Source organism: Coptis chinensis, chromosome 8 (genome assembly GCF_015680905.1).
Source record: "Coptis chinensis isolate HL-2020 chromosome 8, ASM1568090v1, whole genome shotgun sequence".
Taxonomy (NCBI): Eukaryota; Viridiplantae; Streptophyta; class Magnoliopsida; order Ranunculales; family Ranunculaceae; genus Coptis; species Coptis chinensis.
The window spans coordinates 66,224,744-66,296,832 of NC_141463.1; the positions used below are offsets into that span (position 1 = coordinate 66,224,744).

The 72,089-nt window shown below is 38.0% G+C and overlaps 1 protein-coding gene and 1 long non-coding RNA gene across 2 annotated transcripts; both read left to right on the forward strand.

Annotated features, from left to right (window-relative positions):
- The first annotated feature begins 22,836 nt into the window (after positions 1 to 22,836).
- Positions 22,837 to 29,831, forward strand: LOC147482518 (uncharacterized). The gene is made up of 4 exons (XR_015206853.1): positions 22,837 to 22,874; positions 22,985 to 23,053; positions 28,778 to 28,828; positions 29,813 to 29,831. It is a non-coding gene; the product is annotated as an uncharacterized LOC147482518 (long non-coding RNA).
- A 4-nt stretch (positions 29,832 to 29,835) lies between these two features.
- LOC147482519 (serine carboxypeptidase-like 51) lies at positions 29,836 to 33,172 on the forward strand. The gene is made up of 7 exons (XM_086579333.1): positions 29,836 to 30,092; positions 31,450 to 31,530; positions 31,624 to 31,693; positions 32,131 to 32,181; positions 32,519 to 32,571; positions 32,670 to 32,805; positions 32,952 to 33,172. The coding sequence occupies exons 1-7, from the start codon at positions 29,836 to 29,838 to the stop codon at positions 33,021 to 33,023; spliced, it is 720 nt and encodes a 239-aa protein (XP_086435459.1). The 3' UTR covers positions 33,024 to 33,172.
- The last annotated feature ends 38,917 nt before the right edge of the window (positions 33,173 to 72,089 follow it).

Here is a 72,089-nt window from a genome sequence, read left to right on the forward strand (position 1 = left end):
CAATTTCCATTTTCCTTGATAACGAGTGTTTTTTATCACAAATTTGAAAAAGGGTCTAATCTTCAAAAACATCATACTTCTTGATAAAAACCCAATCGATGAAATCCGTCGAAAATCATATTCCCAAAGGCGATTTCAGCAATGAAGATAAAGAAAAAAATCTATGAATGATTGAGAAGAATTACCAACTTATACGGGTACTAGAACTATAATTTTGGTGAGTATACTTTGATAATCACCCTTTTGCACGTGTAAAAATCTATGACTCTCACACACACTCGAGTACACTTGATCAAATACCTAACTTACGTGTACGTTGTAATACACTTCAAGTAAGGGAATCGTTCCACCTAAAGTATAGAGTATTTGTTTGTAGACATTTCACTAGAATTTTTACCTAGGGAATTCATGAGAAGGATTTGCAATTGATTAATTAAACTACTCTACGGTGTTTGACATTCAAATTACTAAAACTTACGAAAGTTTTAACCAATTTTCTTATGATCCTTAGATTCTACAAATTACAACAACTTAACTTTCTTTTTTGAAAAGGGGTTAATAGGGTAAGGCGGACCCTTACCTGTATTAGAATCTTAAGTATATCATTCCTCTTACATCATTTGTTACGAGTTCTGATAATCTAGAGTCTAGAGGTAGAGCTTGGTAGATTTGCTAGGTAGTCTGTGCTCTGGTTTACTTCTCTGTACACATGAGTGAAGATAACTTCTTGCAATCGTGAAGTCTCATATTTGATGGCTGCTACAGAATTACAACAACTTAACTTGATTGTAAATAAAAGACAATAACAAAGAAAATTGATACTTATTACTTAGAAAGGATTTTAAATTAACTACATAGATTTAAAAACATTATAAGAAACTTGACTTAACAAAACCAAAAATTACAAAACATGGAAATTTTCTACTCCGGACTAAACTTAACAAATGCAGCAAAAGTTATTTCTTGCTCATGAAGACATCTTTTTATAGCAAATGAGAGTGCTCATTAATATTCTTTACATCCACGTGAAATCTAACATCCAACTACATCCATAAATGAGAAATCTTGATATTTTTCTAATCAAGACATTAAGCCACCAATCAGGACTTTTGTGCCAAAATCAAATAAATTTGTTTGCCACCTAATCATGCCACCAATTAGGACTTTTTTTCCACTTAATTAAGCCACCTAATCATGCCACCAATTAGGACTTTTAAGCCAAAGTTATACACAAAAGTCTTTCATGGTTTTATTGCAGTAGGTTGATTTGTGCGGAAGCTTGACATGTGAGCTTGTTTGTTAGATTCTATAGGTCCACACAGTGGGTCCCTCATGCCTCGACCAATGGCGGGTCTAAAAAGTTGACTTTTTACAAAGTCCTGCCTATGTGTAGAGCTCGCCGCATTGATCTTTCTAATGGTTCATTTTCCGCCTATTGGAGTCCAGGTTCAGTAAATACGGGCTTCGGAAGTTTGATATTTTTCTAGTGCTTTGATCTTGTTCTGACTTGGAATTGTCCTGTTTGATTCCCTGTGCTTTAGTCGGGCTTCATTGAGCTTCACGTGGGCTAAATCGAAATACTTCATGTAGACACACTATTCCGTGCTGAAATACTGGCTTTTATCATCATTTTCACGTTGATTGCTCAATTCTGTAAAAGCACGAAAATATCATTAATTTATTATTATTAAACACATAATTAACCAAAATGCTATGTCTCTACGAGGTTTTACATTACAGTTTTGGGTGCTTATCACACCACCCCCAAACAACACTTTACTTGTCCTCAAGCAAAGAAGAGACATTAAAACAGATAAGTGGCAAAAAATGTGTAGTCCTAACTAATTCTTATTTTGCAAAGTGCGATTGCATTGACTATATGCAACAAGGCCTTAAACCACTAGGAATTCCCTAGTGGACGAGTTATAACCTCATGAGAATTTTCCAGAGAAGATACTCACAAACTTCATTTATACTACAACGACTTAGCAACGAAGGCTTGTTTCCTTAATTAATCTCAGATATCTATACATCTCATTAGCAGGGAACGAGGATTAATTCCTTTAAAACTCAAGTTAATATGCATACAATAATTAAAACATCTACATATACACATGCATATAGTGAATTTTACATTGAAATGTATGAAGTTTGTTGTATTGTGGTGTGTAACTTCAAAAAAGTTTGTAAGAAGTGAGGTTCATCCTAAATTGTTTAGAGTTTGAGTGTGAGAGTTAAGAAGAAGAAAGGTAGACTCTTGGTATAGATTTAATTAGTTTTAAGCTAAGGAAAATATGAAAACTCAAGTTGTTTGGTATGGAAATGACATGAAAATATTGAAAGAAGTATTGATTGAAGATTGAAATAATAACAACAAGATAAGATTGATTGATTAAAACAAACAAAGCAAAATAACAAGATTTAAATAAAAGGAAATGGAGAACAATAAAGTAAGGACTTGAATTGAAAAACTAGACAAGAAAATTAAAACAAACCAAATGGTTTGGATCTTAAAGCAATAGATGCTTCCTCTCTCCCTAACTTTTAGATTATATACCGCTACTTTTACCTTTTACTGATTTGCCCTCCTCCATCACTTTTGAGACACCTCACACTTCACTTTTGCTTTTACTTTTTCTTTTGCTTTTTGATTTCTTCTTGACCAAGGTAGGTTTTGGAAAATGTCATATTTTGAGATAAGGGCCTCCATCTTTGGTCTTATGAGTTGAGGGCTTTGACCTTTGATTTTGACTTTGACTTTGACCATTGACTTTGACTTTTTTTTTTTATCACTTTTCCATAGCAGTTTTCGGTCTTCATAATAAGCGTGATTAAGGCTCCTTTTGGTGCTAAGATGCAGTTTTTCTGATAAGTGGTATGAAATTCTCCATATCTTGAAAAAAGCAATAAAAGCTATGAGTTGTATTTTCGTTAAGCGTAAGACGGGCTGTAATACAGTAATATAAGGGTAATAAAATGGACATTTGGGAGCTAATCACCACCCCCAAATAGAATGTTGCTTATCCTCAAGTAAGAAGAAGAGAAAAAACTAAGATCACAAATGAGTGATTTATTATAAGTTATACTAATCTCGTTTTGCAGAGTGTGATTGCTTTGACCATATGCAACAAGGCCTTAAAGTACTAGGAATTCCCTAGTGGATAAGCTTTAAGCCTCGTGAGAGTTTTCTAGTGAAAGTACTCACAAACTTCTTCTATTTAGTACAAAAGGTCTTGTTTCCTTATTTATTCTCAGAAGTTCATACATCTCAGTAGCGGAGAATACGGACAAGCTCCTTTGAACTTAGAATAACATATGTACAGTAATTTAACCATCTAAAGATAAATATGCAAAACATGAGCAATGAAATGCAAAAGCAGAGTTGTTCCCAAGACTTTTGCAGAGCGTCCTTAAAGTGGGTTCTCACAAGGGTGTGTTGCAATCACAACTCTTTGATAAATTCACTCAAGGTTCATTCTCTTAAGTGCAGCGGGCACTTATATTCCTCGCATACTCAAATGACGTCTAAAGAAACTGGGGTCGATTGGTCATGCTTGCCACTTACTATCACATTATCCTATTCCTAATCGAGCTAGAGGTATTTTATTAGGAGTTACGGGGTTAGGGTGATGGTTTAGAAAGAGAAAGGAAGGGAAAAACAAAATCTGATAAGTTGAAAAACTGGGTCTTCAAGATACTTGTAACCAGAGAAGAACCTCATTTTGTTCTTTTGCTTTTGAATTGTGATACATTTTTTTAGCCCTTTGGTTTTGTGACTCCATATGATTGTGAATTTTTTGGAGTTCTAACTTTGCTTTTGTTTCTTTTTGTTTTTAATATCGTCTACTTTGATTTTGAACTTTTGGGAGATTCGATTTTTTTTACTTCTTTGATTTTTTTTGGAGTTTTCGTTTTTGGATGGGTCTTTCTTTTCTTTTCATTTTGGAGCAAGTAACTGTTCTATTTTTGTACAAGGTCATTTTTTTTTCTTGATATCCATCCAGTTCTCAACTTGTCAGTTGGGTAAGCTTTTTATTGTGTGTTGTAACAGGTTAGGAATTTTTGGTGAAGAATAAAAAGGCTTTTAGAAAAAGGTGAAGGCTCAAGAGGGGTAACTAGAGGAAAACTATCTTTTTGGGTTTTTAACGTTTATTTGGCTATATCGATCCAAAAAATGCCTAAATTCTCTCTTAGGATATGACGTAGTGATCAAACAAGTGGACATGTGGTCTTTCTATCTGGACATCCTTTGTGTCATCAATCAATAATCATTCAGATGAGGCTTTTGGCTAGATTCTCATAGGATATTGAACTAAATTGTTCTAACCTTGGCTTTGGAAACTCACTGCTATATACAAACAAATATTGATGCATACCATTCATGAAAAGATACAGAAACTATTGTACGTATATTAGTCTAAGTACGAAGAACGAATCTTTACTTTATTGCTATAATGAGACTTCTAAAGTTTTTATTCATCATAGAAAAAAGAAACAAGACTTTTTAATACTAAACAGAAAAATATTTTTGGTCTTTTTAATTTTTTTAAAAAATTAAGAAATATACTATTATATCTACTATATAGAAATTGCCTAGTTTTAGCAAAATGTTACTATACCACCCCCAAATATAACTATGTTTTGTCCTAAAAGTATGAAGAGATAAGGAAAGAGATTACCATAGAAACATGAGCAAATATAGCGATGCACCTGTATTCTATTCTTCATGATGAAAATACGCCACCCCCAAATAAGTTTGGGGCGTGGGTTATATAAAATGAGAAATACATGGTTTATTATACTAGTGATAATTATTTTACTATGAAATCTTTTTGGATTTTTGTATTTTTGAAAGCATATGAAATGCAAAAAATCTAACATGCATGCAATCCATGCATACATGATTATTACACTAAAAAGTTAGAAATGTAAAGTATGTAAACAACTATCTATACAGATGATAAGAGAAGTTTAATAGATGTAAAAACAATATTTCTACAGTACTAAATCATGCTAATCAAGTTATTATAATGCTCTCTAAACATGTTGATATAGAGGAGCAATCGTGTTCTCCACTCTTGCTTGTATGTACTTAAAACGAATCTAGACTAATTAAACTAATCCATTAATGAGAGAGTAATTCTTAAGCTATGAAAACAATAAATTTAAGATGATAAAATAGAAGATTAAAGGATGAGAAAAAGATATAGAGACGGTTAATCCACCATGCAATTCGATCGACCATTAGGTTGGTTATCAAATTGCTTGTTGATCCCTAGTGAATACAAATTCATCTTTGATCATGGATTCACTAGCATGAGAGTTTAGGTCCACCACAAATCTTTTTGATGGTGGCTCTAAATTCTAGTTCAACTCTTATGGTTTTTATCTCTAAACAATCATAAGAATCAAACTTGAAACTCTATTGCAAAACAATAACTAAACTACTAATTAATCATCCTCATCTGGCTTCATTAACCCCCTCTAATGGAGATTTTAGCCTTGTGCTATTGGATTTAAACTAACTAAACAATAAACTAAAGACATATTGTAAAGAGAAAATTGAATATTAAACTAAAGCTTTTTATTGAAAGATTTAATGAAGGCTACAAACTAAACTACTTAACCTAAACTAAACTAAAGAAAAGGGGAGAGAGAGAACCCTAAATTACAACTAAAGTAATGAGGGGAGTAGCTAAGTTTTGTTTAGCCTTAACCCCTTTTATATAGGAAAGGGTTAGGGCTATAGTTTCGTGCATGGGCCTGGAGGCTAGACTTTGGGCCTCTAATGTGAGCCCAAAGTCTATTAGGTCAAGTCTAAAAAGGGCTAATTCTATTGGAAATTACTTAAGTGACTTTTTCATCTACTTCTATAGCTTTGATTGGGGTAAGGATAAGTCCGTTGGAAAGCTTAATCTGATCCAGTCGTTTAGACATAAAGTAGGCCTAATTCTGAGGCCCGAGTTCAAAGATACGTTCATTTGAAGTTCTGTTGACTTTTATATTATTTTTCTACCCGAATTGACTTTGACTTTCCAGCTTTGACTGGGCTTGAAAAAGGCTTTTCTTCATGATTCTTGGGCTTTAAATGTATAACTTCCTTAACAATCATCTTGACTCGTTTTCCATGCAAAATGACGTCTTTAAGCACATAAACAGCTTCAAGACCTGAAATACACAAAAACACGTAAACAATACTAACTCTTATTTATTATAAACATAATTGACCTAAATGTAATACTATTAAAGGGTTTAAACTACACTTTTGGGTGCTTATCACACCACCCCCAAACAACATTTTTCTTGTTCTCAAGCAAAGATGAGAAATAAAAACAGATAAGTGGCAAAAAATGTGGTCATAACTAATCTCGTTTCACGAAGTGCGATTGTATTGACCATATACAATAAGGCCTTAAACCACGAGGAATTCCTTAGTGGACGAGTTATAGCCTCGTGAAAGTTTTCCAGAGAATATACTCACAAACTTTATTTATACTAAAACGACTAAATAATAAAAGTAATTGTCCTCTAATTTTATCTCAGAATCTATATATCTCACTAGCAGTTAAACAAGGATCATCAATATAACTCCTAAATTAATACATACATAATAATCAAATCATCTTAAGATAAAGAACTATGAAGTGAACTATGCTATGAAATGCAATGGCAGGTCCATTTATGAAATTTTTGGGTAGCGTGCCTAAGTAGGTTCTCACAAAGAATGTGTCAAGACATATAACACTTTGATTTTTCCACTCAAGTTTGCTAACTCCAGTGTGCAGTGGGCACACATTTCCTCACAGCCTCAATGACAATCCAAAGAAGCCGAGGTCAATCAAACACATCTACCACTTACTATCACACTGACCTATTCCTAATTGAGCTAGATGTCTTTATTAGGTGATACGGGGTGTAGGTATTGGTTAAAGAAGGAAGGAAATGGATATTCAAAAAGACAAGTCTGAGAAAATAGGGTTTTCATATTATGTAACTAGAGAAAATCTTGTTCTTACTTTGCTTCTACACTTTGTTTCCATCCTTAACCCTTTTGTTTTGGCTTTTGAATCTTTTGATTATGTTTTTGGAGTTCTAACTTTTTATTTTATGTTTTTCTTTTCTTTCGATGAAAACTTTCTTTTCTTTTCTTTTTCTTTCAAAGCAACTAACTAATTTTTGTTTACACAGGTTTTTCTCTTCTCTTTTCTTCACTCATCTTATTTCTCAAACTTATCTAGATAGGTAGGCTGATTTTTATTTTATTTTTATTGGGTAAAGGATTTGTGGTTTGTGAAAAGGCTAATGAAAAGGCTCAGTGGGGCGAGTAGCGAAAAATATACTTAGGTTAGAATATATGGCTATATCGATCCAAAGAGGGCATAAATTATTGCTTATGATATGGTATGATGATCAAGCAAGTGGATGTGTGATTTCTCTACTCGGATTTTACTTCTTCCTTAAGTCATCACTCAGATATTTCACTCTTATGAGGCTTTTAGGCTAGATGCTCACAGGATATGTATTAAGTACTCTAACCTAGGTCTCAAAAAAATACTGCTAAGTACAATCATAGATGCTTATGCAAGATGTTCATAAAAAGATGCAATGACTATTACCTACATATTAATCTAATTTTCAAAAATTAAATCCTAATTCCAGTACTATGTGAGATTTCTAGACTAATATCATCATGGAGAAGGAACAATACCATTATCACTAAATGCATAGTATAAACTATTTTTATGATTTTAACATTTTTCTAATTTTTATACAATAATTAATAAGTAATATACAACCTAATATATATGTGCTTAAACATTTACAGCATGTGTTTATACCACCCCCAAACAGAATCATGCTTTGTTCCCATAGAAACATGCTTGTAAATGGGAGCACCTGAAAAAGAAGGTTAATCTATACTAATATAAAGATATAAAAACATACGCAACTCCTATATGAGTTCCTCCCATTATGGGGATAACATGAAATAATAAATAACGCTTGGGACATAAGCGGACTCTAACATAAATAAAATAATACCATACGTTCACAAATTAAGCATGCGCATATCGTGGCTCCTATAAGATTAGCTTTCGAAATTCTGTGAAATAGTAAAAATTTATGAAATTAAGGTACCTAATTATATTATTAAATCAACATGGCCCATGGGTTATATATTTCGATATTTATATGTGCAATTTTAATATGTGAATGTATAATGTGCTAAAATTAAATATATCACCCCCAAACAATTTGGGAGAAGAAGGTTCATGAAATAATTCAATAGCATAATTAAATTACGTAACTAACTAACCTAGACTCTATTGGAGTTAACATGACTGGCAAAATATGACAAAAAGTTTTGAAATGAAAGACCAAAATACGCCACCCCCAAACAAAATTTGAAAACTCATTTTAAGTTTGAAATTTTTTGTAGCCTATACTCCATTAAGGTGGTATTTTACAAAAAATTGAGTCTTTTAAAGTCAGATACCGTAGACTTACTAATATATATATTAATATGCAGTTTACCATATATCAACAATCTAAATAGTTATGGATCTTTCCATAAATAATTTTCATAGAGAACACCCCAAATAGAATTAAGCACCAAGATTTTCTATGATGTGGTTTAGCGGGATGAGAGTGAAGTCTAATAGACCTAGAACGTAACCTAGCATGTACTCTCTTCTTTTTCCTCTAACGAAAGGGTGTCCAAGTGAATGATCATGAGAAAATGAATGGTTGTGGAAGATACGTGGGATATAGATAAGTTTTAGAAGGAAGATATGGAAAAAATGAGAAAGTATCAGGTGGCTTGTCCTTGGGCATTACTTCTTCACCAAATGGGTTTAGAAAGTCATGAAACATAGGAGAAACAAGAAAGTTTAGTGCAAACTGAAGGTTCCTTTGAAAATGTGGAGGGCGGGGAATCAAGGTGGTGGTAAATGATTGGATTAAATGAGGGATTAGTTGAGGTGGATGATGGTCGGGTGGTGCTTTAGGTAGTTCTTGAGAGGGTGGATCATCACAGGCTCTTAGAAACTCGTTGAATACCTCATCTAGGTTGTTCACATCCACATAATTGTGATATTCATCTGCATCTTTAAGGCAATTCATCTATCTCTTCCATTGTGAGATTGACTACATCTTCTATAAGGTCGGAAGGCAAGGTGGAACATTCTTCATCTATTTCAGTTATGTTCAGGGAGTCGAAATTATGGTATTTGTTTTTTTCCTTAAGAGGGGTATCTACTAGGGTGGGGACTAAGGCGACGACCGTACTAATGTTAGATACAAAACGCTTAATAGACTTCACTTCTCCTTCTACAGGCAAACCTAGTTGTCTATGTTTGAGTCTAAACATGTTAACCTCCATAGAAAGATTTCCAAAGGAAAGAGTCATTAATCCATCATGATAATTAATTTGGGCATTGGCAGTTGCCAAGAAAGGACGTCCTAAGATGATGAGAATAGATTCATGAGCAACTTCTGTGTCAAGAATAACGAAATCAATTGGGTAGTAAAAATCCTAAACTTTAACTAGAATGTTTTCAACTACGCCTTTGGGATACTTAATAAAACGATCGGCTAACTGCAAAGTCATTTTGGTTGGTTTAAGTTGATGGAAACCTAATTGTTTATATAAATAAAAAGGGAGTAAGTTAATACTCGCCCCTAGGTCTAAGAGTGCAGTTGTTATGAAGTTATCGCCTAAGGTGTATTGTATAGTAAGACGACCAGGGTCCTTGTACTTAATAATTCTGTTATGTTCAGATAAAGAGAGATATTGTTCAGTTAAGAAGGCTTCTTTGGGTATGCTGGTTTTACTCTTTGTGGTGCACAACTCTTTTAGAAACTTAGCGTGTCCAGGCAGACTTTTTATAACATCTAGAAAATGTAAGTTTATAGTCAGATTTTTAAACACTTCCCTAATCTCATCAAAATTCTCGTCCTTTTTAAACATAACTAGTCTATGGGAAAATGGTGGTTTTTCTCTATACTTGGTGAAAAAGCAAGTGAAAAACCACGCAACACGTAATTATTTATATGTCGTTGTTTGTGTTATGTATCTTTTGCAAATCTTACTTAGCCTAATATATATTGATTAGTATAGTGGCTAGCAAGGTATCAATCCTACTCTAAATAACTAAGTGATGATAATAGAGATTCCTAATCTAAATTACTCTAATGGATGCAAGTACAAGATGTGGCTAAGTAATAATTAATATATAGTTGATTTGATTTTGCATTTAAGCTATGCATAAAATAAACTAAATTAAATATATAAATATGAATCAAGAGAGAGAATATCTTGGGAGAGATGAATCCACCAAAATCATAGAATTAGTCTAATAGATCTACCTATCATACTTAATATAAATTAATAGATCTACCTATCATAGTATAATAGATAATATGTGGCTTTCAACGTGTTTTCTATCTTTCTATCAAATACTTCTTCAATCTCCAATGATATATTCTATCTAACCAAATTGTGCTTTAAGTGGCATTCAATATACAACTCTAGGTGCCATGGAAAATCCACATGTGGCATTAACCATACAACTAATTGAGGTGCCATAAAGAATCCAATCATCACACTAGAACACTAAAAACTAGAAGAAAAGAATCTAGGGTTTGTGGTATTTGGCTCTACACAATCTTGAATTACCCTAAGACCTCCTAACCTCCACAGGAGAGTTAGATCAATGGACGAATAAGAAGAAACTCAATGAGGGATTTAAACTAAAACATGATAGAAGAAGAACTAAACTAAAACATACTTAAAAGGCTTCATCTCCCCTCCCAAGAGAAGGGAGATTAGCCTTTCATACTATGCTATGAACACAATATGAAAAGGAATAATCTTTATAGCTATTAATGGTGAAAAGGTCTGAACTTTCTTCTCTCTTAATTCTAGATCTAAGATGCAAACACTAAATTTCCTAGATGATCTAAACTGAGGTTTTTGTGCCTTATATATTGGCTTACATGCTCGTCTGGATAAAGATCCGAATCCTATGTTTATTTGGTGTCAAACTCTCTGTAATCTTTCTAGAAGCAATCCTGGAAAAGTTAAATTCGGTTAGACCAAAGTTGGACGTGGCCCACTTTGCCCTGCAGGCTATTTCCCAAGCTGTAGCTTCTGACAGCTTTCAGTTTCCTAATTCTTGTGAAACTCTGACTTCTTTTCTATGTTGATCTCATCTTCCTATGAAGTCGAAATTAAGGCTTTGAGATCAGATTGACGACTCTTCTAACTCAATTATTATCCTCTTTTAGAGTCCCATTAGGCTTGACACTTATGGAGACAAATATGACATTTTTGCCCTAGGCCTTTAGCTGTAATTCCTAGTGACTCCTTTTTGACTTGTTTGACTTCTTTTTCCTCCATATTTCATATTTAGGTTCTTTGACCTGCAAAAACTCAAATTGCATCATATTAGAATATCTAAATATAAAATGGAGACTAACATACACATAATTGGGGTTATAAATCATTACTTTTGAGCACTTATCACTTAGCATATGGGTTAACATTAGTATTAACCTTGTTTTTATCTTTTGTCGTTTTCCAACTAGGTTTACATATTGGAACCTCTACAGGTGTAGGATCATCAATTTCTATTATGGGGTCTTGTAAGGTTTTCCCTTTTAGTTGTAGTTTAACTGGTATTTCTACAGTTGTAGGGTCTTCAGTTTCTATGACAGTATTAGGTATGGTTTCATTTTTAGCTTCCGTTTGTGGGCAATCTTCATGCATAGTTATTTTTTTATCAACTACTCTCCCTGAACGAAGGGTAGTGACAGTCTGTAGTTCCCCTGGGGTTATATTACCATTACACTGAATACTGTTTACTTCAAAGGCAGTGTTTGCTGACTTAGGATTAGGCATAGTTTGACCTGGAAACATGCCTGTTTAGTTATTATTATGGTTAGCAGACATGTTAATAACCTGTTGGCACAAAGATTGCATCATTTGCATCGTTTGTTGTAGCATGTTAGTGTTTTGATCTTGCTGTTCTTTCATAAATCTGGAGTTTTGTTCATTTTATTCCTTCATCAAGTTTGAGTTTTGTTGCATGATTTGATTCTAATGTTGCAGCAAAGTTACTACTACGTCCTCTGTAGATGGTTTAACTGGTGGAGTGACTGGAACTAAGGCTTATTGTTGTGGATTATAATTAGTGTTTTGCCTCCATTGTGTGTTAGGGTTGTTATTAAAAGCACAGACATTGTCTGGCTATGGTGGTGGAATGTCATGGAAAAAAGGACAATAAAAGTTAGAATGGTCAGGATTAAAACAGAAATTACAACGAGGAGAGTTTACGTTCATGACAGGAGTGGGTTTCGCTTCTTGTTTATTGATAGAGAGGGCATCGACCTTACGAGTGAGGGATTCAATTAAAGTTCTAAGTTCAAGATCTTGTTTTACCTCAAACATACTAGTTGCCTTAACTGTTGAAAAAGACGAAGTGGAGCGGGAGTAATCATTACCTCCCCAGTTGTTACTTTTCTTGGATTGATTATCTAAGAAGTTATATGCATCTGTGGCTCCTTTACTTAAAAAAGTAAGTTCGTTCATTATATCTAAAGTCTCCTTATGGTGTTGGGATAAGCCTTTGAAGAAGGCACAAACTAGTGTGTCTTTACCAAGATTATGATGGGGACATTCTACTAGAAGATCAGTGAAACGATTCCAAGCCTTAGAGAAAGATTCTTGAGGCTTTTGGCAAAAGAAGTGTATATTTTGAAGCATTTCATCAATCTTCTGTGGTAGGTAGAATTGTTCCATAAATAATTCAACTAGTTTTTCCCATGTGTCGACATAGTTTGGCTTTTGTGCGGTTAGCCAAGCAGTCGCTTCGTCAGCTAGGGTGGAAACACCCTTAGCTTTATTTGTTCAGGTGTTACGTTAGGATGATGGAATGTAGTAATAACTTGTTGTATCATACGTAAGTGTTGATAAGGCTTCTCATGGTCTAACCCATGGAAAACAGGTAGCAGATTAAATATATTAGGGGGGATTCTAAAATCTCTCGTAGTATATGCAAGAATTATGCAAGACTCAGGTCCATCGTTTAAAGCCTTATAGAATTCAGAGAGGGGTCTCTCTGCTATTTTTTCACCCATTGCTACAAATGTAGTTAGGGTGGGTGTAGTTGGTGTGTGTGTGTGGTGATGTGTGAATTTCTAGATAGGCAATTATTTTTGCGTCGATGATAAACTAATAAGGCAGGTTTATGCGTACTAGTTTTTAATCTCATGCAAATTTTAAGTCTAATATGCAATTTCTAACAAGCATGTAAAAATAGCCTGATTATTACTAGGAATAGAATCCTCTTACAGTAGATTCGAGGACGGAAAGAGGTGTTACCTGGAGCGTCCTTGCTACGCGTATAAATAGTGCCTTCAATAGCCTTGAAGCACATCTTTTAAAAACTTTTCAAACCAATGGCCAGGCTACTTAAGAATTGAGGGAGGTTGTCTGTGCGTGTACGTCCTTTAATTAGATAACCCCAATTCTTTGAGTTTTCTAGACACCGTAAAGTATGAAAAAAAATTTATGCAATTACTGGAGCGGCTGGGCATACGAGTACTGTACTATACTCGTGAGGTAATATTGTAATTAATATAAAAATAAATAAATTTATTCTACTTAACCTAGGGCGCGCGCGCCATAAAAAATAAGTTAAATTGGGTGCAGGGTCACAATTTGGTATTTTTTTTCCATAAATTTAAAGGAGCGCGAGGCACACTTAAGAATAGGGTAAATTGGGCGCGGGTAGCGCCTAGCTCTCAAGTAAATAACTAGGGTTGAATTTTTTAGGGCCAGGTCACAGGAGTGCAAGGAGTTAGAATCACAATTCGTATGCACTCAGGCAGTAGTAGAAAATTTTCGAAAAAACATGAACAGTGAAAACAGTGTTTTGGTGTATGAATAGTGAAAATAGTTTTGCTTATTCTAAACACGCTATACATAACAGAGCAAGATGGCAAGCAGAGCCATTTGATAAGAGAAGTTTAATAGATGTAAAAACAGTGTTTCTACAGTACTAAATCATGCTAATCAAGCTATTATAATACTCTCTAAACATGTTGATATAGAGGAGCAATCGTGTTCTCCACTCTTGCTTGTACGTACTTAAAACGAATCTAAACTAATTAAACTAATCAACTAATGAGAGAGTAATTCTTAAGATATAAAAATAGTAAATTTAAGATGCTAAAACAATAGATTAAAGGATGAGAAAAAGATATAGAGATGGTTAATCCACCACGTAATTCGATCGACCATTAGGTTGGTTATCGAATTGCTGGTTGATCCTTAGTGAATACCAAGTCATCTCTGATCATGGATTCACTAGCATGAGAGTTTAGCTCTACTACAAATCTCTTTGATGGTGGCTCTAAACTCTATTTCAACTCTTATGATTTTTATCTCTAAACAAGCATAAGAATCAAACTTAAAACTATATTGCAAAAGAATAACTAAACTACTAATTAATCATCCTCACATGGCTTCATTAACCCCCTCTAATAGAGGTTTTAGCCTTGTGTTATTGGATTTAAACTAACTAAACAATAAACTAAATACATAATGTAAAGAGGGAATTGAAAATTAAACTAAAGCTTTTTATTGAAAGATTTAATAGAGGCTACAAACTAAACTACTTAACCTAAACTAAACTAAAGAAGAGGGGAGAGAGAGAACCCTAAATTACAACTAAACTAATAAGGGGAGTACCCATGTGTTGTTTAGCCTTAACCCTCTTTATATAAGAGAGGGTTAGGGTTACATTTTCATGTATGGGCATGGAGGCTAAACTTTGGGCCTCTAATGTGAGCCTAAAGTCCATTAGGTCAAGTCTAAAAGGGCTAATTATACTAGAAATTACTTCAATGATTTTCTCATCTACTTTTACAGCTCTGATTGGGGCAAAGCCAGGTTTATTGGGAAGCTTATTCTGAGCTGGTCATTTTAACATAAAGTAGGCCCAATTCCGATGCCCGAGTCTAAAGATATGCTCATTTGAAGTTCTATTAACTTTTATGTTCTTTTTCTACCAGAATTGACTATGACTTCCCAGCTTTGACTGGGCTTGAAAAAGGCTTTTCTTCATGATTCTGTAGCTTTAAACGTAGAACTTCCTCAGCAATCATCTTGACTTGTTTTCCATGCAAAATGACGTTTTTAAGCACATAAACAACTTCAAGACCTGAAATACACAAAAACACGTGAATAATACTAACTCTTATTTATTATAAACATAATTGGCATAAATGTAATACTATTAAGGGGGTTTAAACTACACTTTTGGGTGCTTATCAGCAGACACATATAAAATGTGTGTGTGTGTGTGTGTGTGTGTGTGTGTGTGTGTGTGTGTGTGTGTGTGTGTGTGTGTGTGTTTTAGTAAATGCTTTTCTCAATCAAAAGATATCTCTAACCATATAGAGGTTTTGACAAAAGGATAAAATTACATGTTGATCCGATATCATTTTGGTTACTCCGGGGAATATAATTTTCATTTTTATATCCTCTAGTTTTGAAAACTATGTAGAGATATTATAAAGATACTCGTACTCAAAAATCGTGATTCTTAATTCTACTTTTTGAAAACAAACCATAACTGGTGATCTCAGGCAACTTTCATGTCGACTCTTTATTGAACCCAATCAAGTTAGATTGTGGCTTCAGTTATGTGTTGGGGGATTTACTGCACAAGATATAATGGAATGGTTTATCTTATTGGACACTAGTGGGTGGTGGAACTAGGTCTCTTTGGTGGATCTTGGTAGTTCTGGTTAAAATGGGATGGGAACCAATGCTATATTCTAATTGTTGTAGGTAGGTTGTCCTTGTCTGAATATATTTGATGGTTAACGTGATGATATGTTGGTGAGTAAGGGACAATTGGTATCTATATGGTACGGTTTAAGTTGAGACAGAAAGTGCATGGTGATATGAGCAACCCTTAGTAACACATAACTGATCCTCAAACCACCCTTAGAAGAATGGAGATTGCGTACTTCTAAAGTTTGGTCTATGTGGAATCTATTGCCCATTTTATTTTTGGAAAAATCATTTAATTATTGATATATCGAGAATCATCTATTATAAGAACAGAGAAAAAACAACTATTTTGAAAAAGAATTGTAAAGGAAAGAAAAAGAAAATTGTATACTCGCTCTACAGGTTCACAGTTACTCAAATGATGAGTAAAAAATATTTTACAAAGAATATGCGAGATATACGTGGACTAAGGTTCCGGCACTAACAACTACACACTTCAAGTGGAGTGGTCCGGTTAGCTTAAGGATGCACTCCCATAGAATGCATCGAGAAAACATAACATGAATCTTTTATAGTAAGATATTCAAGACTATATGTGGGGTCGTTTTAAGTCAGATTCCCCAAGACTATACATATAAGATGGATGATATGCTGTTAACTATATACTAATAATCTAAATAGTTGGGGATCTTTATAGAAAAATATATGAAAGCATACACCCCCAAACAGAATGAGATGATGCATATGGAGTGTAAGATGCAGAATGATAAGAGAATGTTTGTGCAACCCATCATTGAACTTATGCAATAACCCGTCATAGTTGATGAATTGTCCAAAAGAGTGAGAGGTTGGTGGTAGATGTCCTTCATGAGGTTCAAATGATGGGGAATGGGACATACTAGGTTTCTCGACTACTGAAATGATGGACTCTTGCGATTGTATATTGGGCGAAGTCTCTTTACTGAAAAGGTTTAGAAAATTATGAATGATCTCAAAGGCAATTGGCTTATGTGCGACTTTGAGGTTTCTTTGATATGGTTTTGTGGTGCAATCCTAGAAATTGGTGGACTTTTTATGAATAAAGGTTGGATTTCAAGAGGTGTTAATTTGGGATGGTGATGGTTAGGTGGTGATTCTTCACATGATCTCGATGACTCAGAGAATTCTTCATCTAGGTTTGGCATTTCCACAAGATTGTGGTTCATATCTGCAATAGCAAGGATGTCACAAATTTTTCCATCGATAAGTCTTGAACGGTCAAACTAAATTGAAATCCACTTTCCACCATATATTTTACTCCCTCTTTTCCAAGCACTTCATTGTCTTTGTCCTCTCTACCTAGATCTTCATAAATATTTTCAATACCATTGTCTAAGTGTGTCTAGTCCAATACATGCTCTTGAGTCTCTTCTACCGGAGTTTTCTCATTTATGGGTGATGATGCATTAAGGCATGTGAGAGAAACTATGACTTTGGGCATATAGTCATCATCATGATATTTTGAATTCTCACGATAGTCAGGTGGGAGGTGATGAGGATTTGATTGGTCATGAATATCAGGAAGGGCTTTAGAAATTTGTTTTGTTATAGTAACACCTTATTTCTCTTGTTGGATGGGTTCTGGATTGGGTGGAAGAATATTACTCTCCGATGTGGCATTATTTGAATCGGATTGGAGAAAACATAAGGTAGTTGCTATTTGCTAAGTTAGTATTATTTGCTTGGCCATTTCCTGGTAGAGTTGGTATGTGAAGGATGGTGTAGTAGAATATGAATTTGATATGGATGTGAATAGTAATGGGTTTTGGGTGAAACCGTATTCTGACTGACTAGGTGGATAGATGAATGGTGGTTGACTAATTGTGATGGAACTCCATAAATTGTCAACATGATTAGAAAACTCTTGAATGTATGGGGTACTAGGGAAGTTTGAAAATTGAAGTTGGTAATTGTAAGGATTTCCTGTAGTAGACTTGAATTTGGTATATGATGGACAATGAGATAACCAGTGATAATGACTACCGCAAAAAGAAAAAGGTTCTAGGTTTGCATTGTAATTCCATGATGGTTGCGATGCATATTGATAAGACATGAATGCTCAATCAATGATGATGCACAAATAGTAGAAATTCATTTTTCTTTGAATTTTTGAAAATATTTGGTTTGGTATATATTTTACGATGCTCTGCTCAAAGGAACAATTGGGCGCGAGACTATGATGGCTCTACTACACATCTCAGAAGAGTAGGCAGTTACTTCCCCAAGTTGTGTGCTACTAAGAATCTCACTCACGATGAATCTGGGGGGAAGGGAGTGAGGAAGGTAGTTAGTCCACCGGAATCTGGTAACTGATTACTCTAAATTCTCGTGGCTATATTTTTGTCATTTTCTAGAGGAGCGTGACTACTTTGGGCTCTAGTTGATTGATTTTAATTTATTTTTTGGTATATGGTACTAGTAGAAAAAAGACTTTTTGTAACTGTTTTAAAATGCTATTTGTGACTGTTATGTTTGAAATTGTCACAAATGGCATAAAAGGGTTTTTGTGACTATTTTAAAAAGGTTTTTATCACCGCCATAAACTGAACCGTGACAAAAACCATCTTGGCTAATTAGTTAGTGTTATGTGTGACTCACCACTCCAATAGGCCAGTCATAATTGGGATATTAATTGTTACTGTTACGTGTTGAGTATGCTGACGTAAGAAATTAATTACAAACAAAGTTAAACAGCATGCCCCACGAGGTCACGACTCAAAATAAACTGTCCACCCAAATTTCCACCTCTACACGCCTGCACCTGGTCTTCTCTCTCTTATCCCTCTATAAGTTATATTTTTTTTTATTCAAATCCACCAAATCGAGACCAGGAAGAAAATGGATTACAAACGGTGTTCCGATCTCGGTTACGAAATATATTATATTTATCATCTTAGTGTTGTTGATGCATGCAAAGTCTCCTCAAAATTCCCATCCATCGCAAACTATTATTAATTTAGGATTGGAAATAATTGAGTTGTAGTTAGTGGGGAAGATGGTAGGGGCAACAGAGGAAGTGTAATTGAATAGGTTAGAAAACCAGGTGGATAATGGTGGTGGTGTTGTTTGGGAATATCTTTGTCTCGTTAGGGCATCTCCAATGGGGGGTGTAAACCGTATAGAGTGAAAATTTTACACCCCAAATATCAAAAAACTATCTCCAATGGGGATGCTATACCGTAAGTAATAGTGTATTAGCTAATAGAGAGGGTGGGGAATTCCCCCTCTCGCTATTAGTTAATAAAAAGCCCGGATGTCACTTAAAATAACGTCTGTTTAACTTAAAAACTCGGACGTCACTTCAACACACGTTTGAAGCTTTATTTTTCTGTTTGCGACGGTCTAAGTCCGTCGCTCAGTGATTTATAAATGTTAAAAACACGGACGTTGCTTTGAATGACGTTTGAAAGTGGACCACTATTTGTTTTAAGCTTTTGCGACGGACCAAATCCGTTATTTTATATTATTTTGAATGGGCTGTGACAGTTTAAGTCCGTTGCTATATATTTTTATACATTTGCCTCCACCTACCATTGGAATAGCCACAAATAGTAAATATACACTTTATGTATTTGGGATTTCTCTAGAGTGTATAATCCTAATGGCGCCTATGTGGAGCCTATGTGGAGGTGGATTTTTCCACTCTCCATTGGAGATGCCCTTAGTAAACTTAAAATTCGCCGTTCTGATAAAGTTTTGAAACATGGGCTGTCCATTTTGAATGATCCTAAAAAACGTTCCAAGTTAGGCCCCGAATGTAACGCTTCTTGTTTTTTATTATTATTATTATTTATTTATTCATGCAATTGATTATTATTAAATATTAGATATTTGTATTGCTATACTTTGCAAAATGGGTATTGTTATTGGGTTGAATTAATTCTTTCCCCTTAGAACACGTGATGCATCTAGTGGTTTGTTGTCTCAACTTGTTGACACTATAAGTAAATCAATTAGCTACGCCAAGCCCAAACTGAGGAGGAGGCAGTGAATAACATAGTTATGTGATAAGTGACTAAGTCTAAATGTGGCACTTTAAGTGCATCAATCACCTACACCTTAAAACGAGAAACTTTACAAAATACAACAACAAAATTGGAGGCGTAATCAAAAGAGGGAACCGAGCAGGAAATTAGTTATGATTTTCTTATTTGTCAGGTCTATTTAGTTGGATGTTTATTTTTCTTTGTTTTATGATAGTCGCATGGATTGTAGTGGGATGATTTCTTATTCTGTAGCTAAAATGTATTTGATAAGGGATTGTGATTCTTTGTGTAGAGTGGACTCTTTATGAGCAGGTGGCTGTTGCTGCCATAGTACAAAATATCGTGATATATCGCGATTTCAGAGATGGATATATAAATATCGCGATACTAATTTAGATAAATACCAATACATTTATCGATGATATTTGTTGATATATCGCGATATATCGACGATATGCTTTAATGCCGATATTATCGGAGATAATTGGTGCTGAAAGGAGAGAATTATTGCAAACCGACGAACAATTGCAAACAGACGAACAAAATTAATAAAGGCTACTCCTCCTCTCCCACGCGAGCTACTCTATCTCTCCCATGCGAGCTTGTGAATTTTGATGGCTAAAAAACTCCTTCTTCTCCACTCTCGCACAAGAGCTTGCGAACTTGCGAATTTTGATGGCTGCAAAGATATTCTTAGTATATTTCATCAAATAACTGGTAGGAACAAGCTGAGAGGACTACACGACCAGTTCTGGGTGATGAATATTCAATGTGTTGCCAAGGTATGGCTTAGCATCAAATAAAAGTCAGTAATTATTGATTAGAATAACTTGTTTTCAGATGAAATTGTGACCATTACTATACCGTGAAATGTGTTTTAAAGGAGGTCTATTGTATAAGCATTTCAGAGTTGAGTTAAGTTGATTGTTAAGTTGATTGACTTTAAATCACTGAAAGCTTGATCAATGTTCTCTTTTCAATCACCGATTAGCATTAGTATTATTTTTCGCTCAACGTCTTTACTTAATTTGACTCATGACCCATATTCAGTTATTTACCTAACATAATCCAGCCCCTACCAAAATGGCAACATGGTGATGGAGTGGGTCCCTAAACCGGTAATAGAGCTAGGTTCTCGCTTTCATCTTTAAGGCGGGCAACTATGATACCCCTCGAGTATGCTTGAAAGGCACCTTGACCAATATAGATAGGGTGATTTAACCGACGTTGCACTAGGAGTTTAGTTCGACAATCGTTAGGTTCCGGACGAAGACCGGAGTGTAGTCCGACATTGGTTAGGTTCCGCCCCAAGACTGAGTTTAGTCGACAGATTCAGTCCGGTGCAAGACCTGCAGTTCTCACATGACGATGAGGCTGTACTTACTACTTAGTATCATGGCCCCTTTGAGTTTGTCAATTGAATAGTTACTTAAGTTGGTATTTGCTCTTCAATGTCCGCAAAGGAATTCTTTGGTTATTTTTCTTTTGTACATAGCCATGTGGATATCGTTCCTTGCTAATTAGGGCCTGTGATACCCCAAGGATATATGCCGGATCGGCACCTCGTCCGAGACGGAGTGCCTGGTATTTAGTCCGAAATTGTCGTAGAGTTTAGTGAGTTGGCAAGGCGCACCAACATGTTCTGCGTTTTATGCCCTGTTGCATCTATGAAGCCTACAAGGTAGTCATGCTAGAGAGGGATGCAATTGGAACATAGTGTTCAGTCTGATGATGATTATTATTATTTATTATTATTTGTTTGTTTGTTTATTTATTAATATTATTTTTAGGTAGGGGTGAGGGCTTTTGAGGAAGCAATTACCTCATCAGAGCATAAGACAATTACCTCATGTCTCTATTATTGCTTGGCGTTTGCATATATATGCTCTATTTGGTGGGGTGTGGTAGGACTTTTGGTCTACTTAGTATGTGTAGGTATACTTAAACAAGAACGTTGTGTAATTACTGGACTGTAAAATAAGGGAGGGGGAACTATCCGAATGTGATCTTTTCGGCCCTGCATCGACTCATTTGTGTAGAATCCATGTACACTTTTAAATGGATTTAGCCTTTAGTGCGACAATGATACACATAGTCCTCACTTGCAGTCCCCGGCAATCCCCACTTCACTCGTCTTATGTACACTTTTGTACTTGGAAAGTTGAGGCCTATTTCTTCATGACATATATTGACTGTTATATTTTTCTTTTCGAGGGAACATATATTTTATGTATTTCCTTTTTCAGATTAGTTCCATGATTTCTAGCAAAACCCTTAATGCAGTAGGATCTTGCATCTCTTAAGGGTACTTGGTCTTCTGTGATTGATTGAGTGTGTTGGATGAATCTTGACTCTTGAGTCCAAAAGTCTTGAGTCTTAAAATTAATATCCGATTTTTCGAATACAAATGTGAATCGGAGTCGAATTTTTGGATATCCGTCTACACCCTTATGTATAACAATGATATAAGTGGAAATGATGTATATGTTGTTTTTATTTTAATTTTTATATATAATTTATAGTATTCTTTTGATTCGAGGATTGGTTACTTGACTTAACTGGCATTGGTCGAGATGGTTAAGTAGCTGGTTCTACGAATCAATATATATTTGAGTAGTTGGGTACTTGGGTTTACGAGGTATGAGGTTTTAATATATGTTATGGAAGTATATTATATGATTTTCAGGTTATGACAGGTTTTTAATTTATGAAATGTTGAAAATACAAAGGAAACTCTGCCAAATTTTTTTTAGAATGTGATGTTAAGTGGTGGTTTTATATTTGAGTTATGTATATCATAAAATATTTTGTCTTCTTGAAGTCATCTAGAAGAGGATTGTACCCATCTTTGGTCCTTGTAGGGTAGAGCAAACTCTTCCATGAACTCTTCCTTGTCTTTTGTACAAGTATGTTCTCAGTGGTTGCTTGTTTTTCTATTTTGCAAAAGATAAGCACGTTGACTTTAAAACTTAGTTGTTAGCTTCTAGGCACGTCGTGGTTGTCTCAAAGGGCTTGTTCTTCTCCCACTTTTGGTTGTTGCGCACTAGGTACGTCGTTTTTTTTTCCAGCAAATATCAATTTTTCTAGTATTTTGAGTAAGAAAGTTGAGCATTTATTAGTAAGAATAATTCAAATAACATGTTCATTGTTGGTGCAGTAGTGGAGTTTGATTTGCAGTAGTGGAGTTTGATTCGTAGTAGTGGAGTTGGCTTCTGATTCTCTTGAGGTAAAACTTCTACCCATTTTGTATACTAATTTTATTTTTTGCTTGTTATTTTTTGCAACAACTGAAATTGTGGGTGTTTGTATGCATATAAGGGATATGTTTTGGTTGTGTGCCATGGTAAAGTCATTTGGTTCGTATATTAGGTAGTGTTAGGATTTATTCTTGGTTTAATTATCGAGTGTGCAGGTTATATGTTTTTTATATTTTATTTGCGCATGACTTTAAATTAATTTGAATGGCTAATGTAATTTAACTTGGTATTCAGATTTTATTAATGAACTGATAGTTATAGAATTTATGTTTGTCTTTTTGTTGTCTTTTTTTATTTTTTTCTTCTTATTTTACTATATGAGTATTTTAGGCATAATACAGGTGGTCAAAAAGTTGAATAAACAAAGGAAACTTTGTCAAAATATTTTTAACTCTTTTGTTTTATAAACAAGCAAGTTAGTGTTAAAAATATAATGCAATGGTAAAATTGTCTAAATGATTTATACCGTTATTTCTAAGTACAGGGAAGATATGATTAGCATTGGTAGAGGCATGAATATTAGAATTAGATGTTTGAAAAGCGCCCGACACAGTTAAGACAACATTGGAATATCAATAAAAGTACATAGTTAGCATTGGAATATTTTTGATATCACTCAAAGTACAGTTTGGTTCCAGACACGGTGCACCTACGGGTGATCTGAGAGTTCCTACTTGTTTAAAGATTGGTTAATTCCGATCACAAGCCCGGATGCCGGTTTCGAACTTGACTGTAATTGTTTGATATTATTAATATTTGGATGCTTGACTATTATAATTAAATGTAGAAAAAACGCCAGACACAGTTAAGGCAACATTGGAATTTGAGTTATAGGACCACATACTTGATCCATGTATTTTTAAATAGGAATCATCAAATTTAATTATGTTTTGGTTTGATGTATATATTAAATTATTCTCGTTTGTGATAAATGAGGATAGAAATGCCAAAGGGATTTGATATCGGGTGGGACCACGCTTATTCAGTATCCCCGAAATAAAACGGGACACAGTGCAAATACTGTGATAAGATTTTAGCTGGAGGTGGCATTACAAGGCTGAAAGTACATCTTGGCGGAGGGAACAAAAATGTTGAGAAATGTTTAAAGTGTGGAAAGGTAATTCGAGACATGTTCCGACAAATAATTGAGTCCGGAATTGAGAAGAGAAATGGAAAAAAAATAGCTGAAGAACATTATAGAGCTGCCATGCATCCACACCCTCTTGGAGAAGACTCAGACGAGGATGACAACGAGTTCAAGATAGCACGGCAACAATCTAGGGATGAGTACCAGAGGTTCCAGCGAGCGGCTCGGGATAAGAGGGCTCCAACCAGGAGAGAGAACACCAATGTTGCAAGCACAAGCTCTCCAAAGGCAAAGGTCTTATGTCTCTTCTCCGTTCGAAGAGCACTAGGCATCCCGAGCTTATTGATGTCGATTCGCCGAGAAGGCCCCGATGTTAATCAACCATCCGTCCACCAGATGACGCCCACTGGTAAGTCAAAAGCTGGGGTGTTTAGAACAGCTGTGGCTAGTTTTGTACTGTGGGGAAACTTGTCTCCAAATGCAGTGGCCAACAACCCGTATTACAAGCCGATGTTCGATGAGGCATGTCGCGCCGGTCTTGGAGTGACCCCTCCTTCAGCCTATCAACTACTAAATTCAGAGTTGCAGAGGCTTAAGGCAGAGTGCAAATTGTATATTGACCATATGAAAATAAAAGGGTCTACATATGGTGTCACTGTTATGTGTGATTCCCGGACCTGGTCCAACGCGGCAAATGCTTGATGAACTTCATGGTGTATTGTGGATGGGCTCATGACTTTTGATTCGGTCCGTTGATCTATCGAAACACAAGAAAGATCACCGCCACTTTACATTAAAACACATGAGGCGTGTTGTTGACAAAGGTTGGCAAGGAGAATGTTGTTCAGATTGTAACGCGGACAACGGGCTTAATTTTAAGAAAGCCGGAGAGATGCTTGTAAGAGAAAATGGTATACTTACAAATAAGTTTTATTCTCCCATTTTAGATTCCTTTTGCAAATAGGTTTTTGTATGAACCGTCTACTAAACTACTTCATGTACAATAGGGTATAACCTTTTCGGACCCCATGCGTGGCTCATTCTATAGACCTTATCTTGAAAGAATTTTTCGAGCCCCCGACGAAAAGCAATCCTTGATCGGTGAAGGATATCACGTCGTTCATTTATAACCACTCTCGAAGTTGTTCCCTTATGAGGGAAGTGTGTGGTGGAGACTTAGTCCGAAGCTGGTCCAACTAGATTTGCCAAGAATTACATGGCATTGAAAAGTTTGTCAAGAAAAGAATAAGCTCGGTCAATGTTTACTTCCGAAGGATATCTTGAAATTAAGAATGATAATCCTACGGTCCAGATGATGATGGTCGAGGATATTATAAACGACCGAGAATTTTGGCAGAATGTGAAGGGGATTGTAGCTGTATTAGAACCTATTGTGGTTTTATTGCGGAAGGTGGATAGGGATGATAAACCGACCATGCCATTTTTACACAGATGGGTAGAAATAACAATTGAGCAAGTTCGGAGGAAGATTCGCTCGCCTGAATGGATTGTTGGAATCATTAAGAGGAGGTGGAACAACCAATTGGGGCACCCATTACACAAAGCTGGTAATATTTTTGTTAACTCGAGGTTTATTTAATTGTACCATGGCTACATTTGTAAGCTAATATGCTACAAATTTGCTTGTAGCACACTACCTTAATCCTGCCGTAATTTACGGCCCTGATAGTGAAAGTGTTGCATACAATGGGGAGTTCCTCTCAGCAATGCAGACAGTCATTAACCAATTGATCCCAAACCTATCAGATCAATTGGCTTTAAATGAATGTAAAGCTTATCGAGAGGCTTCTGGGGTATTCTCTGCGCCAATTCTTGTATATGGAAGAACCAAAGTCATGCCGGGTTAGTTTCATTGTTAACCCACTACGAACTTGTAACTGACCTATTTTAGTTTTAGTCCATACAAAATTATATAATATGGTCTACATTGTTTGTCATTGGTTGATTGGTGGATGAATGTTGAAGACGGTTATGTCGACCACTTGAAAACGTTAGCTATACGGATCCTCTCACAAACTACCTCATCATCTAGATGTGAGAGGAATTGGAGCACGTTTGGATTCATACACTCGGCGAAACATTGTAACTCGAGAACCGAGTCACTGGAGGATCGAGTCTTTGTCCATTACAACCTTCGACTGAAAAGCAAGCATGTCCAACTAAAGAACCAATTCGAAGAAGAGAAGAAGATCTTGGACCCCACATCATTGTACCCAGTCGATAATGACTCAGACTGTCCTATTTTTGATTGGATCGATGACAGAGAGAGAACCCCTGAGGCATTATTAGATGAAAGCGGTCGTCCCTAATTCATACATACATTGCGAGCAACTGGTGTGCCAATAGATGGAAATTGGGAACCCGTTCGAATCCCAATCCTGAGGATAACTTTGAAGCAGCTCAATCTCCTAATGACACTCAACTTGATGGTGAAACATATTATGATCCTGATGCATGGAGAATGCCTAGTGATGGGGAGCACGATAATGCTTACAATGTTGTTGATGACGATAACGATAACGATGATGATGATCATCATCATGTTCAAGTTCGTGCCAGTGGTCCTAGTCGAGGAGGTGGTGGTGGTCGTGGAGATGGTAGTGGTCCGAGTCGAGGTGGTGGTCCCCCTAGTTTTGATGATGATCATGCTCAAGTTCGTGCTAGTGGTCAAAGTCGAGGAGGTGGTGGTGGTTGTGGAGATGGCAGTGGTCCGAGTCGAGTAGGTGGTGGTGGTCCTCCAGGTTTTGATGGTAATGATGGGGTTCAGTCACAACAACCTAGAGTTTCCATTGGTGGTCTTTGTTGGTCACAACGGTGTGACACCAAGGTCACAATAGTCGCGGGTGGGTCCTCAATCATTTGTCAAGGGGTGGGTCCTCAATGCAAAGATCAAGGGGTGGATCCTCACAACAATCAAGGGTGGGTCCTCACAAATCCCACCAAGTGGTAGGGTGGATGCACCTTTGTTGGTCTCAACAAACAACCTGGTGGTTCCTCACAAAGGCCGCGTGATAATAGAGGAGTATACTTTCTTGAAGAGGATGGGTTTGACCATGCAACTCAAGACTCGACCATGGTGCTTCCGCCCAACGAGGATCTCGGTCAAAGAAAAGGTCGACAAAGGAGAGCGGATCCTACACGAACGGACTCGAGCAATTGTTTTATGGGCGCGGAATTAGATCTCTTGGGGTCGAGATGTCCGTGGACTCGTTGGCAAGGCCAATTTGGAGGATTGTTTTCACGATCAACCTTATGGATATTCTTCTCATCGGTTCGAATATGGTTGAATATTCTCTGGACTCTTCATATCACGAATCCTCCGTAAGAATATTCACGTTCTCAATATTATGGGAATGGAATGATCCTCAAGCATACTCTACTGCTTCCACCTATGCTACTTCTTCGGAACAATATGCGTCCCCTCAGCCTTATGGAGATTGGAATGCTCCATCTCGCGAGTATTCTACTGAATCTACATTTGTGCTACCTTCAGAGCAATATGCACCTCCTCGTCATTCTTATGGAGGATGGAATGAAAGGGACCAAAGTATAGAAGATGTTCAGCCATTCTCGGACCATAGTGTGGACATGCCTCCACCTGCATGGGGAACTTAGATGGGAACCTCCGAGTCGACCGTTGTTGAGGAAACTGGGTATCCGATTATTGGTTACCTTCAATTGTGTGGCAAGAACTTGGATCGATAAAGCATTGATGACTTGTAACGCGGAAAACTTTAAGAATTGGTTCGCCAAAACCCTCACTTGGAACCAGATTGTAATGATTTTCTTTTTGAATCGGCATTACATGGTGTAAAAGGCATACAAGAAGGTCGCAAATCATTCGGCAAGATTAGTCTTTTTGTAATGGTTTGGAGTGTCGACCTCATTGGTTTTGGAATAAAGTTAAAGTGTTTTTGTATTGGCTGTCATTTTTTATCATGTTTAATGGTTTAGAAAGTGTCACCTCTGTTGGTTTTGGAATAAAGTTAAAGTGTTTTTGTATTGGGCCGGTTTTTTTTTTTTCATGTTTAATGGTTTGGAGTGTCGACTCTCTGTTGGTTTTGAATAAAGTTTGAGTCATAGTACAAAAAATATCGCCTGTTTTGTGAGTTCTTTATGTCTATGGATTAGTTGTAATTGTTATGTTTTTGGTGAGCCACTTAGATCTTGAAGAAAAATGTAGAGCTCCATGCGGCTTGAATGTCGTAGTAATTGTTACGTAAGGAGAAAACAATAATCTTCCTATGGGGTTTTATTTGTTTTAATTAAGCCGAGTGTCTAGTAACAAAAAGAAGCTATATTGATAAGCTTTGTCTTTGATGGACACTTGTACTTAGGATTGGCAGCAGAGAAGCTAGAATGGGGAGATGACAATCATATAAAACAAATTTCAGATCAGTATCCAGAGGGATTTGATCTGGTTCTTGGAGCTGATATTTATATCCTTCAATTTCATATGTAGTGTTGGGCTTGCTTATTTCTTAGTTACAATTGCATCTTTTTGAATTTCTTGACGCACTGTACGCTTTCAACAGCATAACATCTCTCCACTTTTTGATACTGTGAACCAACTTTTCTGCCTCAGAGAAGTAAACTGCTGCAAGTTCATACTAGCTTATGTTTCTCGAGCTAAGAGGTGAGTGAAGATGCTTACTTGTTGTGTAATTATGACTCTGTTCACAACCTATAACCAAAGGTCTTATAATGTGTAGTTATCCTGATTTTAGTATTGCACAGGTACTGTTGCTCTTGATTGATGCCCCTGTTACTTGCTTATCCCTTAAGGATTCTATTAGCTTATCAACCTTATTTTAACTTCTAAGAGTAGCTATCTTGAAATCTATAGGTTTGTTTCTTAAAATCTATAGCTTGTCTTGAAAGAATTACCTTTCCAGCTCACATATGTTATTCACTTATTTGACTTGCTTTCTTCAATTCTTAATCTAGCTAGTTTATCATTTCATATGTGTTTGGAATTGTGGAAATCAACATAAGTAGAAAGTCGTAAAAATTTTGAAATTTTATTCCTCTACTTTGAGCCCTGAGGTGAGCTGAACCAAGCGGTTCCTTCCTCTAGTTAGCTTGAATTTGTCGATATTTGATTCGAGGGTTGGTTACTTGACTTAACTGGCACTAGTCGAGATGGTTAAGTAGTGGAGTTCTCTGAATCAATTATATCTTTAGTAGTTAGGTGTTGTTTTATTGGATTTCCAAGTTATGACAAGGATTTAAGTTTATGAAATGTTGAAAATACTGAGGAAATTCTGCGAAATTTTTGTAGGATTTTTGATTCGAGGATTGGTTACTTGACTTAACTAGCACTAGTCGAGATGGTTAAGTAGCGGTTCTGCGAATCGATATTTCTTTTAGTAGTTGGGTGTAGTTTTATTGGATTTGAAGGTTATGACAGGATTTAAATTTATGAAATGTCGAAAAATGAGAGGAAACTCTGCCGAAATTTTTGTAGGATTTTTTCTCGTCTCGTAGTTTTAGGTTTTGCTTAGTTGGTCTATATCCGTCCCGAAGTTTTGTAATAATTAAAGATGCCACGTGTCTTTGGTATTGAGGATTTTTTATTGTTATCTTTGTTCTCTTATCTCTTATCTCTCCGAAATGCTAGGGCTAGTTGTTCTTGTGTGTATCATGTCTTCGAAGATTTATCGTGAAGGAATCATCATAAGAAAAGATGATGAAATTAGTCTCAATGAAAAGATGATGAAATGGGTCTCAGAAAACGTCTCTGAAATCAATGAGAGTTATATTGATAAAAGCATGGGAATAATGATGGTCAATGGTCCGAACGAGACGATGGGTAAGGTTCTAGAGTTCTTGCAAGAGGCAAAGGATCATGATCATAGAAAAGGAGAGGATCTTCTTGGTTTAGTGTTGTTTGTTGGGAAGTACTTGGCGGAATCACCCTTTGCCTGCATGCTAAAGGCTCTGGATCTTCTCGAAAGTACCTTCTTTCCATCAAGGGTGAGGATGAACCAAGACCATTCTATTCTATTTTTATTTATGCTTCCCCTTATTGTCCCAAATAACAACCTCCATTGAAGGATGTAAAATCCGGCTTCAACCAAAGGGCTACAATATATTGTAGATTGCACGATCAAGATGATGGATGCGGTTTATGGTAGTGATAGGGGAGGATACTAGTGGGAGCATAGTTTTGGCAAGTGATGTAATTGAACACGCCATATTGACAAGCGATGAAGTGGATTGGAGTTGTGTTGGTGGCGTCTCGAAGAAGGCGTTAGAGTGTTGGATAGACTCTATGGGTGAGGCATCTATGGACATCGAGGGTTCTGAGGCCTTCACGCGCTCTCATCATGGATTCAATCACCTTGAGAAGATCTAATAGATGCATTATATGATTGAGCATTTCGGTGCAAGTGCAACAAGTATTGTAATATGTAGAAAAAAAATTCAAGATTCATTGTTAAAGAATGAAAAGTCAATGTAATATGTAGGAATTCTGAGGTGTATTTTTGAGTATTAGAGAGTAATTTATATTAAAAGTATGACTGTGAGGGAATAGTATATTTATATATATTATGCACGTGTCCAACACGAATCAGGAAAACTCATGGAAGATCGTTATAACATAACACCTTGTCTAGAACGAGGTAATAACCTCCAGGACTCATGATAGATCGTTACAATATAACACCTCGCCCGAGCGAGGTGACAACTAACACATGCATAACGGGCAAGAACGCGGCTCAACGTGGGCGTGTTAGTTAAAGTCGTATTAGCATCATCCAGCTTATAAATACACTGCCTAAAAGCTCATTTATTCTCATCAAGGCAGGGGACTTGAAATTGAGGAGGAAGGGGGAACAATGTCCGACTTGATTCAAGTTCATCACAAAAATCTTGATATGTAGGCATTTCTACCGTCCCAAAGAGCTCGAGTCAAAACTCGACCCATCACAATCTTCTCCATTATTCACACTTGTAAGGACTGATCAAATTCAACTTTTATAATGACCACATTCAAAGAAAATATAGATATTTGTCGATATTTGTGGATATTTATCGATATTTGTCGATATATCCACGATATTTGCAGTCATAAATACCCACATATAGTTTGTGGATATTTGTCGATATTTATCGATATATGTCGATATATCCACGATATTTACAGATGCCAAAATGTAATATATCCCCACACAGGGGGATATATCCACGATACATATCCATAAATCAGATGTCGATATTTTGCCATATCCCGATATTTTGTACTATGTTCAGGCCTACAGGAGAAGATGACGTTAGTATTTTATTGAACGGGGCTATTAGGGAGAAGCTAAAGATTATTCCTAATAATATTACGTGAGTCTTTCATTCTTAAATCACCAAATACTACTATAAGGTACATATTTTGTCAAAATTGAGGGATAGCTTGTGTACTGTGTTATGTGGCAGATGGGGAGGGCAAGAAGATATTGTTTTCCCAGCTATGATAGGCGACTTCATGAAACCAAGGATCCAGGAGGTATACATTAGTATGCCGCTGTCTCATTACACATTCATATCAGTTTAGACGAGATTTTGAATTCATACTTCTGCTACTCTTTAAGGAATCTTAGTACATAAATATGGTTAGTTTTCATAAATCCTCAATTATTTGAAGATTGAGAAATCACAAAAAACAGCTTCCAGACTTCTAGCAAAATTCCTTGATATTTTCATAGGTTCTGATCTTTCTCTCCATCTACCAGAATTTTTATCCTATGCTTATAAGGCCATATTCATGCCTCTACAATTTGAACTTTTTTCTCTGTCAGCAGTTTTTACCTTTCAAATTTTCAATCATATGAGATTAAATATTATCGATTAATGGCTGGTGTACTAATTAAAGTGGAGATTGTATGTACCACCTGACATTTATATCTCAAACATTTGTTGACATTTTCACGATGACTCCTTCAGGTAGATGAACTCCTAGCGAAAGGGATAAATGTGACAGTATATAATGGACAGGTATGGATTCTGTGCTATTGCCTTCAACAGATCGAATGTTTACATGACTATACTTTGTAGTTTGGACAGCAATACAAATGTTTATTGCTTCACCAGTTGAGTACTTCAGTCAGGATATAAATGTATACGCCACGCAGCTTTTGTGCAAAGCCTTTTCAAAATATTGACAAACCCATCTGATAAGAACCCCCAAAACATCTTGTTGGAGTTAGTCTTGTACGTACTCTTGTATATAAGAAGGGGAATGTGATAACAACACTTCTGTTGGAATATGGCTGAGCCATTATGATTCTTCTGTCATTTAGTACTGAAATGACTTTTGTTTACTTTCTGATAGCTTGATCTCATATGCTCAACTCCTGGAGTAGAAGCTTGGGTCGAGAAGCTTGAGTAAACCCTTTCACTCCACTTTTTCATCTGCTAAAATTTAAGAATACATTTAAATTGTGTACTATCAATATATCTTGAAACTTGCTAAACTATCTCAGGTGGGAAGGACTGAAGACGTTTTTGAGTTCAGACAGATACCCTCTTTACTGTGATGGAGATGAATCAGTCACAAAAGCATTTAAGAAATCATACAAGAATCTTCATTTCTATTGGATACTTGGAGCTGGTCATTTTGTAAGTAACACCATTACCATATATAGTTGATCTTTATCATTAGCTAGCTAAGACTGATTGATTTGGTAGTCCTATTCTACTTTAAACTTACTTAACTCAAGCATTTCGGCAACTCAGTTTACTGGTTTGAATTTGAACTTGTGCAGGTACCTGTAGATCAGCCCTGTATATCTTTGGAGATGATTGGTAACATCACCCAATCACCGAACATTTCTTAGTATAGAGAATATAGATGGTGACAATAACAGGGAAACCGAGAGGCGAAACAACAATCTAGAGAAAAAAAGGAAAAGTTTATGATAAAGAAAAAGAATTATTCCAACCATTGTATACCTCCCCAAATAATAAAAAAAGAGAATTTGCATTGCATTCTTACTTGATTCAAGTGATAAAAGTTGGTCTTTAGTGATTTAGTTAATTTATCCATTTAGCTGAAGGCAACATACATTTTGACAGAAGAAATGTTGAAGACCGGCCTGAAGGGAACTTAGGAGTCTTAGACTCTTAGGGCATCTGTTAATCTGGTAAAAATGTACTTCTAGTTTATTAGTGAACTAAAAGTACATTTTAAGGACTGACATACTGAAACATGCCAAAATCTGAAAGCAGGCTACAGATATGCAACATAAAGTCGCATATGGATTAAGGTTGAGCTTCTGAGATTAATTGTGGTATAATCCAGCTTTTCGATCACCTGAATTTACAGGGATGTGCTGCTCATCAAATAAATTAAAAACTAAAAAAAAAAAAAAAAAAATGATCCAGTGGCAGCGGGTTGGGGACCCGAGGATTTGTCCTAGAAGTACTCTAAAATGTGAACAACCCACCACTAATTTCAGGGCTTCTGTTGTGTCTAATGTAAACCCTGTAGGCTGTAGCGCATCAATTCCTTGCTTACGTTTCACTGAAGGAGGTAATTGTCACTCCTCCCCTGGCATAGACAAGTTGGTCTCAGTAAAAGCAAATCGACAAATAAGCACTGTCTAGCTAGCGCCCTATGAATTATAATCTAGCACCCAAAGAATATAAAATCCAGCAACCTTGGATTGAATCCTAACCTCCAAATATTCTTGCTTGTATCCTCAATTTCATGCTTGTCTAGTGGCATCTGTTATGAACCTGCACGGATGCACCCTAATGGAGGTAACAGAGTCAATAGTTCCTCATGAAGATACACCCCTACTAAATTTGATCAGTCCATAAGTATAATGTTCAGTGCACAGTATGGCAAACCGGTATATAAAGCCTTCTCAAATCCAACTGATGCATCTTCTTAAGCAGCTTGATCAAGCCAATTCAGTTACAGATACCATTCATGCATTAGACTCACCGTCTTCGTCCATTGATCAACACATACTTGACCAGGCCAGATCAAACCGCATAATATTGTCCATACTAGAAGCATACAGCCCCAAGAGCTCATTGTTTTGGAAGTCTATGATTTCTACTTGGCAATAAGGTGTTGTGGATGTTAAAATTTTGGCTGACTTATTGTAGAGGTGTGGATTTTGTGTCTACGACCTGATGTTGAGTTTGGTAGGGAATGACAACACTCTTTCTTTGGACAAGAGTTCCCTATGTATGGTTCCTTGGGTAAACTTGAATCAAGGCTTACGTAGTTCATCTCTATCTACTTATAGATGTTTGAGCCGACTTTCCTTATTTGCTCTAGGCCGTTGTCAAGTGTAGATCCATATTTTGTGCTATCTTGATGATTCGTCATTACTCTGATGTTACAAAGTAAATGTCTCCTTGATTGGTGAGTTGGATCGAGAGCTCGGGATGTGATTGGATCATTTGCTTTCATATATGGCTGTGCTTGATATTTGGGACGACCTGAGTTTTGTTCGTTGTCACATCCTGGTGGTGTGGTAATGCAATGGGTGATGTAATTGTGAAGATACAACCTAGTGTGTGGACACGTGTGTTGTAGTGATATGTTTGAGAACGGAGGGTACTTACATAGCCCCCTTTATTTTATTTAATTTTTTGGACAGCTGTGGTGTGAAAAGAAATGATAAAAGAAAGTTTTTTACACGTGTCAGACAACTGGTTTATTTGAACAAGTTTGGAAAATGTGTGGGAACTATTGGATCTGATCCATGGGCCTAAATCGCGGCGGTTTGTGGGCGAGGTTATGATTGCATTTTGTGGGAAGGCAAAATGTTTTGTCTGTTTTCGAGATTTATGCAGCTGAAGGGTTTTTGTGTGTGAGGGTGTTTCATTTCTTCATTATATCAACACAATAGAAGAGAAAAAGCAGAGAAAAAAAGAAAACCAAAATCTTTTCGTCTTCAGGTGCGTCTCTTTCAATCTAAAAAATTTGATCTTTTGTTTTCTTTTGCTTTTATAATATCGATTACTAGTGATAGTTTGAGTAGGGAAGTTGAGTTGGATTATTGGAGATAGAGAACTGTAAGTGATGGAGATAATGGTGTTAGGGCACATAGTGGAGGTGAGGCATCATCTTCCTCTTCATTGGAGACGATGACTGAGGAGGCGGTGTCTAGGTCAGTGTTTGATAACTTTGGGGACTTGAGAAGGGAGTTTGGGATTGATAGTCCCGATCTGATGATATACGACCTGAGTAGTGAGAAGAACGTTTTTGGTTCAGACTATGTTCCTCAAGATGGTGGGGTTGTAATTAGGTATGACCAACTGAAGGCAAGGTTGAGGTTGCCATTCTCACTTTTGACCTTAGATGTTCTGAACTTTTGTGGGAAAGCACCCTTGCAATTTGTAGGTAATAGCTGGAGGGTGTTTCATGTTATGGATCTGTTGAAACAGAGGGGTTACAATATTTGTTTGTCCAACGTGCTGGAGTATTTTTCTGTGAAAATATCTTCTGCTATGAACTTTGGTTTTCAAGTGATGAGGGGCAAATCATCTGTGATTGTTGGTGTGAGTAAGGAGGAGTGGTGGCGTAGGCCTCCATTGATTGTGGGGAGTTATTGTCCTCCAGGATGTGCTTTGGAGAATCGTTGTGTGAGGACTGATGGTAGGTAGTTATCTTTGTGGGTCGTTTTCATGTGTAGGCCGTCTATTTGTGTGGGTTGTTTGTTTTGGTTACGAGTTGATATGATTACGTTATGACATTTGTTTGTTTTGCAGAGGTCGTAATTCGTGATCGTACTTCTATAGGGGCTATTGAAGAGTTTGACAGGCTGAGTTGGGAAGAAAAGTGTCTTTGTTGGAGGAGGTTGCACACTATTTCAAAAGACGAGGTGGTGTGAAGATAAACTTGAAAAAGATGAGCAGAAGAAAAGGGCCTGAAAGCTAGTATTTAACATCTCTGATTCTAACTCGGATACTGAGATGGAAAGAGAGGATCAAAGGAGGGCACCTATTTCTGGAGTGAGAATGGATGGAGGAAGCTCTGGTAGCTGTTTTATGTCTAGACGACCTGAGGGGGGTGAAGGTGATAGGGCTGGTCGTGGAGGTGGGAGTGCTGAAGGAGGTTGTGATATTCCCGCTCCTTTTCGTAGGCCTCAGCTGAAGAGGCGAGCTGAAGTCGGTGAGGCTGAGCCGCTGAGGGGGAGAAGAGGACCCGAACTGAGTCTGAGGAACGACTTGCTATGGTGGAAGGTCGTTCTTCATCAAGTCGGGCTCCTTTGAAGAAGATGAATCTGAAGGAGCTGGCAGTGGATGTGGGGGTGGCTGATGCTAAGGGCAAGAAGAAGGCTAGTGAGACTGAGCCAGCTAGCGAAAAGTGTAAAGGGTCGGGGAGTGCGGCCCAAGGTGACAAGGCTGGTGATTCTGACGTTCTGGACAAAATGGTCACCTACTACAACCCCGTGAGTGGGTTGACGCTGCTAGTGAAGAATAGGGATTGTAGTTTCAAGTCTTTACTAGTTGCGAATGGGTTGCTGGAAAGTATTGCCCTAGATGGTGATAAGCACCAGCTGGAGACGGGGAAAGACTTGGAGGCGAACCTGAAAGACATGGATCACTCGCTATATTTTATAAGTGTCATTCCGATCTGAGTTTTTGTTTTGTGCTTTGTGATGTTGACTCCTGACTTATTTTGTTATCTTGTTAGGTTTTGGAGATATATAGGAAGCTGAGGGAGATGACAACTATCTCTGACCTGTACAAGAAGGAGCTGGATGTTGCGAAGGAGGCTTATGACAAGCTGCTGGCAGTGCAAGAGGTTGAATGGGCTGAAGTGGTGGGGATGAGGGCTTAGGTCGGGGATCTGGCTGGGAAGGTGGCTTTGTTGTAGCTGTCTCTTTATGCTTCAAGGGTGGAGGTAGCGTATTGGGTTGCTGAGAGCAAACAATCGTAGGCCATTGCTGTGTGAGCTCAGAGTGAATATAATGACCTGGTCGACTTGGTAGAGAGTGGTGATGCTTACGTTCTGGTGGATGATTACATGGAGCTAGAATGTAAGTACAAAACCCTCAAGAGATTTGTTGAAAGTGGGGTTGCAATAGTAACTATAGAAAGTATTGTTGCAGATGCTAGTAGACGATCTAATCTACCAACCGACCTAGGTGTTGCTCATGCTGCTCAGCTTACTGAAGTGCTGAATGTAAGTGGTGATCCGGCTAGTGGCCCTGTTGGTGAAGAGGGTTGCCAACTGGACCCCTTGAATGTGGAAAATCTTCCTTGTGTCAACTGATCTTGTTCTTCTAATAATTTGATTTGATGTTGGATGAAGCTTTTTGAACTATATTCTCTTTTGTTGTCGATACTGATACTTCTATTTTTGATGGGGATGTTGAGGTTGTTTTCCGAAGATAACCTGGGGGCCTCTAATATCGAACCGAATTTATAATAAGTAAAAATATTTAAATTACTTATTTGTTTTGAATTGAGATTATCCTTGAATTTTGTATGAATGTGATTGTTCCTCCTGCTTTTTGTTTTGTTATTTGACGACCTGTGTTGCATAGTAGTAGATTAGACGACCTGTCATACCTTGCTAGGTTGTCTAATGCTTGTATGTCATAGGTTTTTGTGTATGACCTGATAGATGCGCGTAGTTGGCACCTAGGTTATTTCATGTCCTTAGGTGTGTGTATTAATTGAGTAGTTCCTTTTGAGGGAACTTCTTATTGACTGTTGATTGATAATTAGCCTTTGAGTGATAATTATAGTTGAGTCAAACTTAACTATTTAAAATGCCTTAAGTTGACTTGTGGTCCTTTTGGGGGCACCTTGGATTGTATATGACTGATAATTAGCCTTTGCGTGGCAATTACAGTTGAATCATGCTTAACCCTGGTGTTGGTGTTAAGTTGATTTGTGGTCCTTTTGGGGGACCATGGATTGAATTTGATTGATAATTAACCATTGCGTGGTAATTATAGTTGAGTCATGCTTAACCCTGGCGTTGGTGCTAGGTCGGTTACTTTGATATCCCCGATCGGATAGCGAGTGTAAGATGCGTGGTATTCATGTAATGCAACGATAACATTTATACACGAAATGCTGATGAAATTTCATTCATTTGATTGATACATTTGGAGACATATCATTGGTAAAAATGCTTGAGTAGAGCTGTATTCCAAGGTCGGAAAGCATATCACCGAGTTGAGTTTTGATCCAGTAAGCTCCATCTACAATGACTTTGTGAACTATGTATGGGCTTTCCCATGTTGGGTCAAGCTTGGCTGGTGCTAAGGTCTTTTTAAGGACTAGGTTGCCAGCTTGGAAAGATCTTGGGACGACCTTCTTGTTGTAAGATCGTTGGATTGTTTGGTGGTACCGAGATAGGGATATTGTAGCTGTTTCCCTTCGCTCTTCTAGGAGGTCGACTTCTTTGGCTAAGATGTTGTCATTTTATCCTGACTCTACAATGTCAGAATGTGTGGTTGTGATTGTAAGTTTTGATGGTATGACTGATTCTATTCTGAAGCAAACTGTGAAAGGAGACTCGTTGGCACTGGCTCTGTCTGTTGTTCTGTATGCCCATAAAATGTTCTCGAGTTGTTCTGGCCATTGGCTTCTCCTGCTTTCCAACTTCTTTTGGAGATTTTCTTTGATGGATTTGTTTTTGGCCTCTACTTGGCCATTGCTTTGTACATATTTAGGTATAGAAAATGCTTGAGTAATGCACCATTTTTGTAGGAATGCATTGACTTGTGTGCCAGTAAATTGGGTTCCGTTTTCAATGATGAGGGTGTGGGGTAGACCAAAACTTGTTATGATATTAGTCCATATGAAGTTGATGATGTAGACTTCCTTGACTTGAACTAGTGGTATTGCTTCACCTCATTTGGTGAAGTAATCTGTGGTTGCAAGAACGTATTTGAGTCCTATTTTCTTTTGTGGGATAAATGGTCCCATGATGTCTAGCCCCCACATATGGAAAGGCCAAGGGCTGGTTATGTTGATCAACTCCCGTGCTGAACTTAGATGGTTATGGCCAAATGTTTGACATTGGTGGCATTTGAGAACATAGTTCTTTGCCTCGTTGTTCATGCCTGGCCAATAATACCCTTGGGCGATTGCTTTATGGGCCAGAGATTTTGCTCCTGCATGGTTGCCACATTCGCCTTTGTGAATTTCATCGAAGATGAGTTGGCATTCATGTGGAGTTATGCACCTTAGGTGGGGTCCTCCTACGGATTTACGGAACAATCGTCCGTTGATCACGGTGTATCTGGGGGCTCGAAATTGTATGGCACAAACATTCCTTGCCTCTGCTGGGAGCTCACCATGTAAGATAAATTTCAAGAATGGGCCTATCCAAGATTGAGTGATCTCTTCTTCGGATGAGGGCTGGAAGTCCGTGAGGCTGTTGACGCTTTCTTGTTAGTAGGCGGGCCTCTCTAGGATATCAATGTAGACTGTGCTGGGACATGCATCTTGGGTTTTCAAGGCTAAGAAAGTCAGGCTATCTGCATGTTTGTTATCCTCTCGGGGAATGTGTTCCAAGAAGAATATTGTGAATGAGCTGATGATATCATTGATGACCTGAGTGTACTTGGCTAAGTTTGTTCCGTTTGTCACATACTCTATGGTGATCTGTTTGATGATTAGTTGTGAGTCACTGTAGCTTTGAGCTTATGGACTTGTAGTTGTTGTGCCATGCGGAGGACTGTGATTAATGTTTCATATTCCGCTTCGTTGTTGGATGTTGTGAAATCGATCTTGATTGACTTTTGTAGATAGGTTCCTTTTGGTGAAGTTAACACAACCCCTAGTCCACTACCGCTGTTGTTGCACGCTCCATCTACGTAGAGGTGCCTTATGTCTGGGGTGGTTGGTTGATGGAGTGAAGTAATGGGCTCTGGTTCCTAGTTGACATCTTCGACGGGGAAGTCAGCAATGACCTGACCTTTGCGAGATGTTCTGGGAAAAATTTTGATGTGATGTTCTCCGAGTTCTTCAGCCCATTTGGCTATGTGGGCTGTTTTGTTGTTAGAACTCAAAACCTTCTTGATGGGTACATCTGTTATGACATTGATGTTGTGAGCCTGGAAGTAAGGTTGAAACTTGCAAGAAGATTATAACAAAGATAACATTGTTTTCTCAATTGAAGAGTAATACTTTTCTGAATCTGTCTATGTCTTGCTGGTGAAATAGACTAGTTTTTCGATTCCCTCGCTTTCGCGAAAGAGGACCGAGCTGATGGAAAAGTCAGTAGTCGTAAGGTAAAGCCCTAGTGTTTCTCCTTCATTTGGTTTGGACAGGACGTGCGGAGTTGATAGGTAATCCTTCAGGTCGTTGAAAGCTATGTGGCATTCGTCTGTCCATGTGAATGTTGCGCCCTTCTTTAGTATTTGCAGGAATGGTATGCATTTGTCAGATGCATGTGAGATGAATCTATTAAGGGCTGAAACCATGCCAGATAGCTTGTGAATTTGTTGTTTGGAAGTTGGTTCTGGGATTTCAATGAGAGCTCGTATTTGTTCTGGGTTTGCTTCAATGCGTCTTTGTGAAACGAGGTATCCTAAGAATTTCCCTAAGGCTACCCCAAACACATATTTTGCTGGGTTGAGCTTCATCTTGTTTTGGCGCAATCTTTCAAAGGCTTCTTGCCAGCCTTTTCGGTTTTGACTACCATGTCATCTATGAAAACTTCCATAGAGTCGCCCAGCAAGTCTTTGAACATCTTTGTGACAAGTCTCTAGTAGGTTGCACCAATGTTCTTCGAGCCAAATGGTAGAACGTTGTAGGAGAACGTTCCTTGTTCGGTTGTGAAGGACACTTTTTCCTAGTCTTCTTCTACAAGTGGTATCTGATTGTATCCGCTATATGCGTCCATAAATGATAGAAGTTCATGTTCGCAAGTTTGATTTGCCAGTATGTTAATCTTGGGTAGGGGGAAGCTATCCTTTGGGCAATGCTTGTTGACATTGGTGAAGTCTATGTAGAGTCGTACTTGGCCATTTTTCTTAGGAACGGCTACAATGTTAGCTAGCCAGGTCGGGTACTCGACCTCTCTGATGAATCCAACATTTTTTAGCCTTTCTATCTCTTCATTGATGGCTTTTTGAAATATGAGTGCTAGTTTCCTAGGTCGTTGTTTGATAGGCTTTACAGTTGGATCTACATTTAATTTGTGGCAAGTGACTTGAGGGTTGATTCCTGGCATATCAATATACGACCAAGCAAAAACATCTTTATAGGTTGCTCCTTGAGTTTGGGTTCTAAATCAGCCCCTACATAAACATATTTTGGGTCATCATTTGTGCCCAAATTGACTTTCCTTGAGCTTGTCTATTGCTGATGCTGGAGGGCTAGAAGCTTGAGGATCTTGTTACTTTGGGATGTCTTTGGTTTGGACGACCTGAGTTTTGGCCGTGGTTGTTGCGTTGACTTGATTGCATCGATGAGCTTTTAGTTGGTTGCCTCTGAGATCCATGATGCCTCGGGGTCCGGGGAACTGCAGGACTTAGTGTAAGGTTGATGGAATTGCTTGGATCTTGTGAATTCGCCTGTGTCCTAAGATGGAAGTGTATGACGACTTGACATCATTCAAACTGAAGCGTGTTGATGTCTTGACTATGTCCTCTTTTTCTCCAATGGAGACTGGTAGGATAACGTCTCCAATGGCATCTGTGTGGTCTCCATTGAACCCGTAGAGTGGTGCATTTGACTCTATCATCATCGAATCTGGCAGGTGCATATCCTTGTATGTTTGGTAGAAGAGGATGTCGCAGGAGCTGCCTGGATCAATTAGGACCCGTTTGACTATCATTGTGGGGTAGGCACACCTTGTCCAGATCTTCCTTAGTAAATGATATGGAGGTCGTAGATTGAGAACTGGTAGGAGTGATCACTTCAGCTTTGTGGGAGAGGTGGTCGATTTCTTGTAGTGCTCCTACACGCCTGTGCTTTTCACGACCTGAGGTCTCGTTGTTGGAGGTGTCTGTTATCATGTGGATTACCTTTTCCTCGTCGTGATCAGAGGAGTGCTGTCTCCTGTTGTGCCTCGACCGACCTGGAGATTTAGATCGTCGGGCTGTTATGCTTCGCTCTTACGTGAGTAGGTCGATTCATGGCTAGCTCGACTCGCTTCATTGCGGTTGGCATTCGGTTTATGCCCGATGTCGGGCCGGCGGGAACTCTTTTTAGCTTTCCCTATTGACTTAGTCTTGGAGGTAGTGCTCGGGCTCCAACATTCATCGGTGTCATGGTGGTGGAGTTTGTGGAAGTGGCAGTATGGACATCCTGGTATTGCTATCACCTTCTTGATGTTTGGTTTGAAGTAAGGTGTTGTATATATCTTCTTCAGGATATGGCTTGGCGTCCTGGAGAAGTTGGTGAATTCTCTTCTGTTGTACGATGGCTTCTGGGAGTTGTTGCCCTTGTTGTTGCCTGAGTACTGATTGCTTTCTTTAGGTCCCCGTTTGTCGCTTACTGCGAGGACTTCTTTGCCTTTGTGATGGGCCATCCATTCTTCGTACTTCATGTACTTGTCGACTCTGTGGTATAGGTCGTCTAGGCGTTCTGGCTTGTTGTTAATGAGAGACCCTGCTAGTTCGGAGTCGTCTAGGAAAGCATTGGTGAATGCCAAGGTTGCAAAGATGTCCTTAAAGCCTAGCTCTATTAATAGCAGTTCCTTTTTGAAACGTCCTAGGAAAGCACGAATAGTCTCGTCGTGTGCTTGCTTCAGCTGGAACAACGAGTCTAGGTCGGCTTATTTCTTTCTGTTGTGGATGAACTCTGCTGTGAACGTCTCGGCCGACTTTATCGGTTGTTGATTGAATCGAGGAGCGAGTGTAAAACCAGTCCTAATGCTCCGGCCCTTCAAGTTTGGAAAGAGATTGCACTTTAGGTAGTCATAGTCTGGAGTGCTATAAAGCGCCAGGATTTGGCTGAAACGAGCTATGTGCTGGCCTGGACACGAGCTACCATCATACAATGGGAACTTTGGTTGGATAAAGTCAGTGGGAGGCTGCTTGTACTTGACTTCTGTGGTGAATGGTGATGCCTTGTATGACTGGAGCATCTTCTGAATGATCTGGGCTGCACTGGCTTTTTCGCCTATTTTGTCTAGTCGTTGGGTGAGGTCATTGAGGCATTGATTAGTGGTTGTTGTGAGGGTTGTGATCGCATTGTTGTTGATGGCGTCTGGAGTCACGTTATTGGTGTTGGAAGTGGTTTGCTCATGCATAGCTTGATTATCTTGCTAGAGTGTGGTGAATGACTCGTGGAGGAACTTGACTTGATCTACTAGAGCTTGTAGTTGTGCTTCCATGGTGGTTTTCTAACCAGCTTCGTGGGCTTGAGAAAATAATGTGGGTGTTTTCTCAAGGAAACGAACCGGCAGACGGCGCCAATGTAGAGGTGTGGATTTTGCGTTTACGACTTGATGTTGAGTTTGGTAGGGAATGGCTGCACTCTTTCTTTGGACAAGAGTTGCCTACAAATCAAGTTCTTTGGGTAAACTTGAATCAAGCCTTACGTAGTTCATCTCTCTCTACTTATAGATGTTTGAGCTGACTTTCCTTATTCGCTCCAGGCCTTTGCCAAGTGTAGATCCATATTTTGTGTTATCTTGATTATTTGTCATTACTTCTGATGTTACAAAGTAAATGTCTCATTGATTGGTGCGTTGACTGAGCTTCAGGATCGCGGTGGATCATTTCCTTCCATATATGGCTGTGCTTGATATTTGTGACGACCTGAGTTTGGTTCGTTGTCATGTCCTAGTGGCATGGCGTGAGCTGGTGATGTACGAGCTGTGAAGATATGACTGGGTGTGTGGACACGTGTGTTGTAGTGATATGTTTGAGAACATAAGGTACTCACACATATTTAAAAGCAACTTCTTCTACTCTCTTAGCAGCAACCATTTCAGGATTTATAGACCAAGTAAGGAAATGACTACGTTTGAATGTTGTTTATTACTCGAACCAGATCGATTGATTGAGTTGCTTTCAAATTCCAGCCACTTCTTATTTTGTTTTTTACCATGTTTTAAATCTAAAGAGAAGTCAGGCACTCATCTGGATATATATATATATATATATTATTCTGTGGTTAATGACTGATCCTATATATGGCACTTTCAAGCTCCGACATTATGTATAGGATCAATCATTAACCACAGAACAACATTGCAACACTTAGGCCACTCATTTGGAACTTGATACGTTTATTTTGTAATTTGTTCTAATAATTTCTTGTATTACGCAAATAATTTTATCAAATTTTTTTTATGCATATTGACTTCATAATACTCGTGTCCTTGTGATAAAACATAAAATTGATAGTTTACCTACGAAATGAACGATGAACTCAAAACGTAAGTAAACTAAAACTATTTATGATGCTAGATTGCTTATCAAAGTTTCTACTATCAATTCTATCGAAATAGAGTGGAGTAACAAATTCATTCCACTCCTAGTTCTCTAGCATGGAGTGTTTTCTAATCTAATTAATCAGTCTTAAGTCTAATGAGAGCTTTACGAAGGGTGTTATACTACGATACAATATGAAATTGATTATGTTGAATTTAAACTACGAATGCTATGGAAATATGATTGTTTTGAATCTAGATAAAAGGATTAGAGGGAATTGAATCCACCTCGAATCCAACTTAATAACCTAGCATAGATTCTTGTATCTCGATTCTTACATTCTTACGGCAAGAATTTTCGAGTTCTAATCCCTAGTGTTCATGGCATTTCTACCAAATACTAACTAGCATGTGAGGTCGTCCACCCATTCTCATGGCTTAATCACGACCTTCTAGAGTGGAATAGATTCTACAACGCTACTACACTATACCACTAAGTTTTCATCAAAGCTTCATCAACCCTCTAATGGAGGTTTCAGCCTTTAGTCATCAACCCATCATTTCCCATTGAATTATAACTACTCATCATATTAAAATTCTAACTTAACTAATTTAACTAACAATGTTTCAATCTACTTAAACTACGAAATGATAATCAACAAGAATTAGAACTAGATCTATAAATTGAAATGACAAAAATCGAAATTAACAAAATAACTATTTTATTTATCTAATCAATTAAGAACAATGATTCAAAGACTTAATCTAAAATAAGATTTGAAAATGGAACTTAAACTTAATTACTCTACTGAAAACTAGATCTAGAATTCTATATAGTTTTAGGTCTAACTAGCTACCATTAACAAAGAGCTAAGCTTTTGTTTTTATATGTCCAGATCCAAAAATCGTGCATGGGCTTGGAGCCATGTTTTGGGCCAGAGAATCAGGCCCAAAACCCAATTCTTTCAGTCCAAAAAGGCTTCTTCAGCTGCAGTTGACTTCAACAGACTTTTCGTCCACTTTTGCTCCTCTGCTTGGCTCACGGCTTAGACCATTGGAAAGCTCTTTCCGAGCCGGTCGTTTTGACATAAGGTAGGCCCAATTCCGAGGTCTGAGTCCAAAGATACGGCCTTCTAAGCTCTCTGACGACTTTGAGTCTTTGTTTACGCCCGTGTTGACTTTTCAGCTTTTGACCAGGCTTTAGAAAGGCTTTGTCTTCTTGAATCTTAGCCTTTAATCACAGAACTCCTTAGCAACCGATCTTTGCTCCTTTATCTCGCTAAAGTGGCACATTTCTACACATAATAGACTTTGACACCTGAAATGCATAAAAACACGTAATCAGTATTAACTATTAATTATTACTCACATAATTGGTCTAAAAGTATGACTGTTACAGGGTTAAAACTACAGTTTTGGGCTCTTATCACCTTGGTTCTGTCAACAACTACGAGGTTTTGTTTGTACTTTTTCCTTGTTTAAGATTCTGCTTAAGGAAATTAGTGAAGCTTCCCATACATGATATAGTCCTATTTCTATTTAATATCAATCATTGTTAGGGGTGGAACTCAGGCGGGTTGGGTTGAGGCATAACCTGAGTTCAACCCGAGTTTCAAATGTTTCAACCCGAGCTCGGTGTAGGGGAGTTTTCGAGTATCTCCTGATCTTCCTCTGTACCTTGTGATCTAGAAGCTATTACTGATTGAGTAGAGAAGGGATGAGATGATTGTGAGTTTAGGGTTGAACCACCTGGCGGCTGCCTACGTACCTCCTTGTTTATTTAGGAGAATCAAACCCTATCTTACGTAGTTCCTAAGAGCGAATCCATATGGTTTATATAGGAAGAGCTACGAGAGTCCTAAGGTTAGGACTGTACTCACCACTTGTGAGTTCCCTTCTATCTTTGGACTCTGCCTTCCTATTAGGATTCCTCTCCTTATGGAAGTCTGAATCGAGACCAAATCTTATGAGAGGTAAGTTTCCTTGTTGATCATAATGTCCCATCGTGTATGAGAAGATTATATCTAAAAGGTAACTCCTAAGATATGTCATCACGATTCCTTCCTTATCATCAGAGATCAACATTTTCAGTTTCCTTATGTTCAGGAACTGTCTATATCAGTTCCTAACGACTTGGATAACTGTTATACTTAGAGGCGGTCAGCCACGTGCCTAGCACATGTCCACTAAACAGTCGTGATAAGCACGAGATCACTTACTCATAGAACTGATCCGATGGTCCTTGTCTCATTTTGGACATATATAGTCTTAGGTTATTTCCCATACACATGTCATCAATTCAATGACACAAAATCCCCCTTACAGATGCCCCCTCTCGTGCCATCTAGCACGTGGGCGCTTGAAGCGACACTGCTTTTGGCGTGAGAATCTTTTTCCTAAATAGTTACTGGAACTGCTTACTTACTTAACTAATTAAGGCTCTGTAAAGATGGCTCAAACAGTCACGTCGTTTCCCGAAAAAGGTAATGATGCCAGTTCCATCATGAAAAGACGCGCTGCTTGGGCTAATTGTAACCGTCCATCTTATCTATATATAAAAGATATGGTGAGAGAACCCTCATTATCTTTTCTCTACTTTTTCCCTGTATACTAAACCTTTTGATCTCCCATTTAGGGTTTAACCAAAACTTAAAACTTTCTCTCTTTTTCGATCATGAATCCCAACTGGTCACTTGTAAACTTCGGAGATCTTTCCTCCCTAGAACTGATTTGAGAGAAATCGCACATCCTTGATATTATCAGCCTGGAATGGGGGAGATTGTTAGATAAATTAGCCTATATAGAAGTTGCGCTTATCACCATTGGTCAACTCAGGGCCAGACTCACTCTTCCCCTCCACCCACTGTTAAGACAGTGCTTGATTCACTTCAATCTTACTCTTGGTCAAGCAACACCTTTGTTCTACATAACCATTATGTACTCTGCCATGTTGGCCAAGAGGCATGGATTCATTTTTTAATAGCTGGGTGTTTGGGTACTTTTCTGAGGTCCGGCGTATTTGAGACCAATCTTACTACTATCTCATGACTAGAGGCAAGAATTCTCCGATTGTCTTTTTCGAGGGGAAGCAGAGTGACGAAGGCTAGGCTAATCGCCATCTCTGTGTGTTGAGTGATGCGTGGGACGTTCATCCTTCTGATGCTGAGGATGATGCCCAGAAAACACACTCATGCTCCAACCAATAAGTCTCTTTTCTTACAAATTTTGTAATCACTATAAGAGTCTTTCGACTGAGTTTCTTTGCTATTTTTCCTTAGATGACTCTTCCCCCTGGAATCAACTAACTGCAGCGGATGCTGTTATGGTGGACTTTATCAAGAAGATCCCCAAGGAACAGAGGATGCCTTGGGTGATAGTTCCTGATCCCACCCGTCTTTCTAAATATTTCAACATGTCTGCTGAAGAATTACTGCAACTTGCCCCTGACTTTTCCCCTTTTAGGATAAACACTGTGAATTCTGGGCCCACAACACTTCCTCCTCCTGTAGACCAGGATGCTGGACTTTTTCCTCCTCCAGTTCAGGATGAATCCTCTTTAAGTACTAGAAGAATAGGGGACCGCAAGGAGAAGAGCTCTGTGGCTGTCTCCAGTGATGTTGTGACATTGGGCTCAGTTAAGGAGCTTGCTGTCAGTGATGATTGTGTGATCACTGGCGGGAGGGTCCCTGAACTTCCTCATGAACTGCTGACAGTAAGTAATTTTAAAAGGGGAGTACGTGCGTCTAATCGCTCTAGATTGAAGAGAGCTGACCCTGCTTCTGCTTCTGATGTTGCCCCATTTGGTAAGAAAATGAAATTTCACCCTCTCTCTAGGAATGAAGAAACACTTTTCAAGGTTCCTATAACTATTCCTCGTTCTGGTTTTGAGAAAGTAGTTGTACCTTTACCAGTTCCAGATCCTCCCACAAGTTCTGAACAAACTGGTGACAATGTCCCTCTGACTGTTGACCCTTCCCTCCCTGATAATCGCAAGGGGAAGGACATTGTTGAAACAACTGCTATAACTGTCGCTCTCCCTCCTCCTTGATTCAGTGATAGGAGGGGGGTGAGTGACGACATTCCCTTTTCGCCAAGATCTCTAGATTCCCCTGAAAGGGAGATGATCATGCAGATGAGGCGTTGGGGACGAACTGATGAACTACCTGTTACCAACAAGCATTCTGTTAATGATGTTGATATTGCGCTTGGAGTTCTGGAAGTTGCGCGACTTCCTATTGACAAGGCTGTAGCCAACATGGCTGGGAGCCTGGACCTGTCCTTTCACCGATCTACTATTCACCTTGCCAAGGTAAGCCTTTCCCTCTCTGTTCAATGTTTTGTTTCTCTCATTGTGTCACTTACACACTCTGTATCTTTTTCCAGTTAGTGAATAACTTTTTAGCCATGAAAGAGCCCATCTTTGCGGCCTCAGCCGGTACAACCACTGATGACATGGCTACTGGTGAGCTCATCTAGGCGAAAGAGGCTGCTGAGAAAAGAACTGAGGAGCTGCAGATCTAGGTTGTCCAGCTCTTGGCTAGAGAGAAGAAATCTGATACTGTTTTCAAAAACATGAGAGATACGATCTCCAACCTTCAGGGCTCTCTAGAAAAAGCCCAAAAGGAGTCAGCGATCTTTTGCCACTAGGAAAGTGAAGTTCTTGGAACTTCGCGCCCACTTCACCACCTTGCAAGCAAAACATGACCAGGTCCAAGGGGAACTTCACCGTAAGAACACCGAGATGAGAACCCTTGGCCAAGCCATTGCCCATGCAAATGAGGTCATGTCAGGTTATGAGAGGGCTCTAAAAGAGAAATGTCTTCTCTCTGATAAGAAGGATGGTGACCTCTTGGCGGAAACCTCTGAGTTCTATTCCCAAGTGGTGAAGGAGGTGAAGAAGAGGTCAGCTGAAAATGCTATTCACTTTGCTCTGAGAGTGCTTGATGTTTCTGAAGAGTCATTCAATGTAGCCAAACAAGTTAAGTTTGAGGAGGATATTGAGGCTATTGGGTATGTTTCTCAGTTGGATGATCAAGGGTGCATGACCAACCCTTTCATCTTGTTTCCTGATCTGGACGCTAGTATCTCAGCTATCCAGGATGAACTTATGCTTGCTGCCTCCTCATCTTCTGAAGAAGACACCGATGATGACATGCCTCCTATTCAGCTTCCTTTTTGCGGTTTCAGAAACCGGGCCGTTTTGTTTTGTTCAAATTTTTAAACCATTCCAGCTAATCCAACCACACAGTCTGTTCTTGAGAGTGAACCAAGAGTTCTTGACGACGGTGTAGCAGCAAGCACTGATGGTGAACCAAAGTTTGATTCTACCCTTGCTCTATAAGCCTTTCAGTTGATGGTTCACATAAACAATTATTCTATGGGTTTGTAATATTGAGCTATGTAGCTCACATACTATGTTATTTACTGAGCACTGCAGCTCTTCTAGTTTATGCATGCATACTACTTACTTACTGAACTCTGCAGCTTTTCTAGTTTATGCATACATTTAAAGCATTTTATGTTATATAACATATACTACTATGCATACTCTACCCCCTGATTCCCCCAAAGTTCATTTGGAACAACAATAGGTGAACCTAATAGGCTAAACAGATTAAAATGAGGCATAACTAGAATCTGATCAGGATATCATAGAAGCCATTCAAGTTAACTGTAATTAAGAGTTCGATCGCAATAGAGACATATGTCTTTGCGAAAGTAACTTGGTGTCATGAGCACGACATTGTGTTTAATAATGACAGGTCCTATTTATTTAAAAAATGAATAGGCTATCGCTAGAACAGCAGTGGGGGAGTTTTCCTCAGCGCCATCATGTTGATATAGTTCCAGGCCAATGATTGCATGCTAGGATCTGGATCCAACCTAGATCTTCCCAGCAGTTTGATGTTTTGAGAGCTCCAGAAATAGGCATATAGTTCAAGCTTTCAAGAACACTATCTCTTGTTCTAAGTCAAAATGGCATACAGTTTACTAAACAGTTAGTGTGGTCCGATTCCCTAAAGGCTTAACCCATTGAGGATAATCGCAGTTTGAAAGAACTGGCGTACAGTTCCAGCTGCATGGGAATGAAAAAGGATTTGGCATATAGTTCAACTTTCCCATACTCAGTATCACTGGTTCTAAAGCAAATTGGCATACAATAATCTTGAACAGATAGTGAGAAGATAATTCCCTAAAGGCTTAGTCCATTGTTGATCATAAATAAAGAACTGATGCAAGGAATAAATTCGATGGCAATGTGGATAACTTTATTGATGACTTGAAGAGGAGTAAACAATGCATAAAGAAGCATAGAATAATAGTTTATTGATAGTACTTGTGAAGGTGATGTGCGTTCCATGGTTTGACAAGAACGATCCCTTCAACAGGGCGTAGGTAGTAAAAACTAGTTCGACCAACCTTGTCGATGATGTATGGTCCTTCCCAGTTGGGGACAAGCTTTCCATTGGGCTCTAGGATCTTGCATAGAACCAGATCTCTAGATTTGAAAGATCGAATCCAGACTCTCTTGTCGTATGATCTTTTCAGAATCTACTGGTTGGCAGCTAAGCGAAGTGCGACACCTTGTCGCTTTTCATCTAGGAGATCGATTTCTCTACATAACAACTCCTCATTATCCAGAGTGTGCACAACGTCTGACTTTTGAGTGGGAGCTAGTAGTTTAGGAGGTATGACAGCCTCAGTTCCATATGTCAGTGAAAATGGGGACTCACCAGTTGATCGTTTGGGTGTAGTTCGGTATGCCCATTGGACCTTAGGTAGTTCCTCGACCCATAATCCTTTTGCGTCATCTAATTTACGCTTCATGTTATCCAAAATGACCCTATTAGAGGCTTCAGCCTGTCCATTGCCTTGCGGATACCTTGGAGTTGAGAACAAATGGGTAATGTGAAACTCCTCGCAAAGTTCAGCGAACAATCATCCAGCGAACTGTTGCCCATTATCTAAGATGATAACCTTGGGTATGCCAAACCTGCAGACAATGTTGTTCCAAATGAACTTTCTGACGTCCTGTTCTCGAATGAAGACAAGGGAACTGCTTCTATCCACTTGGTGAAGTAATCCATTGCGACCAGTAAGAATCTAACATTGCCGGGAGCGGGTGGTAGAGGTCCTACAATGTCAGTTCCCCACTGTGCAAATGACCATGCATCGGCTGGCCAATGGGTGCAGCTCTATTGCTGGAGCATGGATAAGCGGCACATATCTTTGACACTTTTCACATTTGTGGGCAAAAACCTGTGCATCCTTTTGTATGTAAGGCCAAAAGTATCCTTGCCTTAGAATCTTAAGAGCTAGTATTCTTCACAAATTCCTTCATGAATCTCTCGCATAGCCTGTTCAGTGAGGTCTGGGGAGAGACATCTGAGATGAGGTCCCGAAAAGGACTTCTTGTACAGATCATCTTCAAGGAGGGTGAATCTGTGTATCATTACAAGCAGACACTTGGCTATATTCTTATCCTCAGGGAGTGTTCCGTCTTGGAGGTAGGACTTGTATGGATCAATCCAATTTGGAGTGGTGGCTGGAATAACACAAACTGTTATAACTGTGAGTTCTTGGATGATAGATTTCTTTTGGAACTCTATAGGGATGGAACGAGACTTGCTGTTGCCCATCATCGAGGCAACATATGCCAAAGCATCTGTGTGCCGATTTTCGGATCTAGGCAGCTGATAAAATTGAATGTTCTCAAACTTGCCCTGAAGACCCCTTATCAGTTCTAGATATTTGGCCTTTCGTTCGTCCATAGCCTCATATCCTCCATCAACTTGGAACACAACCAACTGTGAGGTGTATTAGGCCCAAGTCGAGAGCCATTGTGAGGCCAACAAGTGTCGCCTCATACTCTGCCTCATTGTTAGAGGCATTCTAATAAAGATAAAAATGATCATTTACCTACGAAATGAACGATGAAACTCAACACGTAAGTAAACTAAAACTTTAATACGAGCTTATAATTATCAAAGTTGTCTACTCTCAATTCTATCGAAATAGAGTGGAGTAACAAATTCGTTCCACTCCTAGTTCTCTAGCATGGAATGTTTTCTAGTCAAATTAATTGGTCTTAAGTCTAATGAGAGGTTTACGAGGGGATTTCTATACTACGAGGTGAACTCAACTAACAAGTTACTTAATAGCTAAAATGAGAGAATGCTAAGGGTTTGAATCTAGATAAAGAATTAAAGGGAATTGAATCTACCTTAAGTTCCACTTAATCCTACTAACAAAGACTCGTCGTCAGTGATCCAAATTGAATGCTTCGCGATATCAAAATAGTAATTATAATCCCTAATTATACATGGCATTTCTACCAATTCATAACTAGCATGTGAGCGATTAAACCCATTCTCATGGTGAATTAATCGTTTCTAGAGTGGAATAATTATCACGACGATTTCTAAGTTTAACAAAGATCAAGCGTCATCAAGGCTTCTTCAACCCCTCTAATGGAGGTTTAGCCTTGATTCATACTACTATAATTTCCCATTGATTTAAAACTATATATCATATAAAAATTCTATCTTTATGCAATTTATCTAAACAATGATTGAAATCTCAGGTAATAACTAGGAAATGAATAACAAGTAATAAAGGAATTTAGATCTAGACAATTGTAAATGACAAAAATCGAAATTGACAAACTAACTATTTTATTTATCAAACTAATGAAGAACAATGATTCTAAGAGTTTAATCTAAAGCAAGAATTGAATTTAAACTAAACTTAATTTTATTTAATGAAAACTAGATCTAGAATTATCTATAGTTTTAGGTCTAACTAGCTACCATTAACAAAGAGATAAGCTTTTGTTTTTATATGTTTCAGATCCAAAAATCGTGCATGGGCTTGGAGCCATGTTTTGGGCCAGAGAATCAGGCCCAAAACCCAATTCTTTCAGTCCAAAAAGGCCTCTTCAGCTGCAGTTGGCTTCAATAGACTTTTCGTCCACTTCTGCTCCTTTGATTGGGCCAAGTCTTGGACCATTAGAAAGCTCTTTCCGAGCCGGCCGTTTTGACATAAAGTAGACCCAATTCCGAGGTCTGAGTCCAAAGATACGGCCTTCGAAGTTCTCACGACTTTGTGTCTTTGTTTGCTTCGCCGGCGTTGACTTGACTTTTCAGCTTGACTGGGCTTTAGAAAGGCTTTGTCTTCTTGAATCTTGGCCTTTAATCACAGAACTCCTTAGCAACCAACCATTGCTCCTTTATCTCATCAAAGTGGCACATTTTCGCACATAATTGACTTTGAAGCCCTCGAAGCATAAAAACACGTAATCAGTATTAACTCTTAATTATTACTCACATAATTAGTCTAAAAGTATGACTGTTACAGGGTTAAAACTACAGTTTTGGGCTCTTATCACATTCTAACCTAATCGGATGGATTTCTCCATTCACATGTTGTCAGGAATAACTAACACAGCTCCCACTCCCAAGCCTCTGTCATTTGAAAATCTATCCACAAACAATCGCCATCCGGAGCTTGACTCTTATGGGTTTGGATGGGTATTTGGAGATTTAGGCAGGATGCCATCATCTGAACTGGGGGTGGTTTAGTCGTACCTACTGTAGGTCATTGAGAAATTTCCCAAGAATTCTGCTAGTGCCTGACCCTTCTCTGAGATTCGTGGGACGTAGATAATGTCATACTCTGACAGTTGCACGAACCATTTAGCTAACCTCCCTGACCTGGTCGGCCTTTCTAGAACTGATCGTAATTGGTATTCTGTGATTACCCGAATAGTGTGGGATTGGAAGTACGGTCGTAACTTTTCTGCTGCAAAAACAATAGCTAAAGCGACTCTTTCGAGTTTAGGATATCTTGTTTATGCTGGTAGAAGCGTTCGACTCAAGAAATAGACAGGTTTTTCAACCTTCTTTTCATCCACACGTATCAATACATAACTGATACCATAGTCAGATGAACATAGATAAAGACCCAAAACTTCTCCCTCAACTGGTTTGGAAAGGATTGGTGGTGGGCCCAGGTACCTTTTGAGTTGATCGAATGCTTTTGGCATTCTTCTGTCCATAAAAATGAGGTATTCTTTCGTAGTAACTGAAACAGAGGTTTGCACTTATCTGAACTCTTGGAGATGAACATGTTCAGAGCTGCTAGCCTGCCTTTAACTTTCTGAACCTCTTTTATATTTTTAGGTGAATGCATCTTTATGACCGGAATTGATCTTTATGACCTCTTTCAGATCGAAGTAATTTCTATGAGCACCCAGAATTGATCTGGGTTTGCCTCGATTCCTTGCTTAGTAACTAGATACCCTAAAAACTTCCTTGATGAGACAGCGAAAGCACATTTCGCAGGGTTGAGTTTTATGCGATACTCTCGGAGAACGTCAAATGCACATTTCAAGTGGGAGAGATGATCTCCTCGTTTCAGGCTCTTGATCAAGAGATCGTCTACATACACCTCTACAATATCACCTATCAATCTTTTAAACATTTTGTTCACCAAACGCTGGTACGTGGCCCCCATATTTTTCAGTCCGAACGACATGACCTGATATTCATAAAAAACTTTTTCTTACCCTATGAATAATCGCTTATGCTAAGAATAAGAAACTAAAGCTATTTTACGCTATGATCAAAGATTCTACTCTCAGTTATCGTGAAATATGTGGAGTAGAGAATTCGTTCCACTCCTAGTTCGTTTAAACGTAAATTTCCTTAATACTAACAATTCTAACAAAACTGATGAGAATAATGAATTGAAATTATACTAATATGGTAATTGAACTAATTTAGATATTTTAACTTATACTATGATAATTTAATACTAAAATGTGAATATGGAGAAGGGATTAGGGGGATTTGAATCCACTTAGATTAATTCCTAATATGCTAACGTCGATTATTACAATCCTAACCAATAAAGATTATGTAATTGATCCATAATTATTCATGACAATCTCTACCAACTAATAATTAGCATGTGAGGAAGTTCAACCCATTCTTATGGCGAATCAACTAACCTAGCTACTAGAGTGAAACTCTTAAATACAATAATTCTAACTAACATATCAAGTCTTCATTAAAATTTTATCAAACCCCTCTAATGGAGGTTTAGCTAGAAGTCATTAGACTATCATTAATATATAAATAAGAACAAGACATAATGAAGAACAATAACTTGGATTTTATTAATCTAATGGAATAATGAAGAACAAACAACTAACTTAAAACTAATGAAAGAGCTAATGAATTAAAACCTAGGTAGTTAAGAGTTATGCCTTAGTCCTATTTATATAAGAGAGGGCTAGGTTTACAATCTCGTGCATGGGATTTGGAGCCATGTTTTTGGACCTTAAATCAAGCCCAAAACCTAATTACTTAAGTCCAAAAAGGGATTCTCTGTTAGAATTTACTACAACAGCCTTTTTATCCACTTGTCCAAAATCTAATGCCTAGACAATTAGAAATTTCTTTTCGAGCCGGTCGTTTTGATATATAATAGGCCCAATTCTGAGGTCTAAGTCCAAAGATACGACCTGTGGAAGTTATGTTGACTTTTCTGCTCTATTTCTGCCCGCGCTGACTTTGACTTCTCAGTTTTGACCGGGCATTAAAAAGAATTTTTCTCCTTGAATCTTGGCTTTTAATCATAGAACTTCTTAGCAACCAACCTTTACTCCTTTATCTCTCAAAAGTGGCATATTTCTTCTCATATTCAACTCCAACACCTGAAATACACAAAAGCATGTAAACAATACTAACTCTTATTAATTATAAACATAATTGGTCTAAATGTAATGATATTAAGGGGTTAAAACTACAGTTTTGGGCTCTTATCAAACCACCCCCAAACAGAATTTTGCTTGTTTTCAAACAAATATGAGGAATTAATATAAGTGAGCAAAAATAGAGTTCTAACTAATCTCTTTTTGCTGAGTGCGATTGCATTGACCCTATGCAATAAGGCCTTAAACCACTAGGAATTCCCTAGTAGACGAGTTATAGCCTCGTGAGAGTTTTCCAGCGAAGGTACCCATAAACTTTATCTATACTACAATGACTAAGAAATAAAAATACTGTTTCCTACTTTATTCTCAGATATCTATACATCTCACTAGCAATGAATATAGAATAATCAAGTCGAAATCTAAGCTAATACGTGCATAATAATCAATCATCTACGGATAAACATATATATAATGAATTATGCTATGAAATGCAATAACATGTCCATTTCTGAAACTTTGGAATATCGTCCTTAAGTAGGTCCTCACATATAAGTCAAGACAAAACACTCATTTTTTTTTCAAAAGTTTCGCTTTCACTCCGGTCTTGCAGTAGGCACACTTTACCTTACAATCTCAATGACACACAAGGAAGCCAAGTCGATCAAACACATCTGCCACTTTACTATCACACTAACCTATTCCTAATCGAGCTAGAGGTCTTTATTAGGTGTTATGGGATTAAGAGATGGTTTAAGAAGGAAGGAAATGGATCTTCAAAAAGGACAAGTCTGAGATAATAGAGTCTTCATATTATGTAACTAGAGAAAACCTTGTTCTTACTTTGCTTCTACACTTTGTTTCCATCCTTAGCCATTTTTTTCTTTTGGCTTTTGGCTTTTGACTCATTTGATTATGTTTTTGGAGTTCTAACTTTTTATTTTTATTTTTTTATTTATTTTTATTTTCTTTGGATGGAAATTTTCTTTTCTTATTTGAAGCAACTAACAAATTATTGGTTTCAGAGGTCTTTCTCTTTTCTATTCATCTCTATTATCAGACTCATTTAAAAATGGGTAGGCTGATTTTTATTTTTATTTTGTTTTGTATAAAAGGGTAAAGGATTTCCGGTTTATGAAAGGCTAAAGAAAGGCTCAGAGGGGCGACTAGCGGAAAATAATTTCATAAGGTATGAATTTCTGGCTATATCGATCTAAAAAGGGCCTAAATTCTTGCTTAGGATATGGTATAGTGATCAAGCAAGTGGACGTGTGATTTTTCTATTCGGAATTTACTTCTCCCTTGTGTCATTTCTCAAATATTTCACTCATATAAGGCTTTCGGCTATATTCTCACCAGATTTGTAGAATAAGTACTCTAGCCTAGATTTCAGAAACTTACTGCCAATACAAACATAGATGCTCATGCAATATATTTATAGAAATATGCAATGATTATTACCTACATATTAACCTAAATTTCTAAAAACTATTATAAGATAAGAGCTAACGTGAAATATCTAGACTATTATCATCATAGAGAAAGAAACAATACCAATATTCCTAAGTGTATAACATAAACTTTTTATTTATATTTTTGAATTTTTGAATTTTTTACTACAAAACAAGTGCATATTAAACATATATATATCCTAATAGGTGCCTTAAATTATGCATGTTTCTATGCCACCCCTAAACAAGAACATGCTTTGTCCTCAAAGTATTAAAATAAGAAGGGTAGGGAAATACCATGGAAACAGGTGAAAGTTGAAGAACACCTGCAAAACAAATTTAGAACATACTAATATAGATAAATAAAAACAGACCTATATGAGTTCCACCCGTTATGGGGTTAACAAGAATCAAATTGCTTGGGACATAAGTAAACACGAACGAAAAGTAAAACTTACCTCGTATCCAGCATTTAATCGTTTTCCTCCTCTTCTATATAGAAGCGAGGTTCTTTTGCATCCTGCCACGCCATGATAACTTGCCAAGCTTTTCTCCATGTATTATCAACCCGTGCTAACCTGTCAAGCGTTACTCGGTCCGATGGGGTGTAAGGAGCAACCTAAGGAGGCTGTACCCTCCATCCCGGCCAAGTCATAACACGAAATGGGCACAAAAATCAGGAAAAAAGAAACGCATGATGCGGCAAACCAAAATAGGTATATAAAGGTACTTATGCCTCATACTATGAGCTCTTGCTAGACTAGCCACTAAGACCTGGTAAATGTCATATAAGACACGTCCCTCAGCTAAAGCAAGGAAAACGTCACTAGCGGCATTACTAGCAGAAGAAAAGCGCTACTCCCCTAAGATATTCATCATGATGAAGAACTTGGTAATGCCTACGTTCAGGGACAGGCTACCAAGGGCTATGTTATATTGCCCTTGGTCCTCTACACGAAAAACCCCTGCCCCATAAGTCTCGTGAAAATACTCATAGTTATAAAGGTATACATTATTAGACAGATAGCCCCATGAGTTTTTAGCAACAGGCATAGGCATTTTCACAGCAAAGGCAACCAAAAACTTGGTGAAATCCATTGTCGTATCATTAACTATGACAGAGAACACTTGTTCTCTATCAGGTCGATAAAAGAACTTAGAATTATTATAGAAATATTCAGTAAGTTCAGGTGAATACGAGTCAACAGGACTTACCAGTAGATTTTACCATCTTGACTGCACGATCCTTTAGCGGAACCATCCTCCATAGGTCTCACTCCCAAGCAAATCTTTGAAGGACTGCTCCAGTATGACCTGAGGAGACATCATATCACACAAACACACTCTAGAACTACTAGAAACAACCTCGAAAGAACCCACAAAAAATCAAAACTGGAAGTGACTGTGGAGGTGAAAGGCGTAGGCGCGCTCAAGATTGCATGTGTGAGGGCACGGGCACATTCTTGCTTGACTTAACTTCTAGTGTTTTGCGGGCGGGCGCGTTCAAATTTTCATGTGGAAGGGCACGGTCGAGCTTTTGCCTGGCGAGAGTTCCAGTGTTTTGGGGGCGTGCGTTCTCTGAATATAGGCACAACAAAGGGCGTGCACGCTCCATGTATGTGAAGTGCTACGAAGTGAAAATCAAAGGTAAAGTGAGAGGTGCAAGGTGAGAGGTGTGATGTGAAGTTGAGAGTGATCCCTGTATTTATAGAGGACTAGTTTCTAAGTTCCACAAGTTGCCCAAATAGTTAAGGCAACAAGATGGAAAAAGAAAATTTCCAAATCCGAAATAGAAATAAACAAGCGACATACTCCAAAACTAAACAAATAGCTTTTTGGCTAGAATTAAAATAGCAATCATCTAATTACAACTCCTTAAGGTTGCACCAAACAACACTAGCTAATTCTAGAGACACCAATTTAACAACATTCTCACATAATTCAATCATTATCAAGCAGGCAAAAATCTTTCGACAAAAAGCACGTGGATATGATTAGAGGCAGTGCTAAAATAAATAAGTCCACCCCCAAACAATTTGGAAGGGTAGGATTCACGATACAAAACATAGCATATGCCGGAAACTAAAATAACTTCAAATTAAAAAAAAAATTAACAAATACAGAATCCAAATATTAACTACTTAACTAAACAATTCGAAAACAAAATCTAATAAAAATAGGAAAAAATAGTACGAACACAATAATAATACAAATAAATCTAGCCAAGAGACGAGGATGGGCCAGAGTCATCCGTCTTGCGTCGACGATGCTCAAGCCTCACAGAGGTATCAGAAGAAGAACCCTCATAAGGTGGTGAGCATCGTAGAACTTCTACTTGGAATCGGCATTGTTGCTCCATAAATGTATTCATGGTTTCCCAACACTCATCCGTACGCTGGACGAGAGTCTCCATGTTAGCCTGGAGATCCTGGTGACTATCACTGATTTTCTCAAAATTCTCATGAATTGTAACTTGCCTAGTCCGAAGATCCTCACAAATGGTATTAAGAGAACGCATGCCACGATGTAGTAAGGAGGCAAGGGCTTCATCCGTAGTAGCCCTTTCCCAAACTCCAGCAACAAAACACGACGTCGCGTCCTCATCCGATTCCGTCTCAACACCCCTATCCTCAAGCAACTTCCACTTCCTCTTAATACATTCCTTATAAATTCGTGTATTTGCATGCAACTTCAATATAATTCTATCAGTTTTCGGAACACAACCCCAATGTATCATAAGCTTTGTAATCAAAGTAGGGAAGGGTGCATTATTTATACCAACACATCTAATCTCAGCTATCAAGAAGTCGAGGATGCAAAAATCATACCTCTTCTCCTGTAAGACCCATAAAACGTGCAGACAGTCCGAATTGATGTCACTGACTTTCGTAGTGCAAATGACATTTCAACCAATCCACTGAGCTACAACCATCTGGTTGGTTCTCAGAGACGATTGTCGAACACAATGCAATTTCAGACAGATCGCCTCTTCCAATATAGTCTCTCTCATTAAAGCCTCGATTCCTCTGAACTGAGATTCCTGCAATGTAAGTGTGAGGCGTTTTGCCTCAATTCCAAGAATCCTAGACAACACACCTGTACACAATTCCCTCCTACTACCATTCACTTTCACAAAAATCTTCTTACCCACAATCTCCCTCTTCTTATAAAAGCTCAACACCAAATCGGTGTGATAAAAATCATTCACCGAATACCATAACTTTTGCAACCTCCTACTAATCATCATAGTATCATAAAAGGGTGAAAATTAGTTGGAAATAAAAGCTTGTTCTGGAAGAATTTTTCTGTTTTGAGTAGCCATTGGGGTTTGGAATTCGAATTTGGGGTGAATGCAAGGTGGGGGAAATGGGAAAGGATCACTCGATCAAGAATTGAGTATGAGTGAGGGCGCGACACGAGGGCAGACACACTTAAGCTGTTCTTGGTTGGTTTGTTCATGAGTTTGTTTGATGGAGGCATGGAGAAGAAGAAGAAAACACGATGGGGTTTAAAAACGTAGGGTTTAACTTGTTGGGCCCAAGCCCAAAACAAATTTTGAAATACCCATTCCATCCTATGTCGCGTAAACTTAAAACTAAAATACCCGATTCGTTAACGGTTCGATTTTTGCGAATGAGCTATGAAAACGATCATCAAAGAGAGTACAATCCAATGATCTATAAAAAACTAAAATCTAACCGTGGTTGATATATAAGAAAATAGAAAACACCTCGTAGTGCGTGCATGACATAAGTTATGTGAGCAAAAGGAATCTAAATTCATAGATAGTGTCAACCCAAATCAAAATATGACTAAACAGCATAAACAATAAGAATAGGAAGTTGAACGATCAAGAAAGGAAAGACCAAACACCCTACCCCCAAACAAATTTTGAAAATATTGTTTAGAAAATTTGTTTAAACACGTGGGTCTTTTAAAGTCAGATTCCCGAGACTTGCTAGATTACTATTTTTATTTCATAATATTTATTACTTGTTATGAATAAGGTTTAATATAAAGGAAAACAATAAAACAATAAAGGCAAAATTCACACCATAGAGAAACATGACTAAAAAACCGAGAAAACATGCAAGAGTGGAAAATGTGAATAATGTTAAATATGGACTTAGGATCCGGTACTTATAGCCACACACTCTAAAGGGAGGGCCCGGTTACCTGAATGGTGCATTCACCAAAATATGGAAATGAAATTAAATGCACCAAACATCAAAGGTCAGTCCTCATAGACAGGGTCCTGTAAAAGGACATCTTCCACATGTGAGGACATTAACTCATGAAAATGTTTTAACCATTGGCCATTAACTTGAAAGGTACTATTGTCCTTAGGATTTACCAAGGTGATTGACTCGTAAGGGGTGACTTCATTAACCAGAAAAGGACTAGACTAACGGGTTTTTAATTTCCCTGGGAAAATATGCAAACGGGAGTTGTAAAGCAAGACCTTTTGACCAACCACACACTCTTTACACAAAATTTGTTTGTCATGAACACATTTCTTGTTAGCTTTATATTCTTTCACGAGATCATAAGAATTGCTACGGATTTCTTCAAGCTCATTTAATTGCAATTTGCGCCTGACACCTGCCTCATCATAATTGAAGTTATGGCTTTTTATAGCTTACATAGCACGGTGCTCTAATTCAACGAGCAAGTGACAAGGTTTTCCAAACACAAGTCTAAAAGGAGACATACTTATAGGAGTTTTAAAAGCAGTCCGATATGCCCATAAGGCATCCATAAGACACTTAAACCAATCTTTCCTATTAGGATTTATTGTTGTTTCTAATATCTTATTTATTTCCCTTTTAGAGACTTCTACTTGGCCACTAGTTTGTGGATGATAAGGAGTCGCCACCGTATGGGTAACTCCATACTTTTTGACTAAAGAAGCAACAACTCTATTGCAAAAATGTGTTCCACCATCCTGATGATGGCATTAGGAATGCCAATATGACAGAAAATGTATTCCTTAACAAAAAACACAACTATCTTATGGTCATTGCTACGGCAAGCCATGGTCTCTATCCACTTAGAAACGTAGTCCACGACAACAAGAATATAAATAAAATTGTGGGAAATAGAAAAAGGACCCATGAAATCAATCCCCCAAACATCAAAAATTTCTACCACTAAAATGGGATTTAAGTGCATCATATTACGTTTAGTAATACGCCCAAGTTGTTGGCAACGAACACACGTCTTGCAATGAACTTGAGCATCTTTAAAAAGGGTAGGTCAATAAAAACCACATTAAAGAACTTTAGCAGCCATTTTCATACCACTAAAATGGCCACCACACTCTTTGTCATGGCAGAAGGATAAAACCTCATTATAATCCCATTGGGGAATACCATGACGAATAATCTGATCCGCACAATACTTAAAAAGGTAGGGCTCATCCCAGTAGTATAGCTTAACTCTAGCCAGAAACCTCTTACGTTCATATCTTGACCAAACAACAGGAATAATATCAGAAGCTAAATAATTCACAATGTCGGCATACCAAGGGGCAGAAAAAATAGCATAAAGATGCTTATCAGGAAAAGAGTCAGGTATGGACTCAGAATCACTATCACTGTCATTGGTAAGTCTTGATAAGTGATCAACAACAATATTTTCGACCCCTCGTTTATCCTTAATTTCTAGGGTAAACTCTTGTAAGAGAAGAATCCATCGGATCAATCTCTGTTTAGCATCCTTCTTGGCGAGAAGGTACCTAAGAGCTGCATGGTCGGTGTGGACTAAGGTCTTAGAGCCAACCAAATAAGGGTGAAACTTATCTAAAGCATAAACCACAACTAAAAAATCCTTTTCAGTAGTAGTGTAACTTTGTTGAGCATCATTTAAAGTTTTACTAGCATAATAAATCACGGTGGACTTATCTACTAGTTTTGGGCCTAACACAACACCAACAACATAGTCAGTAGCGTCACACATAAGCTCGAAAGGTTTAGACCGATCAGGAGGCTGTATAATCGGTACAGATTTTAAAGCGGCTTTTAAAGTTGCAAAAGCTTACTTGTAGTCAAAATTGAAATCAAAGATGCCATCTTTTAAAAGCAGATTAGTTAAAGGCCTAGCTATTTTCGAAAAATACTTATTAAAACGCCTATAGAAACCAACATGGCCTAAAAAGGCTCTAATGTCACGGATAGTCCGTGGTATAGGTAAAGACGCTATCTTATCCAATTTAGACTTACCTACTTCTATGTCGTCACTAGATACGATATGACCTAGCACTATTCCTTTCTTTACCATAAAATGACACTTCTCCCAATTTAAAACTAGAATCTTTTTCTCACACCGTGTCAACACCTGGGAAAGGTTAGACAGGCATTCACTAAAAGAATCGCCATAGATAGAAAAATCATCCATGAAAACTTCCATAAAGCGCTCCACCATGTCACTAAAGATATGAAGCATACACCACTGGAAGGTACCAGGAGCATTACAGAGACCAAAAGGCATTCTTTTATAAGCATATGTTCCAAAAGGACATGTGATGGTAGTCTTATCTTGGTAATCAGGATCGATAATGATATGAAATTAACCAGAGTAGCCATCTAAAAAACAATAATAAGCATGACCAGCTAGACGTTGAAGCATCTGATCTATAAAATGTAAAGGAAAGTGATACTTTCGTGTCATGGCATTTAAAAGTCCGATAAGAGCCTAAAACTATAGTTTTAACCCTTTAACAATAATACTTTTTGACCAATTATGCGGGTAATAAATAAGAGTTAATGCTAATTATGTGCTTTTATGTATTTCAGACATTGAAGTCAATTATGTGCAGAAATATTCCACTTTGGCGATATAAAGGAGCAAGAGTTGGTTGTTAAGAAGCTCTGGGATTAAAGGCCAAGATAGGCAGAAACAGCACACAAAAGTCAGCATAATTTCTGAAGATCGTATCTTTGGACTCAGGCCTTAGAATTTGGCATACCTTATGTCAAAACGACCGGCTCGCAAAAGATCTTTCCAATGGTCCAAACCTTGATCCAATCAGAGGAGCAGAAGTAGACTAAAAGTCTGTTGAAGTCAAAGCCAACTGAAAAGGGCCCTGTAGACTGAAGAAATTGGGCTTTGGGCTTTGGGCTCAATTTTCCGGCCCAAAACATGGACCCTCAGTCTATGCACGAAAATGTGGATCTGGTCTCCTCCATTTTCACACACAAGACTTAGCTCTTAAGTATCAATTAGCTTAGGATAGAGGTAGCCATTAGAGTAGCCAAAAAGCTTTGTTCTAGATCTAGTTTTTCAATTAATTAATTAGTTGTTATTCTTGTTTTAATTTTAGTATTGAATCATTGTTTATCATTCATTAGATAAATAAAATAGTTGGTTCTTGATAATTTCAATTTTGTTATTTAAAATTGCTTAGATCTAATTTTAATTCTTAGTCGTTAATGATTTCTTAGTTGTTAATTTAGATTTCAATTATTGTTTAGTTGAATTTAATAAAGTTAGAATCTTTATGTTATGTCTTATTCAATTTCATATGGAAATGATAGTTTGATGAATCAAGGCTCCATTAGAGGGGTTTGATGAAGCCTTGATGAAAACTTGATTGTGTAGTATAGAATCGTTGTAAGAGTCTAGTCCACTCTAGAAGGTCGTTGATTTGCCATGAGAATGGGTGGACGTCCTCACATGCTAGTTATGAATTGGTAAAGATGCCATGTAATTAGGGATTAGAACGACCAATTTTTACTGTAAGAACGTAAGAATTGGATTACAACAATCTATGCTAGTTTCTTAAGTTGGATTCAAGGTGGATTCAATTCCCTCCTAATTCTTATTCTAGATTCAAACTTTAGTATTCCATAGCATTTCGTAGTATAATTCGTAAAACTCTCATTGACTTTGGTAGGATTGATAGTCGAAGGAAACTTGAATGCTAAAGAACTAGGAGTGGAACGAATCTTCTATTCCAACTCTACTTCAATAGTATCGAGAGTATAAATCTTTGATAATCACGAGTATAGTTCAGTTTTAGTTTTACTTTCGTTTAGAGTTTCATCGCTTTATTCATTAGTAAAACTATCAATTTCACTATTATCAAAAACCGCCATCTTAGTTCACTTTAGTATTGTTTTTCAGTAGAATTGTTAGTTTTCCAAAGTCCCATAACCCACCCACCCTTGTTTGATTCTCACCGAGTTGTCCGCTTCAAGCACTAAAATTTTCCTCAAGAATTACACGGAGCGACACGCTGCCCAAGTCACTGGAACTCCACTTTTGGGAGAGCAACAGCGCTTTGCCAAGGCAAAACACAAGCCGCTACGAAAGCCTGGACCTTGAGGGTTTCCCCCGAAGCAACCCGCCATACTAAGGCTAAATTGAGCGCGACACGCTTCAAAACGCCGCAACTCAAGCTTGAACCTCGAAAGCAACCTCGCGCCCCTACTTAGGGCCTATTCTAAGGGCTTAATCGCCCTCAACTGAAACTGCCCGATTTCCATAGGTTTGTTTCAAATTCCCATGTCTTCATAGTTTTCAGTGTTCTAACTGGTTATACACACTGAGCACGCGTAAACAAGATGCTATTCATAAGCGAAGCAAGGAGGCATTCAAGTACTCTTGTCTTCCACACCTCGCATCTCCTGTTAGAGGTTCATACTAGCATATCAGGATTGTTTGGAGTGTTGTTGTGTTTCATTAAGATTGGCTTAGCCTTGCATGAGATTAAGGTCAGGTCGAAAAAAAATGCCTAACGTAATCAACCGGTAACGTCAACAAACACGCCTTTCTAGTATACCACTCACTACACCTCTAACTAATATACCACACACACCACCTGAAGTAATGGCTGAAGAAAGAGAGTCTCCTCTCTCTGACTTTTACAAAGCCTTGAATGATAGCCCTAAATCTTGCATCGTTCTATCAGACCCAGTGGGGGATTTCTGAATCCCCCCAAATATATTTAATTTGTTACCCATTTTTCAGGGGTTAGACCATGAAAAGCCTTATCAGCACATGTGTAGGATTGACCAAGTCCTTACTATATTCCACCATCCTATGGTTAGTGCTGAACAAATTAAACTAAGGGTATTTCCCTTCACTTTAGCCGATAAGGCGGCGGCTTGGTTAACTGCCCAAGCACCAAATTCTATGGACTCGTGGGCTAAACTTGTTCAACTATTTATGGAACATTTTTACCCACCACTGAAGACCGATGAAATGCTTTCCAAGATTCATTTTTTTCAACAGAATCCTCATGAATCATTTTCAGAGGCTTGGAATCATTTCACCGATCTATTTATAGAGTGTCCACACAATAACCTCGTGAAAGGCATGCTAGTTCGTGCCTTTTTCAAGGGACTGTTACACCACCACAAGGAGGTGCTTGACTTAATGAATGGGGGTAGTTTCCTAAGTTAGGGAGCCTCAGAGGCTTATAAATTTTTAGAAGATCAAACTAAGCGTAATAATAACTGGGGGGGGGGGGGAGGGTAGTGACAATATCTCCCGCAACGCTAGTTCTTCTACAATAGTAAAGGCCGCCGGTATGTTTGAAATGAAACCTGATCCAGAACTTAAAAATTTAATCGAATCTCTAACTAAAAAGGTATAGGCTATTTCTATTCAACAAACGCCTATCCCTGTCATGACTGTCAACTCCAATCCATGTAATTTCTATTTGAGTCTAGAACATCCCGACTCCTATTGTCCTTTCGCCTATGAACAACAATAATCACAACAAGATAATGTTTGCTCGATTAATAGTTTTCTTATTCCTAACGCCCCTTGGAGACAACATCCTAACTCCAGTTGGAGAAATAATCATCAAGTAACACCTCCAGGGTTTAATAATCAAAATGTTAGGCCAGCAAACAATTATAACCAAGGCCCACCACGACAAGGTCAAGGACAAGGCCAGGGTAATTATCATTATAGAAACCAAGCTCAACCACGACAAGGTTATGGTCAGGGTAATTATAATAATTATAACAATAAAAATTATAATACTAATAGAGGTATCGTTCCGGTAAATAATAACTACCAAAATCCACCTATTAATAATAAACGTGGCATAGTTCCTGTCACACAACCAGTAGCAAATACTACTCTACAACCGGATTGTTTTGATACCTTTATGCAATCTCAACAACATATTTTACAAGCCATCCAACTTTCCTTACAACAGTTAGCTCAAGAGAAAGTGCAACCCAAAGGTGTGTTTCCAGGTCATGCGATAGCTAATCCTAAAACAACAAACACCGCCTTTGAGGTAAATTGTAATAATAGTATGGAAAATAAAAACGTAGGTGAGCTAAATGCCATCTCCACTCTCAGTTCTGGGAGAGTGGTTGATAACAAAGTAACTATGCCTATAGTTACCCCACCAGTTGTCCCCATACCGGAGATTGTACTAGATACCGTAATAGAAACTGAAGAGCCTACCCCTATAGAGGTACCAATTAAACCACAACCTAAGAAACAGAAAGCAAAGGTTAGACATCCAGTTGATCTATACGCTAAATATAGAGAGAAACCACCGTTTCCCCAGAAATTAGCTATGTTAAACAGGGATACAAACTTCGACGAGATTATGGAAGTTTTTAAAAATCTAACAATAAACTTACCTTTTCTGGACGCAATTAAAAAATTACCTCACCATGCTAAGTTTCTCAAAGAGTTGTGCACTAAAAAGCGTAAGACAAATATTCCTAAAGACGTCTTTTTAACTGAACAATTTCCAATTTTAACGGAACACAATGGAATCGTTAAGTACAAGGACCTCGGTTAGCCCCATCGCATCTAATGCACCTTAGGAGATTCCCACCTGGCAACCAATCGCTTTTACTAGACCTGGGGGCGAGTGTTAACTTACTCCCGTATTATCTATACAAACAAATAGGCCTACAAGAGATGCAACCTACTAAAATGACGTTGCAATTAGCGGATCGATCTATTAAGCACCCTAAGGGTGTGGTTGAAAATGTGCTTGTTAAGGTCCAGGATTTCTACTATCCTGCTGATTTTGTTATCCTCGATACAGAAGTCGCTAACGACTCTGTTCCGATCATCTTAGGGCGTCCCTTCTTGGCGACTGCCAACGCGCTTATAAATTGCCGTGATGGTTCGATGTCCTTGTCTTTTAGCCATTTTTTGGTTGAGGTAAATGTTTTTAAAATGATGAAACAGTTACCAGATTCGTCTATAGATGGAGAGGTTAACATGATCGAGAGCTTAGCTCAAGATTACTTTAATAACACGTTTCCAGAAAACCATATGCATAAATTCCTTTCTTTTGGAAGTTCAGATTTTGTCGATGACTCCTACATAGAGGAAGTCAACACCATCTTCGAGTCTACACAAATCGTAGACCCTTCGGTTACTCCATATACAGAGTTTGAAGACCTGCTGCCTAAGCAAGTATTCATTACTCAAGATGAGGACCCTCTAAAAGCATTTATCGATATTCCTTCCACCCCGGTGCTTAAACCTCTTCCTCCTGAGTTCAAATATATTCAACTTGATCCGGATGGCAGTCATCCGGTAATTATATCTTCTCTGTTATCTAAGAAGGAAGAGACACGGTTGATCAGGGTGATTAGGGAACATCGTTCTGTGATTGGTTGGTCCCTAGCCAACATTAAAGGAATTGATGCAAATGTGTGCACTCATCGTATCCATTTAGAGGAAAATGCAAAGACTTCCTGCAAACCTCAGCGTCGTTTAAACCCTGCCATGAAAGAAGTGGTCAGGGAAGAGGTCTTACGGTTACTCGATGCGGGTATCATATACCCAATCTCTGATAGCGAATGGGTAAGTCCCATTCATGTAGTTCCAAAGAAATCAGGGATTACCATGGTACGTAATGCCAAGGGTGAATATGTTGCCACACATGGTCCTATAAAATGGAGGATCTGTATTGATTATAGACGTTTAAATGCCATGACACGAAAGGATTATTTTCCTTTACCCTTTATAGATCAGATGCTTGAACATCTAGCTGGTCATGCTTTTAATTGTTTTTTGGATGGCTACTCTGCCTATTTCCAAATTATTATTGATATTGATGACCAAGGAAAGACTACCTTCACATGTCCTTTTAGAACATACGCCTATAAACGAATGCCTTTTGGCCTTTGTAATGCTCCTAGTACCTTCTAGCGGTGTATGCTTCATATATTTAGTAACATGGTAGAGCGTTTCATGGAAGTGCTCATGGATAATTTTTCTATCTATGGAGACTCTTTCACTGAATGCCTGTCTAACCTGTCAAAAGTTTTAACATGATGTGAAGAGAAGAGTCTCGTTTTAAATTGGGAAAAATGTCACTTCATGGTAAAAAAGGGCATAGTACTAGGTCACATCGTATCTAGTGATGGCATCGAAGTAGATAAGGCCAAACTAGATAAGATAGCGACTCTACCTATACCACGGACTGTCCGTGATATTAGAGCCTTTCTAGGCTATGCAGGTTTTTATAGGCGTTTTATCAATGATTTTTCGAAAATAGCTAGACCCTTAGCTAATCTGCTTTTAAAGGAGGCCATCTTTGATTTTAATTTTAACTGTAAACAGGCTTTTGAAACTTTAAAAGCCGTCTTAACTTTTGCACCCATTATACAGCCTCTCGATTGGTCTAAACCTTTCGAACTCATGTGTGATGCTAGTGATTATGCAATTGGTGCTGTCCTGGGATAGAAACTAGATAATAAATCCACCGTTATTTATTATGCTAGTAAAAATCTAAACGATGCTCAAAGGAATTATACAACTAATGAAAAAGAATTCTTAGCTGTCGTTTATGCTTTACATAAGTTTCACCCTTATTTGGTTGGTTCTAAGACTCTAGTTTACACAGACCATGCAGCCCTTAGGTACATTCTCGCAAAGAAGGATGCTAAGAAGAGATTGATCCGATGGATTCTTCTCCTGCATGAATTCACATTAGAAATAAAGGACAAACGAGGGGTCGAAAACATAGTTGCCGACCACTTATCTAGACTTACAAACGACAATGATAGTGATTCTGACTCCATACCAAACTCTTTTCCGGATGAGCATCTGTATGCTATTTTTTCTGCACCATGGTATGCTGACATTGTGAATTATTTAGCGTCTGATGTTATTCCTTATGATTGGTCAAGAAATAAATGTAAGAAGTTCTTGGCCAGAGTTAAGCTATACTACTGGGATGAGCCCTACCTTTTCAAGTATTGTGCGGATCAGATTATTCGTCGTTGTATTCCCCAATGGGAATATAATGAGATTCTCTCATTCTGCCATGACAAAGAGTGTGGTGGCCATTTTAGTGGTATGAAAATAGCTGCTAAAATTCTTCAATGTGGGTTTTATTGGCCTACTCTCTTTAAAGATGCCTAAGTGTATTGCAAGGCGTGCGGCATTTTGCCACAACAACTTGGGCGAATCACAAAGCGTAATATGATGCCATTGAATCCAATCATGGTGGTAGAAATTTTTCACGTATGGGGCATTGATTTCATGGGTCCCTTTTTAGTTTCCCACGGTTTCATTTATATTCTAGTCACCGTGGTCTACGTGTCTAAATGGATAGAGGCCATGGCTTGCCGTAGCAATGACCATAAGACAGTTGTGTTTTTTGTTAAAGAATATATTTTCTGTCGATTTGGCATTCCCAAACCCATTATTTGTGATGGTTGAACACATTTTTACAACAGAGTTGTTGCATCTCTAGTGAAAAAGTATGGAGTTACACATAAAGTAGCAACTCCGTATCATCCACAAACTAGCGGACAAGTAGAAGTTTCTAATAGGGAAATCAAAGAGATATTAGAAACAACTATAAATCTTGATAGGAAAGACTGGTCAAAACATCTATCTGATGCCTTATGGGTATATATGACGGCTTTCAAAACTCCTATAGGCATATCTCCCTTTAGACTTGTATTTGGGAAACCTTGTCATTTGCCCGTTGAATTGGAGCACCGTGCTATGTGGGCTATAAAAAGCCTTAACTTCAATGTCAATGAGGCGGGTGTCAAGCGCAAGTTGCAATTGAATGAGCTTGAAGAAATCCATAGCGATTCTTATGATCTCGCGAAGGATTATAAAGCTAACATGAAACGTGTTCATGATAAGCAAATCTTGTGCAAAGAGTTTGTGGTAGGTTAAAAAGTCTTGCTTTACAACTCCCGTCTACATATTTTTTCTGGGAAATTAAAAACTCGTTGGTCTGGTCCTTTTCTGGTTACTGAAGTCACCCTTCATGGGGCAATCACCTTGGTAAATCCCAAGGACAACAATACCTTTCAAGTCAATGGCCAACGATTGAAACATTTTCACGAGCTATTGTCCCCTGATGTAGAGGAAGTCCTTTTACAGGACCCTGTCTATGAGGACTGACCTTTTTCATTGGTGTACTTCCTTTTATTTCCATATATTAGTAAGTGCACCATTC

What these genes read in the sequence shown, in the direction of transcription:
- LOC147482519 (XM_086579333.1), top strand. Translation starts at nt 29,836, where the DNA reads ATGTCTTCGAAGATTTATCGTGAAGGAATCATCATAAGAAAAGATGAT. An exon ending in ATTATTCCTAATAATATTAC is followed by an intron (nt 31,531 to 31,623) that starts GTGAGTCTTTCA and finishes GTTATGTGGCAG; the next exon opens with ATGGGGAGGGCAAGAAGATA. An exon ending in TGACAGTATATAATGGACAG is followed by an intron (nt 32,182 to 32,518) that starts GTATGGATTCTG and finishes ACTTTCTGATAG; the next exon opens with CTTGATCTCATATGCTCAAC.